Source organism: Oncorhynchus kisutch, linkage group LG5, assembly GCF_002021735.2.
Source record: "Oncorhynchus kisutch isolate 150728-3 linkage group LG5, Okis_V2, whole genome shotgun sequence".
Lineage (NCBI taxonomy): Eukaryota > Metazoa > Chordata > Actinopteri > Salmoniformes > Salmonidae > Oncorhynchus > Oncorhynchus kisutch.
Genome location: NC_034178.2, coordinates 23,771,886 through 23,828,122, shown reverse-complemented (window position 1 = coordinate 23,828,122; position 56,237 = coordinate 23,771,886). Strand labels below are relative to the sequence as shown.

Here is a 56,237-nt window from a genome sequence, read left to right as displayed (position 1 = left end):
TTTGGTAAATTATGTGAATAATACTTATGTAACAGCTACTGGCATTCACAACCATTACTAAATCAAGGAGCATTTAATCCAGAACTACTGGTTTGCCCCAATTTTGAATATTCTAATTTGTTGTTTTACAATATCTGCTGTTGGTGAGACATGCAGAGCTTTATGTGAGGCAAAGTTGTAATCATATTTCTGTGGCGCCAACACTCACGGATTTTCTACCTGTCCTGTTTAGTATGGTAATTAATACTGTCAAGGGACGAGTCACATTTCAATAGTGTCATTGAAATGTGAAAATCATAGATCATTCATTGACAGGACAGTTGTAGACCACTCTACAATACCCAGAGAACGCAAGCAGCCACAGACATCCTGTATTTTCCAAGCTACATTTTTTAAACTGAAGTCTGCCCATAATGTAATGAGCTCTGCAGAAAACCATTTTGGACCCCAGTGAACTCTGTTGCATCAACAATAGCTTAAATAAAACCCTGCTAATGTCCAAGCCACACAGAATCGTACTTGCTCACAATAGACAAGATTAGAACATAGATACACAGAGTCCTTTAATCTAACCACAATGTTTCAGTCTAGTCAGTCCTTTTATGTGACCAGTGTTGCACCTCTTGCCAAACAGAGACATTATTTTGGCAACTCCTGTCACGCCCTGACCTTAGTATTCTTTGTTTTCTTTATTATTTTGGTTAGGTCAGGGTGTGACATGGGTGATGTATGTGTTTTTGTACTGTCTAGGAGTTTTGTATGTTTATGGGGTTGTTTACCATCTAAGTGTTTATGTATTTATATGTCTAGTTGCCTGTTTCTTCCCCTTTATTATATAGCTTTACGTTCGTTTTGTTATTTTGTATAGTTTGTTTAGTGTTTCTTCATTCATTAAAGTAACATGTATTCACATCACGCTGTGCCTTGGTCTCCTCCGTACAAGGAACGTGACAGAATAACCCACCAAACCAGGACCAAGCAGCGTGAAAGGGAGGAAGAGCGCTTGGTGGAAAGATGGACCTGGGACGAAATACTGGAAGGTAAAGGATCCTGGACGTGGGAGGAGATACTGGCAGGAGAGAATCACCTACCATGGAGGCAGTTGGAGTTAGCACGGGAAGAACGGCGACGATATAAGGGTATGCGGCTAGCACGGAAGCCCGAGAGGCAGCCCCCCCAAAAAGAATTTGGGGGGGCATGAGGAGATTGGCTGAGTCAGGTCGGAGACCTAAGCCAACTCCTCGTGCTTACCGTGGGGTGCGTGTAACTGGTCAGGGACCGTGTTATGCAAAGATGCGCAAGGTGTCTCCAGTGCGCATTTCTAGCCCTGTGCGCTCTATTCCAGCTCCTCGCATTGGCCGGGTTAGAATGAGCATCCAGCCAGGAAGGAGGGTGCCGGCTCAGCGCTCCTTGTCTCCAGTGTACCTCCATGGACCAGGATATCCTGCGCCGGCTCTGCGTACTGTGAGTCTGCACAGCCCTGTGTGTCCTGTGCCAGCGCCCTGCATTTGCAGGGCAAGTATAACCACCCAGCCAGGACGGGTTGTGACAGCTCTACACTACAGACCTCCAGTACGCCTCCACAGCCCAGTATGTCCTGTGCCTCCTCCCCTCCAGGGTCCAATACTCCCTGTTCCTTCTCCCCGCACTCGCCATGAGGTGCGTGTCCCCAGCCCGGTACCACCAGTGCCGGCACCACGCACCAGGCCTACAGTGTGCCTCGCCAGTCCAGAACGTCCGGCAACAGTACCCAGTCCAGAGCGTCCGGCAACAGTACACAGTCCAGAGTGTCCGGCAACAGTACCCAGTCCAGAGCGTCCGGCAACAGTACACAGTCCAGACCGTCCGGCAATAGTACCCAGTCCGGAGCGTCCGGCGATAGTCCGCAGACCGGAACCTCCTACGATGGGCCGCAGACCGGAACCTCCTACGACGGGCCGCAGACCGGAACCTCCTACGACGGGTCGCAGACCGGAACCTCCTACGACGGGTCACAGTCCGGAACCTCCTACGACGGGTCGCAGACTGGAACCTCCTACGACGGGTCACAGTCCGGAACCTACCACGACGGGTCATAGTCCGGAACCTACCACGACGGGTCATAGTCCGAAACCGACCACGACGGGTCATAGTCCGGAACCTACCACGACGGGTCGCAGTCCGGAACCTACCACGACGGGTCGCAGTCTGGATCCGCCAGAGTCTCCCTCCAGTCCGGATCCGCCAAAGTCTCCCTCCAGTCTGGTTACGCCAGAGTCTCCCTCCAGTCCGGATCCGCCAGTCTCCCTCCAGTCCGGATCCGCCAGAGTCTCCCTCCAGTCCTGATCCGCCAGAATCTTCCTCCAATCCAGAGGCGCCACTCACTCCAGACTCGACCATCAGTCCAGTGGCATCCTCTAGTCTGTGGTCGGCGGTGAAGGTTCCCGCTCCAGAGACATTAAGTAAGTGTGAAGTGGAGCAGGGTCCACATCCCGAGCCAGGACCGCCACCTCGGATTTATGCCTACCCAGACCCTCCCATATAGGTTTAGGTGTGCGGCCGGGAGTCCTCATCTTTTTGGGGGGGGGGGGGGGGGGGGGGAACTGTCACGCCCTGACCTTAGTATTCTTTGTTTTCTTTATTATTTTGGTTAGGTCAGGGTGTGACATGGGTGATGTATGTGTTTTTGTACTGTCTAGGGGTTTTGTATGTTTATGGTGTTGTTTACCATCTAGGTGTTTATGTATGTCTATGTCTAGTTGCCTGTGTCTGCACTAGTATTATATAGCTTCACGTTCGTTTTGTTATTTTGTATAGTTTGTTTAGTGTTTCTTCATTCATTAAAGTAACATGTATTCACATCACGCTGCGCCTTGGTCTCCTCCGTACAATGAACGTGACAACTCCATTGAATCATTTGGGAAGTTGTCCAAGAGTGAACAGCACCAATAATTAGAAAGTACAGTAAGTACAGTGTACTCCTGACCACACTCTCAATCAACAGAGCAGCCCTTGAGGGTATTGAGATTATGGTGTCTACTAAAAGTAGTGCAATAAATAGAGAATATGGTGTTATTTGGGACACAGTATCTATCTCCTGGTAGTCAGGTGAAGGAACAAAGGGTGAATGTGGAAGGAGGGGAAGGGGGGTGGTACATAATCAAATCATGATAGATCAGTGGTTTAAGGACCAGTCGCACCAAACTAGCATCTCTGGTCCTTCCTGCAAGAGTGGTCAGAGCCGATCTGCCTCAAACGCATGGCTTCACAGCAGTGCCTCTGCTCGAGAGTATGTGACCTGACTGCATAGGCTCCAGTGCAGTGGTGGTGGGAAAAGTAACCGGGTGTCATACTTGAGTAAAAGTATAGATACCTTAATAGAAAGTTAAATAAGTAAAAGTGAAAATCACCCAGTAAAATACTCCTTGAGTAAAAGTCTAAATATACTTACGTATCACAAGTAAATCTAATTGCTAAAATATACTTTTTGCTAAAATTCCTTATTATGCAACCCAGATGGCACCAATTTCGTTTTGGAAATGTACGTATATCCAGGAGCACACTCCAACGAGTGTTGGACATAATTTACAAACCATGCATTTGTGTTTTGAGTCAGAGGCAGTAGGGATGACCACGTGTTCTCCTGATAAGTGCGTGAATTGGATGATTTTCCTGTCCAGCTAAGCATTAAAAATGCAACAAATACTTTTGTGTGTCAGGGAAAATGTATTGAGCAAAAAGTTTATTTTGTGGGGGGAAAGAACGCTCTAGATAACATGTAAACACCCTAACCAGGTCTGCTAGGGGCAAGTCAAATGGTTGGAGTGAGGTGTTCTCTCATTTGTGACTGGAAGTAGCAAGCAAGCTAGACAACTTTAGCCAGTTACCTTGGGATGCTTGGTTGGGACAAGCATGCCTTGGCAGTCAAGCTGCAGAAGGACGAGGAAGCTACAATTAACCATCTTTTATCAACGCAATTTTGATGGCCAACTAGCTGAAAACGTTGGAGAGCGTTTATCTAATGTTCCTTTGTTAGATTTGAGCTAATATTGCTCTGGATAGCATAAGTTGTTGATCTTGTTGTTGTTGATGATGTGTATAACTGAGGGAGAGAGTGTAACGAGTGCGCTGAGAGTCGAGAAGCAGGTTCAGGGAGTGAGTGTTTTCATAAATAAAATAAACAATGAACATGAAACACAAACAACGCACCGACATGAAAACACCTGAGGAAAGAACCAAGGAGAGTGACAGATATACAGATATAGGGAAGATAATCAATGAGGGGATGGAGTCCAGGTGAGTTTTTTATTTTACCTTTATTTAACCAGGTAGGCTAGTTGAGAACAAGTTCTCATTTACAACTGCGACCTGGTCAATATAAAGCTGTGATAAGGTGCGTGTAACGTGAAGTGTGGTGAAGGAGAGGCAGACCAAAACGCAGCGTGGTGGTTATTCATGGTTCTTTAATATAGACATTATACATGAATAAACTAACAAAACAAGAAATGTGAAAAAAAACTAAACAGCCCTATCTGGTGCAAACACAGAGACAGGAACAATCACCTACAAACACACAGTGAAACCCAGGCTACCTAAGTATGATTCTCAATCAGAGACAACTAATGACACCTGCCTCTGATTGAGAACCATACTAGGCAGAAACATAGAAATACCCAAATCATAGAAAAACAAACATAGAATGCCCACCCCAACTCACACCCTGACCATACTAAATAATGACAAAACAAAGGAAATAAAGGTCAGAACGTGGCAGTGCTTCTCGGTGAGAGGTGTAGGAGTCAGGCGCAGGAGAGCAGGGATTTCTGAGAAGCGTTTTTAATATATATATATACACACACATACATAGTCCACCAATACAAAATTGGCACAGATGAAAATCCAAAACTACGCTCTCGAAGGAACAGAAACTCGTGCCAATACAAGGAGGAACAACCACAGTTCCGACACTACATACAAGTGCCTAAATAGTGAAGACAATACACAAACTCGTGCCAAACGCAAGGGGGAACAAACTCAGTTCCGAAACTTAATTAACTACACGTACGTAATAGCGAAAACAATAAACATCATAGATCATCGAACGCAAATACACACAAGCTTAATCCTGCACGAATTAAGGCAGGCAACAGGTGCCCTATATACACACAGAAATAAACGCAATTGAAACCAGGTGTGAAAAGGAACACAGACAAAACAACCAGAAAAGGAAAAAGGGATCGGTGGCGGCTAGTAAACCGGGGACGCCGAGCGCCCGAGCGCTGGAACAGGGAGAGGAGTTACCTTCGGTAGAAGTCGTGGCAAAAGCAAAGCAGTACGACACAAACAACAACACAGAGTTACACATGGAATAAACAGGCGTATGTCAATAAAACAATAGAAAAAAAGAAAGTCTATATATACAGTATATGCAAATGGCGTGAGGAGGTAAGGCAATAAATAGGCCATAGTAGCAAGTAATTACAATTTTGCAAATTAACACTGGAGTGATAGATACTGAAGTAGAAATACTGGTGTGCAAAAGAGCAGAATAGTAAATAAACACAATATGGGGACGAGGTAGGTAGATTGGATGGGCTATTTACAGATGGGCTATGTACAGCTGCAGCGAGTGTCATGAGGCGCAGGTGCGCAAGACGATGGTGGCAGGTGTGCGGGATAATCAGCAGCCTGATGACCTAGAGGCCAGAGAGGCTACCTTTTCGTGGTTGTTTGATCAACTAAAGTCGCTGTTGTAACTGCTTGTAAACACACAGTCCAGTTCAAAGTGAATGATGGCAGGCCCGACTGTCAAATGGCTTGTTTGTATGAAGGTCTACTGTAGCTCTGATTGGCTATAGCGCACTTGTCTGTTTCGACTCCGGTCCTGGACAAGACAGATGGTTTTATTTGGTTTTATTTCTTGCCGTGTCTATTAATTGTCCAAACGCAGTCACTTTCCCACTCTATATTGCTATAGAATTTTCACAAATGCCTTAGTATACGTACTTCCAAAACAATCTAAGAATTTATGAAAATTACCATATCTACTGCAAGTAGAATTGTTTCATATTCTTTCTGGGGGTGTATATGAACAGATTTGTTGCTAAAATGCTGTCTGTTCCACTTTAAATGCAAGAAAAGCTTGCAATGTTTCATACACATACTGTAAGTTATTTTCAAAGAGACGGCTAACAACAGCAAGCGCAATGTAATAAAAAACAGTAGCCAATGGCTGACTTAGATAGATTTATCTCCCCAGAGACCAGCAAAAATAAATCATGCTTGCATCTTTTTTAAATCAGATTAAATCAGAACATCATTGAAAATAATAATATAATTATCATCAATTGTCTCTCCATCTCATTCTGTCTGTTATTCCATTGTATTATAATCATTATTTTATATATACTTAGTCTTTATCTGAAAGCCTAGAGGGCCCATTGTTCCCCACTGTTTCACTAATAATTTGTAGAGTGGCACTATTTTCCTTCAGCATACATTTTTTTCACTATTCTGAATGTCTAAAAGCCATATGTTGTTCTGAAATATGAACACAGAAAAACTGGACATTCTTATTATGGTGGTGATTTGAAAAATTACTATCATGTTCTTGAATTGGTCTCGCCCCCCCCCCCCCTGGGGGCCCCCAGGAATCAGTCCCGCTTTAGGTGGTCTCGAACACAACACTGAGAGGGAGATTGATTTACATTTACTATGTTACATCTACCCCTGATTCCAGGTTGCCTGATGTAGAGTAATTAGCACCATGCTCTCTCTCTCTCCCTCTCTCTATTTTTCTCTCTCTCTCTCCCCCACTCTCTGTTTCTCATTTGAAACATGCACTGTATCAGCCTGACCTAGAAACAAGGGACGAGTTTCTTGCTGCATCAACAAGAGCTTGGGAAAATATTTATCTTGGTGCTTCGTGCTTCCAGCATTCAAACTCAGATACATGTAATATGTACATTAATTTCATGACGGTCTGCATGTGCAAGCTTTTCTTTGACAGAGTGAATCTCTACAGGCCTGTCACACCCACTACTGATAAACAATATGTCTGTGATTTCATATACTGTATGATGTATGTCCTATGCTGAATTTAGTATATACTCTGTGTGAACAGGGCTGGATATTTCTTTGTGTATTAGAATTATAACCAACCAAACATGAGGAGAGTTTGCATTAATAGTGCAAGGGAATATAATCAGCACTATCAATTCAACATTTTCACCAGACAGTCTGACATTGCCTATGATGTGACTGAGACAAATTGTGCTGAAAATCACTGCAGCCTTTCCTTGCGGGGACACAGTCATTTACAAAATAAAATTGGTCTGTAAACAAAAAATAAAATCAAAAATGTTGTTTTGAAATGTAATTTGTTTGAACACCTGGAGTGAGTGATCTGAAAATGTTAATATATTGCAAAACAAACATTGCACTAAACCCTTGACAATATAGGGGACAGTGGGACTTGACACAGACAGAACACTTAATAGTTGATCTTGCTATGCCTCTGTTCTCCTATAATGTCATATTGCGAATCCAAGGACACAGATGTCCACTGACTGTTCAATTTACTGTAGGGATCTAGGAAAGGCTCATGGAGAAATTTTGCAGACAGCTGTTTTTCCCTCCCCAGGCTGAGTACCTGGAGAGAGAGAATCACATTTGCCAGGGAATTGCATGCTCCAGCACACTTGCCATAATGTGGTTCAGAGGCAGGGGCAGGCAATTGCCTTAGACCTTTCACAACATATTGTAAAGAGGGGGTGGTGGGGCCTGACATTTTATTTAGGTAAGCAGTGACACTATTGCAGCAACATATTTGGTATTTATTAGGATCCCCATTAGATGCTGCAAAAGCATCAGCTGCACTTCCTGGGATCCACATGAAACATGACATAATAGATAGTACAGAGCATTATTAGTCAAGGACTGAAATACATACATTTAAAACGTCACACATAGCCTACATATCAGTACATACACACAATATCTAGGTCTAATACATAGTGCAGTGCAAATTACAATACAAGATATACAATATAAAATGGCTGTCTCTTCACAGTCCCCTTTGTGCAGTAAGGTGTTCTTTTATCAGTTTTTAAAAAAACTGGTTTTATTGCTAGCTTGAGATACCTGGGGTGGCAGAATTCCATGTAGTCATGACTCTATTTTATACTATGCCTTTCCCAGGCTCTGTTCTGGACCTGGGAACTGTGAAGAGACCTCTGGTTGCATGTCTTATGTTGTACAGATGAGTGTCCGAACTGTGTGCCAACTGCTTGAACAGGAGGTTCGGTACCTTCAACACAAGGATTTGCAAAGGATTTGAAACCCAGATTTTTTAAAACATTTGAGCCACTAAAATTGGGGGGCTATACGGTTCATACAATAATTTTGACAAAACCCTTAAATTAAAGATGAAAGTCTTCACTTAAAGCACATTTTGATTGTTTCCTTTCAAATCCATTGTGATGGTTTACAGAGCCAAAATTATGCCAATTGTGTCACTGTCCAAATACTTATGGACCTGACCGTATACATATTCAGCCCCCTTGACATTTTCCACATTTTGTTACATTACAGCCTTTTTCAAAAATGTATTAAATCGTTGTTTTCCCTCATCAGTCTACACACAATACTCCATAATAACAAAGCAAAAACAGATTTGTATTAATTTTTGCTCATATATAAAGAAACTAAAATATTACATTTACATAACTATTCAGACACTCAGTACTTTGTTGAAACACCTTTGGCAGCGATTATAAACCTGTTTTCTCTTTGTCATGATGGGTTATTTTGTGTAGATTGATGAGAAAACCTTTTTTTTAATAAGGCTGTAACACAACAAAATGTTTGGAAAAAGTCAAGGGGTCTGAATAATTTCCGAATGCACTGTATATATACATATTTTTTTTATTACATTTTTTTATTTAGATATTTGTAAATAAATTCATAAAAAATCCTACAATGTGATTTTCTGGATTTTTTTTCTCATTTTGTCTGTCATAGTTGAAGTGTATCTATGAAGAAAATTACAGGCCTCTCTCATCTTTTTAAGTGGGAGAATTTGCACAATTGGTGGCTAACTAAATACTTTTTTGCCCCACTGTATTTTCAACTGTGCTGTTTCACAAGAGTTCTGAACCTGTCTACATTTTACAGACACAATATATTTTAGATTAGTGGTCTCATTTTGTGTTTTACAAAAGTTGTGATCCTTTCTATTCTCATAGTTTCTAAAGATTGTAAATTAAAGATAACATTTTATGCAAAGATAATTATTATATTATTTATTGATTGACTATGACTTTTCAAATCACCCAGTAGTGCTATTTGCGGAGCTGGGATGGTTGTATCCCCCATATATATAACATTCTATTGGTTGCAGAAATTGTGTATAATAATTTAAATTGAAAAACTGAAATTGTGAATACAGGTATCGTTTTGTGTATCAGTCCATAAACCATGTGTCATGAAATCGGTACATATAAAATCTCTCCAACTATTTTACAATCTATATGGCACAGCTGACAATTTTTGGGCTGTCAACTGGTTCAGTTTTTTATTTAACACAATTTTCTTTGAACAATTTTGGTCTTTAATGCAAGGCCGAAAGACATAGGTCAAACGTTTTCTGTAAGTCTTCGTTTGACCTCTGTCATTGCCAACAAAGGGTATACAATAAAGTATTGAGATAAACTTTTGTTATTGACCAAATACTTATTTTCCACCATAATTTGCAAATAAATTGATTAAAAATCCTACAATGTCATTTTCTGGATTTTTTTTCTCATTTTGTCTGTCATTGTTGAAGTGTACCTATGATGAAAATTACAGGCCTTTCTCGTCTTTTTAAGTGGGAGAACTTGCACAATTGGTGGCTGACTAAATACTTTTTTGCCCCACTCTAGGTCTATAGAGGCCATGTGTAGTGTTTTTTGTTTAGACTGTCCTGTCTTGACTGGCATTAGTTAGGGCTGACCCCTAACTAATGTCAAACCTATGTCTGTCAAACCGCTCTGCCAAATTACAATATTGTGAAGGACACTCAATTGATTGCCAATAGTAGAAATGTTAGGCGACTGTAAAGACTGAGTTATTACATTATGTGCTGATTACTTATTGAAAGAATGGTAAAGACTAATCACTCTTTCAATTGATTATTGAAGATGTCGATTAAATGCAAACCATAGAACAGATCAATATAAATCAAATGTTCTTACAATTTTTGGTATTTGATTTAAAACTCTTCATTTAGCATATCGGAGCAGCTCACAGATTACTGCTCCTGTACATAGCCCACCTATAAACAACTACCTCTTTCTCTACTGTATTTATTTTATTTATTTATTTTGCTCCTTTGTACCCCATTATTTGCACATTCTTCCACTGCAAATCTACCATTCCAGTGTTTTACTTGCTATATTGTATTTACTTTGCCACCATGGCCTTTTTTTGCCTTTACCTCATTTGCTCACATCGTCATTTGCTCACATCGTATATAGACTTGTTTCTACTGTATTATTGACTGTTTTACTCCATGTGTAACTCTGTGTCATTGTATGTGTCGAACTGCTTTGCTTTATCTTGGCCAGGTCGTAATTGTAAATGAGAACTTGTTCTCAACTTGCCTACCTGGTTAAATAAAGGTGAAATAAAAAATAAATAAAAATATATAATAACAGTTGACATTGTGCTCATAATGCACCCAATTCTATATCAGTGATACTCACCAACTACTTCTCTGATAGAGTTCAGTGTGTCAAATCGGAGGGTCTGCTGTCCGGACCTCTGGCAGTCTCTATGGGGGTGCCACAGGGTTCAATTCTTGGACCGACTCTCTTCTCTGTATACATCAATGAGGTCGCTCTTGCTGCTGGTGAGTCTCTGATCCACCTCTACGCAGACGACACCATTCTGTATACTTCTGGCCCTTCTTTGGACACTGTGTTAACAACCCTCCAGGCAAGCTTCAATGCCATACAACTCTCCTTCCGTGACCTCCAATTGCTCTTAAATACAAGTAAAACTAAATGCATGCTCTTCAACCGATCGCTACCTGCACCTACCCGCCTGTCTAACATCACTACTCTGGACGGCTCTGACTTAGAATACGTGGACAACTACAAATACTTAGGTGTCTGGTTAGATTGTAAACTCTCCTTCCAGACCCATATCAAACATCTCCAATCCAAAGTTAAATCTAGAATTGGCTTCCTATTTCGCAACAAAGCATCCTTCACTCATGCTGCCAAACATACCCTTGTAAAACTGACCATCCTACCAATCCTCGACTTTGGCGATGTCATTTACAAAATAGCCTCCAATACCCTACTCAACAAATTGGATGCAGTCTATCACAGTGCAATCCGTTTTGTCACCAAAGCCCCATATACTACCCACCATTGCGACCTGTACGCTCTCGTTGGCTGGCCCTCGCTTCATACTCGTCGCCAAACCCACTGGCTCCATGTCATCTACAAGACCCTGCTAGGTAAAGTCCCCCCTTATCTCAGCTCGCTGGTCACCATAGCATCTCCCACCTGTAGCACACGCTCCAGCAGGTATATCTCTCTAGTCACCCCCAAAACCAATTCTTTCTTTGGCCGCCTCTCCTTCCAGTTCTCTGCTGCCAATGACTGGAACGAACTACAAAAATCTCTGAAACTGGAAACACTTATCTCCCTCACTAGCTTTAAGCACCAACTGTCAGAGCAGCTCACAGATTACTGCACCTGTACATAGCCCACCTATAATTTAGCCCAAACAACTACCTCTTTCCCTACTGTATTTAATTAATGTATTTATTTTGCTCCTTTGCACCCCATTATTTTTATTTCTACTTTGCACATTCTTCCATTGTAAATCTACCATTCCAGTGTTTTACTTGCTATATTGTATTTACTTTGCCACCATGGCCTTTTTTTGCCTTTTTGCCTTATCTCATCTCATTTGCTCACATCGTATATAGACTTGTTTCTACTGTATTATTGACTGTATGTTTGTTTTACTCCATGTGTAACTCTGTGTCATTGTATGTGTCGAATTGCTTTGCTTTATCTTGGCCAGGTCACAATTGTAAATGAGAACTTGTTCTCAACTTGCCTACCTGGTTAAATAAAGGTGAAATAAAAAATACTGATACCTTCATTATAAGGTTGGTGTTATTTTTTGAACAATATCAAAATGTGAAAGTTATTTTCTTGAAAAATTATCCTATTAGCAGCATTTTGTAAGGCAGGCCAAAGTTAATAATGAAACAAAACATATGTAGGACTATCCATCCAATAGCATAGTCTCCACTACACCCTGCTGGCTGCTTCAAAGCATAACTTTACCACAGTCAGGTTCACCCTCTGAGGACTAGCCTTATAGGGATCATCCTAACCCTAACATTAACCACACTGCTAACCTTGTGCCTAACCCTAACCTTAAATGAAGAGGAAAAAGCCCATTTTTCTGTTCATCCATTTTTTTAAACGATATACAGCGCCATGCAAAGTATTCACCCCCCTTGTCTTTTTCCTATTTTGTTGCATTACAACCTGTAATTTAAATTGATTTTTATTTGGATTTCATGTAATGGACATACACAAAATAGGCCAAATTGGTGAAGTGAAATTGTTGTTACAAAAAATGCTACGGAAAAGTGGTACGTGCATATGTATTCACCCCCTTTGCTATGAAGCCCCTAAATAAGATCTGGTGCAACCAATTACCTTCAGAAGTCACATAAATAGTTAAATAAAGTCCACCTGTGTGCAATCTAAGTGTCACATGATGTCAGTATATATACACCTGTTCCCGAACTGGCCCAGAGTCTGCAACATCACTAAGCAAAGGGTACCACCAAGCAAGCGGCACCATGAAGACCAAGGATCTCTCCAAACAGGTCAAGGACAAAGTTGTGGAGAAGTACAGATCAGGGTTGGGTTATAAAAATAAAAAAATCTGATGTTTTGAACATTCCACAGAGCAACATTAAATCCATTATAAAAGAATGGCCAGAATATGGCACCACAACAAACCTTCCAAGAGAGGGCCCGCCCACCAAAACTCATGGACCAGCAAGGAGGGCATTAATCAGAGAGGCAACAAAGAGACCAAAGATAACCCTGAAGGAGCTGCAAAGCTCCACAGCGGAGATTGGAGTATCTGTCCACTTTAAGCCATACACTCCAGAGTTGGGCTTTAAGGAAGAGTGGTCATAAAAAATGTTATTGCTTAATTAGGGATAGGTGTCCTGTGAGCAGGACACAAGCCGACAACATCCGGTGAAATTGTAGGGCGCGCAATTCAAATAAATATTCCTAATATTAAACATTCATGAACATACAAGTGTCTTATACCATTTAAAAGCGTATCTTCTTGTTAATCTAACTGCATTGTCAGATTTAAAAAAGGCTCTATGCTGAAAGCATACCATGCGATTGTCTGAGGATGGCGCCCCACATCAACATATTTTTCAACCAGCACAGGCTTCACAAAATCACAAATCGCGATTAAATAAATCACTAACTTTTGAAGATCTTCCTCTGCTAGCAATCCCAAGGGTCCCAGCTACAACATGATTGGTTGTTTAGTTAGATAAAATCCTTATTTTTATCCCAAAAAGTCAGTTTAGTTGGCGCCATCGATTTCAGTAATCCACTCGTTCAACATGCAGACAAAGGAGTCCAAAAATCTACCGCAAAACTTCATCAAAACAAGTCAAACGACATTTCTATTTAATCCTCAGGTACTCTAAAATGTAAATAAACTATAATATTTCATATGGAAAGTAGTATGTTCAATAGGAAAGGAAAATCGTAAGTGCGCGACCGAAAGACTGATTTTCTTCAGGTGGTCTCCTAATAAAAACTTGAAATACTTGTTCATTTTTTCAAAAAGAAGCCTGAAACCTTGACTGCTGACATCTAGTGGAAGCCATAAGAATTGCAATCTGGGAGATGGATTTACATAGAAACAATAGGTTTCCATAATAAGAGCCTGGGAGCTAAAAAACAACAACATTCTGGTCGGATTTTCTTTGGATTTTCGCCTGCCATATTAATTCTGTTATAGTATCAGACATAATTTTAACAGTTTTAGAAACTTCAACGTGTTTTCAATCCAATGTTATCAATTATATGCATATCCTGGTTTCTGGGCCTAAGTAATAGGCAGTTTACTTTGGGCACGTCAGTCAGGCAGAAATTCAAGAAACTAGACCCTATCCTAGAGAGGTTTAAAAGAAAGAAATACAGGGAAATTCTTGAGGGAAACCTGTTTCACTCTTCCAGAAATGTTAGATTGGAACGGAGGTTCACCTTCCAGCAGGACTATGATCCAAAGCATACTGCTAAAGTAACACTCGAGTGGTTTAATAGGAAACATTTAAATATATTGGAATTTGCTAGTCAAAGCCCAGACCTCAATCCAATTGAGAATCTATGGTAAGACTTAAAGATTGCTGTACACCAGCAGAACCCATCCAACTTTAAGGAACTGGAGCATTTTCGCCTTGAAGAATGGGCTAAAATCACAGTGACTAGATGTGCCAAGCTTATAGAGACATTCCCCAAGAGACTTGCAGCTGTAATTTCTGCAAAAGGTGGCTCTACAAAGTATTCTTTGGGGGGGGTGAATAATTACGCACGTTTTCTGTTTTTTTTTTGTGTTGTTTCTTGTTTGTTTCACAATAAAATATATTTAGCATCTTCATTGTGATAGGCATGTTGTGTAAATCAAATGATACACCCCCCCCCCAAAAAAAAATCCTGTTTGTAAAGCAGCCAAATAGGAAAAATACCAAGGCGGGTGAATAGTTTCGCAAGCCACTGTAGACAATTTTGACTTCGCAGCTTGGCCATCTAGTAGGTCATGGATACGAGTGCATTGCAAACACTGGTGTTAAACATTTGTACCCATGACTTGAGACGTACTATTCTTGACTCCTGTGAATGATTAAGAGAGGCCTAGAATTCCTTTTGTTTTATTTCTCCGTCTCTCTCATTTTTCTTATTTAATTTTTTACATAAATGCATACATTTATCCATAATTCATTAATACCAACAGTAATTTATTTGGTGTTCTTGCTTGAATAATAAACCTGAATATGATGCAATCTGATGACACCACTTCAGGGGTGCTTAATTAAAGTTCAAGATGGGGTTCTGCTTGTTTCTGAACTTCTCTTTGGGCATTTGTAGTACTGCCTTGAGCTGCAGTGCAGGCAGACGCACTCTTCAGTTAGTGACCAAAATTCAGCAGTAATAACGCCTTGGTCAAACACAATTTCTAGTGGCGGTAGTGAAAGAGCATGCTTTATGCTAGTATGTAACCTAAAACGAAACTGGGGAGCTAGGAGTTTTCCCCCTTAAAAGGGTTTTATTACAGACAGAATACTCCTCAGTTTCATCAGCTGTCCGCGTGGTCGGTCTCAGACGATCCCGTAGGTGAAGAAGCCGGATGAGAAAGTCCTGGGCTGGCGTGGTTACACAAGGTCTGTGGTTGTAAGGCCGGTTGGACGTACTGCCAAATGATCTAAAACGACGTTGGAGGCAGCTTATGGTAGAGAAATTAATATTAAACTCTCTGGCAACAGATATTGTGGACATTCCTACAGTCAGCATGCCAATTGCACGCTCCCTCAAAACATGAGACACCTGTGGAATTGTTTTGTGTGACAAAACTGCACATTTTAGAGTGGCCTTTTATTGTCCCCAGCACAACTTACACCTGTGGAATGATCAAGCTGTTTAATCAGCTTCTTGATATGCCACAACTGTCAAGTCGATGGATTAACTTGGAAAATGAGAAATTTTCAGGGATGTAAACAAATTTGTGCACACATTTTAGAGAAATATGCTTTTTGTCCATGTGGAACATTTCAGAGATCTTTTATTTCAGCTCATGGAACATGGTACCAACACTTTAGACATTGCCTTTGTAATTTTGTTCAGTATACATGGAACTCTTTTCATCCGAGGGGGTTCTTAGAACATTCTCTATGTAAAAAAAAATGTGCAGGTGAAAGGGTTATTCTACCAAGTCCCATAACGGGTTCTTCTGCCAGAATAACTTTTTCTCAGAGTAGTATTTTTTCTAAGAGCAGTGTTGTTAGTATTATGGTAGCAATATATATTTTTAATCATATGCATGCAATCATATTCATGCAAGCAGTCATTTCACAAGACATGATCAGTGCTTGACCTGGACAGGAGCTCACAGGAGCTGATTACTGGCAAATGTTCTACTGCTTGAGCTCCTGTTCCTCTTAAATAATATTAGCTCAAAAGTATTGTGGCGCTCCTGCAACTTTACATAAACAGTACAGCCAGACTATCCTGTCTCAACATCTGTGTTCTATGATTTACACTTTACATCGGACTGTAAGCAATCGCTTGGAGACAGTAACTATGGTGACCACTTACGTCATCGCATAGTGGCTCGCATACTCTTTATGACGTCAACTACCCTGCAGAATGCTTAGGAAACCCCGGAGTGCTTTTACCATAGATACTGGCGGGGGCAGGGGTGGAGTTTAGAGGAAGCGGAAGTGTTAGTGCAGGCGGAAGTGGTACTGCCCTGAAAATCCCGAGCAGCGAACGGAGGACAGCTTGGTACTTCCATCGTTTAGAGAAAAAGCAGGATTCAAAATACAAGCTAAATGTGAGTTCACTTGCATAAAAGTTCGAATATATTATTATCTCCTGGGTAAGATTGGTAATTGTGGGTTCATAATAACCCAACAATGTCTACAATCGCTATCTGTGGCGGAAGGTGCCTATTGTGGTTTGGGGCTGGGTACAAGGATTTAGGCCGAGACGTGTGATTGAATAGCGAGCTAGAGCTCACAAGCTAGCTAGGAATTAGGTTATTGTAAACCACGTAGGGGAGATCTCAGATCTGCCCTGGGAAATATGAATCCAAATCCAAAATGGTACCGTAATGCTGATGTATATATCCACAGAAGACAGTTTTTTTTTTTTGCAAGGCTAATGTTCCCTGCCTGGTCGTCGTGAAATCAAGACTTACAGGAGCTACCTTACTAGCGCTAACAAGCTAATGCTAACTTGACGCTATCTCCAGCTAATTTTACAAGTGAATGCACAGGTTTTTGCGATGACACAGGTGCTTAATAGCTACGAATTAAATGATATTTTCGTATATCCAACTCATTGGTAGCATTCAATTACTATAACTGTTGCTAGATAACGTTAGCTGGTTTGCTAACGGCAGCTTTCATATTAAAATTCCGCAAGGGAATGCGACAGGGAGGGCGTTACTAGCTCTCCATCTTCAATGCCGAACTGGAATCTAGCAAGCTAGCGCTTTAACGATTAGGTTGGCTACCGATTTTATAGCGCAATGGTGCAGTATTTCCGCCATGGACGTTAAATTTGACATCCGTGATCATAACTAGTTAGCGAGTATTTGCTAACGATCGAAAGATGGTTATGTTGGAGGAAATTGTAGCGATAGTAAAACACAGTGACATTTAAGACACAGCCTTGGTAATGTAGGATACCATACTGTCATAGTATACCAGTTTTATTTTTTAAAATAAATAAACTGATCTCAACTGGCGCAAGTGACACAGCCATTGTGAGCAAATCTGACCTTATCACAGTCGAAATTGACTTGAGATGACATGGCCACGAGCCGTGTAACTAACTATACATGGCCATAATAATAATACATTGGTTAAACAATAAAGCTAAGATCACCTGCTGCGTTGTCACTACTGCACGTTATTTCTTAGGGATGGATGTATGTCCTTTGAAAACATGCCTTGCGTCTAGAGCTGGGTTTCACGTAAAAGTTATATGGTTAATTTCCTATAATGGTTGTTTAGAAGAAGAAAGTCTGCTGATTATGGCTTAAACTTTCTAGAGCCCCAATGGGGACAAATCGACATTTCTAAGAATGTTGTGTTTTCAAGATAGATTATCAGAACCACAATATTGGAGTTTGTTTAGTTGTGGCCAATCATAATGGATAATACCTAACATTTACCAAGCTGATCTTATATTGTCCTATGTCAGCATTATTTAGATGTTCCGGTGTGGACAAGATTTTCCTTATAACATTACATTTGTGTTACTGGCCCAGAGAAAGGGGTTCCTTTCCTCTCAAAAAATGCTGAAAGTGTTCAAAGGTACATAAAATATTTTTAATTGACCTTTATTTAGCTAGGCAAGTCAGTTAAAAACAAATTATTATTTACAATGATGGCCTGTATGTCAATATATCAAATTAATTCAATCAATGCCTGTATCACAAGAACCACTTTTTTTGAGTGTGTTTGTTGTTCTCATGTTGTCGTTTTGTGTCTTGGCTCCTTGTGTGCTGTGCACCTTCCCATTTACACACATACAGCAAGCCCTCCGCCTTGCCACTCCCAACAACAAAGATGAGATCACTTCTTTCTCTCCTTTAAGACAAGAACTTTGGAAGTTTCTTCAAGTACAATTGCAAAAACCATCAAAAGCGCTATGATGAAACAGGCTTTCATGAGGACCGCCATAGGAAAAGAAGACCCGAAGTTACCTCTGCTGCAGAGGATAAGTTCATTGGAGTTACCAGCCTCAGAGATTGTAGCTCAAATAAATGCTTCACAGAGTTCAAGTAACAGACACATCTCAACATCAACTGTTCAGAGGAGTCTGCATGAATCAGGCCTTAATGGTCAAATTGCTGCGAAGAAACCACTACTAAAGGAAACCAATAAGAAGAAGAGACTTGCTTGGGTCAAAAAACACGAGTAACGGACATTACACCGGTGGAAATCTGTCCTTTTGATCTGATCTGAGTCCAAATGTGAGATTTTTGGTTCCAACTGCTGTGGGTTTGTGAGACACAGAGTAGATGAACGGATGATCTCCGCATGTGTGGTTACCACCGTGAAGCATGGAGGTGCTGCTGCGGGGGTGCTTTGCTGGTGACACTGTTGATGATTTATTTAGAATTAATTTAGAATTAATCTGTAACAGATGCCATTCATATTCTATCTCTGAAACTCACTTAGATAATACATTTGATGATAGTGGTAGCACTACATGGTTATAACATCTACCGAAAAGACAGCGGTGTTGCTGTCTATATTCAGAACCACATTCCTGTAAAGCTTAGGGAGGATCTAATGTTAAATACTGTTGACGTAATATGGCTACAAGTTCATCTGCCTCACCTAAAGCCCATTCTTATGGGAAGCTGCTATAGACCACCATGTGCTAACAGTCAGTATCTGAATAATGTGTGAAATGCGTGATAATGTAAAAAAGAAACGTTCTCACTGTCAACTGTTTTTATTTTCAGCAAACTTAACATGTGTAAATATTTGTATGAACATAAGATTCAACAACTGCGACATAAACAGAACAAGTTCCACAGACATTTGATTAACAGAAATTAAATAACATAATAAATTATTTAATTAATTAAATAATTAAAAATCTAAAGTAACAGTCAGTATCTGGTGTGGCCACAAGCTGCATTAAATACTGCAGTGCATCTCATGGAGATGGCCAATCTCCTCATGGACTCATTGGCCAGTTCTTGCTGTGAGATGTTACCCCCCTCTTGCACCAAGGCACCTGCATGTTCCCGGACATTTCTAGGGGGAATGGCTATAGCCCTCACCCTCCGATCCAACAGGTTCCAGACGTGCTCTATGGGATTGAGATCCGGGCTCTTCGCTGGCCATGGCAGAACACTGACATTCCTGTCTTGCAGGAAATCACGCACAGAACGAACAGTATGGCTGGTGGCATTGTCATGCTGGAGGGTCATGTCAGGTTGAGCCTGCAGGAAGGGTACCACATGAGGGAGGAGGATGTCTTCCCTGTAACGCAGAGTTGAGATTGCCTGCAATGACAACAAGCTTTGTTCGATGATGCTGTGACACACCGCCCCAGACCATGGCGGACCCTCCACCTCCAAATCGATCCCGCTCCAGAGTACAGGCCTCTGTGTAATGCTCATTCCTTCGACGATAAACGCAAATCTGACCATCACCTCTGGTGAGACAACTGCGACTCGTCAGTGATGAACACTTTTTGCCAGTACTGTCTGGTCCAGCGACGGTGGGTTCGTGCCCGTAGGCGACGTTGTTGACCGTGATGTCTGGTGAGGACCTGCCTTACAATCTAGAAGAAAAAGAAACCCACACCTATTTAGCCGAGGTGCTGGCTAGCGGAGTAGAAAACTTGAAAATTAAAGAGAGACTCTAGGAGCTCAGATGCAAAAAATGTATAACCAGCCAAGCTGTCTTCATCAGGGTTTAATCACAAACACTGCGGGATGACTCGTTTCTATAGTGTCAAAAGACACAGGTGTCAGTAATCATGGCCAAGAGTGGCCTAATATCATTGGCTAATAGCACCCCGTAAACAAAGAGAAACCATATTTCAACCCTGCAAAACGCACAAAAAAATATATAATTCATGCCTTTGACGAGCTTCTTTTGTTGGCACTCCAATATGTCCCATAAACATCACAAATGGTCCTTTTGTTCGACTAATTCCGTCGATATATATCCAAAATGTCTATTTATTTGGCACGTTTGATCCAGAAAAACACCGGTTCCAACTTGCTCAACGTGACTACAAAATATCTCAAAAGTTACCTGTAAACTTTGCCAAAACATTTCAATCTACTTTTGTAATACAACTTTAGGTATTTTTTAACATAAATAATCAATCAAATTGAAGACGGGATGATCTGTGTTCAATACAGGAAGAAAACAAACTGAAGCATGCTTTCTGGTACACTTCAAGTAACCCTCGTTCAAGATGGCCGTACTTCTTCATTACACAAAGGAATTACCTAAACCAATTTCTAAAGACTGTTGACATCCAGTGGAAGCGATAGGAATTGCAAGAAGGTCCCTTTAGAAATCTGGATTCCCAATGAAAACCCATTGAAAGAGTGGCCTCAGGAAAAAACAAATCTGAATGGTTTGTCCTCTGGGTTTCGCCTGATCTACTAATAATATACATATCTTATCTTCTGGTGATGAGTAGAAGGCAGTTGAATTTGGGGATGCATTTCATCCGGACGTGAAATACTGCCCCCAAGAAGTTAAACAAATTTTTTTTTGGGGGGGGGGGGGGGGCAACTCGGCTCCATTTATTGAATCGCGAAGCCCACTGATATTGCAAACTGCTTTAATGACTTTCATTGGCAAGATAAACAAACTTAGGGATGACATGAGAGCAACAAACGCTGATACTACACATCCAAGTATATCGGACCATATTATGAAAGACAATAATTGTACTTTTGAATTCCGTAAAGTCAGTGGAAGAGGTGAGAATTATTGTTGTCTATCAACAATGACAAGCCACCAAGGTCTGACAATCTAGATGGAAAATTACTGACGATAATGCCACTCCTATTTGCCACATCTTCAATTTAAGCCTACTAGAGAGTGTGTGCCCTCAGGCCTGGAGGGAAGCTAAAGTCATTCCGCTACCCTAGGATAGTATTAAAGCCCCTTTTTACTGGCTCAAATAGCCAACCAATCAGCCAGTTACCAACCCGTAGTAAACCTCTGGATTTAGTTTTTGACCCGATACAATGCTACTTTACAGTAAACAAATTGACAACAGAATTTCAGCATGCTTATAGAGAAGGACACTCAACAAGCACAGCACTTACACAAATGACTGATTTGACTGAGAAATCTATGATAAAATGATTGTGCACGTCAGTGCAGCTTTTGACGTTATTGATCACGTTAATGTATGTGTTATGGCTTTACACCCCCTGCTATAATGTGGACAAAGAGTTACTTGTCTAACAGACCACAGAGGGTGTTCTTTAATGGAAGCCTATCAAATATAATCCAGTTAGGATCAGGAATTCCTCACGGTAGCTGTTTTTAGGCCCCTTGTTTTTTTAAACATTTTTACTAACGACATGCCACTGACTACGGCCAGAGTTTCTATGTATGCGGATGACTTGACATGATACACGTCAGCTATTACAGCGACTGATATGACTGCAACACTCAACAAAGAGCTACAGTTAGTTTGAGTGGGTGGCGAGGAATAAGTTAGCCCTAAATATTTCTAAAACTAAAAGCATTCTATTTGGGTCAAATCATTCACTAAAACCTCAACTAAATCTTGTCATAAATCATGTGGAAATTTAGCAAGTTGAGGTGAATAACCGTGTTTCTAGTCTGCATCGAAATAGCGGTCCTTGTGTACATAGCATCGAGCATGGTGGCGACACAGTTGAGAGAGTGCTACCAAATGGCTTGAACACAGCCTGTAGGCTGTTTTGTTGAGCAGTGGTTCAATGCCATGACAGAGGGTATTACGTCGCTGCAGGTGCAGTTGATGAGCTTATTTCTCGAGTCAGTTGTTCGAATGGAGCTTGCTAGTGTGTGCCATTGTGCCATTGAAATGGCAGCAGCGGTATGACAACCAGCACATTCATGAGCATGAAATACGACTTTCCTCAGTACGACATCCTTGACGACCCACTGTGATATCAGTCGTGAAGCTAATAGCAGTGACGCTATTAGCAGTGACGCTATTACATCTAAAAAATTGTGCACTTGGTAGTGTGTACCGGTGCTCGACCAGTCGGCGGAAGCCAACATCACCCACGACAGAGAGCGGTTGATTGTCAAGGGCAATGAATTCCATTATCTTGGCGTTAATGGATTTCTCCTCTGAGCTGTCTCGCTGAAATGTTCTTACTCTTTCAAATTACTGCTCGATCCACACAGCAGACGTGGGCTAGATTAGGAATGCTGTGTAGCTCAAAATTTTACTTGCACGTCAGCTTTGGCATCGGTTTTGCACATCGGCGTTAAACTAGACATTGAGCCATTGTTGTTGGCATTTTTAGCCAATGTCGTCCGATTTCCGATATTTCGTGCATCCCTAGTTACTACACGATTTTGTGTTATTTTATAGTTTTGATGATGTCTTCACTATTCTACAATGAAGAAAATAGTAAAAATAAAGAAAAACCCTTGAATGAGTAGCTGTGTCCAAACTTTTGACTGATACTGTATATCGTAAATTACCCTTAAGTTAATAAAATGTAGATTGTTTTTTGGCTATTGCCCAGCCCTACTTAATTTGTTTTTTGGCTATTGCCCAGCCCTACTTAAAATAATATAAATTAAGTAGGGCTGGGCAATAGCCAAAAAACAATCTACATTTATGTACAATACTAGTTACATAATTTATATATTTTCGGCTGCTATATTCAACAAAAATTTGATAATTTGAAATGAGCCCATGCCTTAATTTTAAAGGAAAGGTTCGCCCTAGGGCTAGGCAATATAACTAGATATATTCTGTGACGATAGAAAAACGGCTATTATGCTGCTATATTATGCTGCTTTGTTTATTTCGTTGTGTCGCAAATCACACTCTTTACGGCAATGTTTTCCATTAATTGGAAGGAAATTTGCAACACAAACAAACATGGAGGACAGTGAACGTAACACGGAGCCCGTACTTGAAAGAGGGACTACTTTGGTCGAATGGACATGGTTTGGGTATGAAAAGTCAGACATGGACCAGAAAACCATCCTCTGCAAAATATGCTGCAGGCAGGTCCCGGCAACAGGCTCAAACACCACTAACCTGTTTTACCACCTACTCAAGAATCATGTGAAATAGTACGGAGAGAGTCTACGAATGAGACCCAAAAAAGTACAGTTGAGTGCTCAAAACAAACCCTCGACTCAGACGTTGCGAGAGGCTTTTGCCTGCGGCACACCATATGGCAAAGAATTACGAAGATGGAAGGAGAGAATAGCTGCCGTTACAACTTACATCTGCAAAGACACAGTCACAATTTACACGGTCGAGAAACGGGTTTTGTGAGTTGGTGCTAACAGGCTGACTACCCCGCTTGCGTTGCAAAATAAATGTAGAAATCTATATTATTCAATTATTGCACAATTTCCCTAGTTTAAATAAATTCATGTTAGCAGGCAATATTAACAAAATACTCAAGTTTAAAAATATATACTTGTGTATTAAGAAAGTGTTTATGGACCATGTTTATGGTTAGGTCCACATTAGTTCAACGATAGTGCTTTTTTTCGCGAATGCGCTTGTTAAATCACCTGTTTGGCGAAGTAGGCTATGATTCACTGATAAATTAACAGGCACTGCATGACAAGCTAGATAACTACACATGGTTGAAGATATTACTAGTTTAACTAGTGATTATGTTAAGATGGTCTTTTATAAGTTACGTTTAATGCTAGCTAGCACTTTACCTTGGCTCCTTGCTGCACTCGCATAACAGGTAGTCAGCCTGCCACGCAGTCTCCTCGTGGAAGTGCAATGTAATCGGCCATGATCGGTGTCCAAAAATGCTGATTACCGGTTGTTTTGAAAACCTGAAATCGGCCATAATTAATCGGCCATTCTGATTAATCGGTCGAACTCGACACTCAACCCAAGGTACAAAATGCAAATTGATGTGTGACACATTAATGCCAAAATTACATGCAAAACAGACAGCCCCCCCCCCCCCAAATATTAATATATTTATATATTTTGGTCTGTTTTTTTTGTTTTTTTTCTATAGTTGAAATGTTTTCTATTTAGCTTTTTAGATTATATGCATTAATATATTATTTTGTTAATTGAAAATTTGCACAAAGTTTCTAAATAAAAGGAGAAATAATCAAATATGAGTAAGTACCTTTATCTGTTTAGTAAAATTCAAAATGTTACAAAAAATAGGCATTCGCATGGTCAGTTTATATGAACTATTCTTTGAATTTACAGAATTCAAATACACTTAAACTCAGTTTTTCACAATTCCTGACATTTAATCCTAGTAAAAATTCCCTGTCTTAGGCCAGTTAGGATCACTACTTTATTTTAATAACCTCTTACAGCTCCCCCTACTTTGTGTAATTTCCGCCTGAAGACATACCCAAATCTAACAGCCTGTAGCTCAGGCACAGAACCAAGGATATTGCATATTCTTGGTACCATTTGAAAGAAAACACTCTGAAGTTTGTGTAAACGTGAATTGAATGTAGGAGAATATAACACAATAGATTATTTTTGTATCATCTTTCAAATTAACAAGATAAAACAAACATTCAGATAGGATGATGGGGACAATTTCAGTGAAAAATATAAGATGGCAACAGTACTTGTGCAAGGTTTCAGGATGATAACCAAAATGAGTGTGCTACTACAAGACATTTATCATGAAGTCACCCAGGTGTCCCACACAAGTAGCCCAAATGTACCCAAGTGGCCAAATTGGTGAAGGTATACATTTTGAAACAAATAACTATATACAAAATACCAAAATGGTATTCTAACACACCACCCCCCCAAAAAAATGAGGGGAAAAAATGATTTTTTAAAATAAAAAATCATTTAAAAAATCATTTTTTTCCCCAAATTTTTTTTTGGGGGGGGGTGGTGTGTTAGAATACCATTTTGGTATTTTGTATATAGTTATTTGTTTCAAAATGTATACCTTATCTATATATATATATATATATATATATATATATATATATATATATATATATATATATATATATATATATATATATATATATATATATATATATATATATATATATATATTTTTTTTTTTTTATATATATATATATATTTATATATATATATATATATATATATATATTTATATATATATATTTACAAAATAACATGGGTAACTATTTACACACTTTCAATATTTGGAAGACCCTCAGTCCTCTATCAAATCAAATCAATTTATATAGCCCCAGCCTAAAACCCCAAACAGCAAGCAATACAAGTGTAGAAGCACGGTGGCTAGGAAAAACTCTAGAGGCAAAAACCTAGAGAGGGACCAGGCTATGAGGGGTGGCCAGTCCTCTTCTGGCTGTGCCGGGTGGCGATCACAGTGGTTGTAGAGGGTGCAACAGGACAGCACCTCGAGTAAAAATGAACAGTTTAGGGTTCCATAGAGTTGAGGCAGAAGAGTTGAAACTGGAACAGCGGCAAGGCCAGGTGGACTGGGGACAGCAAGGAGTCATCATGCCAGGTATTCCTGACGCATGGTCCTAGGGCTCAGGTCCCCCGAGAAAGAGAGAATTAGAGAGAGCATACTTAAATTCACACAGGACACCAGATAAGACTCCCATTCGGAGTCAGTGTCACTGTGAAAGAAAATGTTCAGTTAGAATAGTTTCACATATGAGCCCTGTATCAACAGGTATGATAAACAGATATATATAGAGAGTTGAAGGTTGAATATATTATTATATTACTATTACCTGCTAGATCTACTGTCTCTTTTATATTATGACAGACCAGCTGTATCTACTGTCTCCATTTCACTTTGGCCATTGTGGTCCTGCCCTCTCATCAACAGCCTCAAATAGACTATTTCATGTGGGTTTGGGTGGGGTGGCAGACACACGCATCTCACATTTCATGACATTACATGTTTATATAAATAAAATTTAAAAAATCACAAATAATATTTTATATTATTAATTTCTTGCTTCTACACCTGCATTGCTTGCTGTTTGGGGTTTTAGGCTGGGTTTCTGTACAGCACTTTGAGATATCAGCTGATGTACGAAGGGCTATATAAATACATTTGATTTGATTTAATTTCAAACAAGGGCGTTAAGCATGATAAGAACTTACCAGTCCAAAACGATGTCTTCTCACGTTCAAAAAATATTCCTCCACAATCGCTAAATGAATCGTTCTTCAACAATCTGTCTCACCTTCCAATTTATTCTAAAATTGTGTGTACATCTGTATATCTAGATTTAGCTTTCCCTGACTTAGTTGCCACGATGATTGATATATAAACAGCTGAATCTGCGCGTTCACCAAACAATGCATGCGTAATATGTGTAGCTCCTTCCGGTATGAAACTTCAATAGCGAATGACTCGCTTTACGCTGGAGCTTACTACATGGGTTGGTCTTGCAACAGATAAACATGGCGTATTGCCGTTTAGCTCAGCTCATTGGCTATCTACCCAGCTAGTAGATTTCAAGACGATCAGTGGTCATTGCGTTAAAAGACAGTCAATCAACGAAACAGCGGGCAAATCATTGGTGCACAATGATGTCATGACTTGTTGTCTTCAAATTCTTTCAATCCCGCGAAATGGCCCATCAGGTTTGATTGTGTTACAAACAAACCAGTTGATTGCAGTGAAACCAAACATGACTGGAAAAGTCACATTCTGTGGGTTATTTACCTGGAATGTGTTGTTGAAAATGGAATGAGACGGAATTCACGACACAAGCAGTTAACAAAATGTTTAGTGTTAGGCTATAAAACATATTTTATCAAACAAAAAATCATTCATTTGTGTAACAATGAGCATTGGAATAGCAAACAGACGAAGATTGTCAAAGGTAAACTATTTATTTTAATGCAGTTTGTGATTTTGTTACGCCTGTTCTGGTTAATTTTTTAAAATATTTTTTATGGGGCTCTATGCTCCGATAATTGCATCGTATTCTTTCGCAGTAAATCCTTTTTTAAATCTGACAACGCAGTTGGATTAGCATGATTCTAGGCTTTCGATACATGTGAGACACTTGTATTTTCATGAATGTTTAATATGACTATTTATGTATGTAGCGATCACCGTATGTTGTGGAATTTCAGCCCGCTAGCGGGTTCCGTGCGCAGATAGGTTAAGAATGTGAAATGTCAGAATAATAGTGTAGAGTGATTTATATAATCTTTTATTTATTTCTTCACATTCCCAGTGGGTCAGAAGTTTACATACACTCAATTAATATTTGGTAGCAATTGCCTTTAAATTGTTTAAATTGGGTCAAACGTTTCGGGTAGCCTTCAACAAGCTTCCCACAATAAGTTGGGTGAATTTTTGCACATTCCTCCTGACAGAACGGGTGTATCTGAGTCAGGTTTGTAGGCCTCCTTGCTCGCATATGCTTTTTCTCTTCTGCCCACAAATTTTCTATAGGATTGATGTCAGGGATTTGTGATGGCCACTCCAATAACTTGACTTTTTTGTCCTTAAGCCATTTTGCCACAACTTTGGAAGTATGCTTGGGGTCATTGTCCATTTGGAAGACCCATTTGCGACCAAGCTTTAACTTCCTGACTGATGTCTTGAGATGTTGCTTCCAATATATCCACATAATTTTCCGCCCTCATGATGCCATCTATTTTGTGAGGCGCACCAGTCCCTCCTGCAGCTAAGCACCCCCACAAGATGATGCTGCCACCCTCGTGCATCACGGTTGGGATGATGTTCTTCGGCTTGCAAGCCTTCCACTTTTTCCTTCAAACATAACGATGGTCATTATGGCCACGCATTTCTATTTTTGTTTCATCAGACCAGAGGACATTTCTCCAAAAAGTACGATCTTTGTCCCCATGTGCAATTGCAAATCGTAAGTCTGGCTTTTTTATGGCGGTTTTGGAGCTGTGGCTTCTTCCTTGCTGAGCAACCATTCAGGTTATGTTGATATAGGACTCGTTTTACTGTGGATATAGACACTTTTGTACCTGTTTCCTCCAGCATCTTCAAGGTCCTTTTGCACTTCAAGGTCCGTTCTGGGATTGATTTGCACTTTTTGCATTAAAGTACGTTCCTCTTTTGGAGACCGAACGCCTTCCTGAGTGGTATGACGGCTGCTTGGTACCATGGTGTTTATACTTGCGTACTATTATTTGTACAGATGAGCGTGGTACCTTCAGGCATTTGGAAGGTCAGACTTGTGGAGGTGTACCATTTTTCTTGGCTGATTTCTTTTGATTTTCCCATGATGTCAAGCAAAGAGGCACCGAGTTAGAAGGTAGGCCTTGAAATGCATCCACTGGTACACCTCTAATGGACTCAAATGATGTCAATTAGCCTAGCAGAAGCTTCTAAAGCCATGACTTCATTTTCTGGAATTTTTCCAGCTAAAAAATATTTTCCCAAGGTAAAAATCTGTAATTCTGCCCCTGAGCAAGGCAGTTAACCCACTGCAATTGCTACCAAATATTAATTGAGTGTATGGGCGCCGAAGACGTGGATGCAGATTAAGGCAGCCCTCCGCACAACTGATTCAGAGGGGTTGGGTAAGATGCGGAAGACACATTTCAGTTGAATGCATTCAGACATTCAACTGACTAGGTAACAGTCACACTGTAAATTAAAGGAATGGGTGGCATTGGGTGGATTTTTCCTTTAAGTTGTTTTGGCAAATGCACATGTTTTAGAAACATTAACCTGCTCTTTTCTGGTTAGGAAATCAAAAAGTTTGCCTGCATGAAGAATTATTTGAAAAGGTTGCTTTTTGGTAAACTGAAGCTCCTTTCCCTTTGTCAATTACCCACACTGCGCTGTAGTCTCTTCAATCACAAGGCAGTTAATACTATTGTCACCCATCAGAATATTGTAACTCTAATCTGGTCTTTAGGCTACATCTATTATTACTACATCTATGTGTGAAATTAGTTTTGATATAGTTTAGGTCAGGTGTCACTAGCCTTCTCAAGATCACTTTCTGAGTCAAAATGCAACCCGAGATCTACTGCTCAGATTTTCTTTTAACGTGTCTTAAAACATTTAAGTCTATGCAACACTAACCTATTAAAAACAGTACTGTAGCAATGAGATTTGTGCAGTGGGCTATAGGCCCAATACGTTATCACCGCACATTGGCTTTGCTTGAATTGCCCTCCCAATGCATTGTCCCCCACCCCCCAAAAAGTTCATTTAAAACTGTGAGTTATATGATCACAGCGGTAATAGATAAGTCATTGTATTACTTTTGAGTCACAGCTGATTGAGCATACATTTAAATAATTTGCTTATTTTTACTTTACTGGGCTGATGGTGCCTGCATCTGATGGTCAGTCTCAGCGGAGGGAGAGAGCAGCTGACTGAGGGTCTGCCTCAACGTCCTGCCGCTTTCCCTTTCCTCTGCTGACACTGACCAAAAAGGGACACCGTTTTCTAGCTGATGACGACTCACGCACCACAAATTCATGCTGTGAACAGAGAAAGTGAAATATTCCTGGATATTAAAAAAGAACCAAGACGCTAATAAAACGCAAGCCTATCGATACACTTTCCTACTCATTCGTTACAGCTGCAGCGCTGGTTGTAGCACGAGTGGAAGTGGGAAGAATATGCATTTTATGGCTTATAAAGGTGTTGAATAAAAAGAGTTGACAGTGCTGAGTAAGGACTTACATGAACTCACTCATAAAAACAGCAGCTCTCGTCATGGTTTAAAAAAAAAAATCTCGCAGTATCAGCTTTACTGTAGCTTTTAAAAAATTCCTGCTACATTACTGCAGACATGGTAAACTGAGCCACACGATTGGCCAGCGTTAGGCCTTTAGTGCACTTGATTTACTCTCCGGGCCTGCCTGGAGCGAGAGTCCGTAACTTCAGACACATGTTTCAAAATGCAAACTCTTTGCCTGCTCAGCGCTCAGGCCAGCTAAATTGGGTGCACCTACCACCTATCACCTTTTTTACAGAAATGTTTGGCGATCGACTGAAAGCGACCGGTTGGTGACCACTGGTTAGGGTGTAGTTTCAATCTATTTTAATTGTATTTTTGTTCAACTAGGCAAGTCCGTTAAGAACAAATTCTTATTTTACAATGATGGCCTAACCCGGACGACACTAGGCCAATTGTGCCCGCCCTATGGGACTCCTGATCACGTCTGGTTGTGTACAGCCCGAGATCGAACCAGAGTCTGTAGTGATGCCTCTAGCACTGAGATGCAGTGTTTTAGACCGCTGTGCCACTCGGGAGCCATGGGCCATTGTCAGATGGCAGCCAAGTGCAAGGGGGGGAAATTACATGTCCTCAGTGTTTTGAATAGACTTATTTAAGAGAAGTCAAGGATGGGGGGGCATGACTTTGAAAATGGCAGAATAATTAAAATGTTAAATTCATATGACCTCAATGATGCTCTCTGAGTTTAGTTGTCTATGATTAGTCTCTCCTCGGTCATCTTTCAAATACCCACGTGATGGTTGTATGCTCCTGAAAACCAATGAGTAGATGGGAGAGGTGGGACTTCCAGCGTGTCAAGTGTCTCAAAAATAGACAAGTTATATTTTATCGTTTGACTACGCATACTCTCGTTCAGGCCTGTGAGCGGCGTGGGTGAAATGGTTGCATAACATGTACACTACCAGTCAAAAGTTTGGACACACATACTCATTCAAGGGTTTGTTATTTTTTTTATTGTTATTATTTTCTACATTGTAGAATAATAGTGAAGACATCAACTATGAACTAACACATTAAATCCTGTAGGAACCAAGAAAGTGTTAAACAAATCCAAATATATTTTAGATCATTCAAAGTAGCTACCCTTTGCCTTGATGACAGTTTTGCACAGTCTTGGCATTCTCTCAACCAGCTTCCCCTGGAATACTTTTCCAACATTCTTGAAGGAGTTACCACATATGCTGAGCACTTGTTGGCTGCTTTTCCTTCACTCTGCGGTCCAACTCATCCCAAACCATCTCGGTTGGGTTGAGGTTGGGTGATTGTGGAGGCCAGGTCATCTGATGCAGCACTCCGTCACTCTCTTTCTCGGTCAAATAGCCCTTATACAGCCTGGAGGTGTGTTCGGTCATTTTCCTGTTGAAAAACAAATGATAGTCCCACTAAGCGCAAACCAGATGGGATGGCATATCACTGCAGAATGCTGTGGTTGCCATGCTGGTTAAGTGTACCTTGAATTCCAAATAAATTATATATATTATCACCAGCAAAGCACCATAACACCACCACCTCCATGCTTCATGGTGGGAACCACGCAGAGTAGGTGAACGGATGATCGGCACATGCATCTCAGAACGACACGGTGGTTAGAACCAAAAATGTCTAATTTGGACTCTTCAGACCAAAGGAGATTTTCACCTGTCTATTGTCCATTGCTCTCTTATTATTGGTGTCTGTTAGTAGTAGCAATTCAACCATGAAGGCCTGATTCATGCAGTCTCCTCTGAACAGTTGATTTTGAAATGTCTGTTATTTGAACTCCGTGAAGCATTTATTTGGGCTACAATTTCTGAAGCTGGTAACTCTAATGAACTTATCCTCTGCAGCAGAGGTAACTCTGGTCTTGATGGATGATGGGTTTTTGCGACTGTACTTGAAGAAATGTTCCGTATTAACTGACCTTTGTCTTAAAGTAATGATGGACTGTCATTTATCTTTGCTTATATGAGCTGTTCTTACCATAACATGGACTTGGTCTTTAACCAAATAGCTATCTTCTGTATATCACCCCTACCTTGTCACAACATAAATGCTTGGCTCAAACGTATTAAGGAGGAAAGAAATTCCACAAATGGACTTTTAACAAGGCACACCTGCTAATTGAAATGCATTCCAGGTGAATACCTCATGAAGCTGGTTGAGAGAATGCCAAGAGTGTGCAAAGCTGTCATCAAGACAAAGCGTGGCTACTTTGAAGAATCTTAAATAAAAATATATATTTGGATTTGTTAAACACGTGTTATTTCATAGTTTTGATGTCTTCACTATTATTCTACAATTGTAGAAAATAGTACAAATGTGGCCTCCCGAGTGGCGCAGTGTTCGAAGGCACTGCATCACAGTTGCTAGCTGTGCCACTAGAGATCCTGGTTCGAGTCCAGGCTCTGTTACAGCCGGCCGCGAACGGGAGACTTATGGGGTGGCGCACAATTGGCCCAGCGTCATCCGGGTTAGGCGAGGGTTTGGCTGGCAGGGATGTCCTTGTTCCATCGTGCTCTAGCGACTCCTGTGGCTGGCCGGGTGCATGCACGCTGACACGGTCGCCAGGTGTAGTGTTTCCTCCGACACATTGGTGTGGCTGGCTTCCGGGTTAAGCGGGCATTGTATCAAGAAGCAGTGTGACTTGGTTGGGTCTCGACCTTCGCCTCTCCCAAGTCTCATCGCTGCAACTCCCGTACGGACAAGACTGTAACTACCAATTGGACACCACGAAAAAGGGATAAAAGTAAAAACACAAAAAATCAAGATAAACCCGCAAATGAGTAGGTGTCCAAACCTTTGACTGGTACATTTATTTTGCAACGCTCGTGCATGGAATGTAGCCACTGTGGTTTGGATGTAAGGGAGTAGTTCCTCACTGGTATCTGAAAGGTTTTATGATGTTTATTAATCAATTTGATCGTGTAGCCTATTGAATACTCAATAATTTTCCATTTGAAGAACACTTGCAGGTTTTGGGTCAGTTCCATTTAAATGGAAGTGAACTTGCTTTTCAGTTTCCAGAATTAACTGAACTGAATTGAAATGAAATTGACCCGGACATGTCTGGACATGCTATTGGGTTGTCTTTATATCCGTATATTGTTGGGCATTTTATTACGCCTAATAACTGAGTATTCAGTAGGCTACATGATAAAATGGATTAATAAAATCAGAACATTATAAAACTTTTCAGGACCCACAGAGGTGCACATTAATGTTCTAGCCCAGCACAAGCACACCAGATGCATCTAATCAGGTCTGTTAGTATACGACTAGATACAAAATGTTCATCCCCTTGGGTCCACAGTACTAGGATTGTAGAATGGGTAACCTCATACTTTCTAGCACTACTAATAACTGTTGTTTGGTGTGACTATGACCACAATAACTCTGTGCCATTTCACAGCCTCAACATGGACAAGAACGACCTGGTACAGAAGGCTAAGCTGGCCGAGCAGGCCGAACGCTATGACGACATGGCGGCGGCGATGAAAGCGGTGACGGAGCAGGGCGGCGAGCTCTCCAACGAGGAGCGCAACCTGCTGTCGGTGGCCTACAAGAATGTGGTGGGGGCGCGTCGCTCCTCCTGGCGCGTTATCTCCAGCATCGAGCAGAAGACCGAGGGCAACGAGAAGAAGCAGCTGATGGCCCGTGAATACCGCGAGAAGATTGAGGCCGAGCTGCAGGACATCTGCAAGGATGTGCTGGTGAGAGAGCTTGCTAGTCTATGCAAGCGAGAGCTTGCTAGTCTATGTGCCCCCATCGCTTTTAAAGGAGTCCCTTGATGCTATGGACGGGGTGATATAACGTGACACTGGGGCTAGAGTTACATTCATTTAGAGTCCAGGCAATTTGGGAATGTGGTTGGAAGTGGAAATTGTACAGGGAAAATGACCTATTTACACAACAAGCATTTTTCATTTAGCGTGATTGTGAGCTGGAATGAATTTGACTCCAAAGCAAGGTTGCAGAGCATCTATTTTTGGTTAATCTTTTGTTTGGTCCTGTGTGTTGAAAGAGTGGAGTTGACTGACACCCAATCAACCCCTTTTCTTGGTTTTAGGCACTCCTCGACAATTACCTCATTGCCAATGCGACTCAGGCAGAAAGCAAGGTGTTCTACCTTAAAATGAAAGGTGACTACTACAGATATCTGTCCGAGGTGGCATCTGGAGACTCAAAAAAGAGTAAGTAGATCTCTGTTCTGTGAGGAAGCTTCCGAGTCACACTGTTGCCAAGAACCCATAATCGTTAATTGGCCACTTTTCCTCAGCCTCTGATTATCATGGAAATAAGCAAAACCTACATTTTTATAATCTGCTGCTTGCAGTGCTTTTTAAGGCTTAAGTGGTATCATCGCTGGCCTGATTTGATGTCCACAGTACATAATATCTAGACAATGTTCAATCAGTATCCATTATACAGGAGATGCTCTGTGAAATGAAACATTAATTCTCTTCAACAAAAGCATGATGAGTGAATGGTGTTAATTCATTGGGCCCCTTCTCTCCTCCATCACAGCCACAGTGGAGAACTCCCAGCAGGCCTACCAGGAGGCATTTGACATCAGCAAGAAGGACATGCAGCCGACACACCCCATCAGGCTGGGCCTCGCTCTCAACTTTTCCGTCTTCTATTACGAGATCCTCAACTCCCCCGAGCAGGCCTGCAGTTTGGCGAAGGCGGTGGGGCACCGTTATACACTCACACACGTTACACCATCACACTGCAGTGACTGCGTGATACAGAAGGAGCCCTTTTTGGCCTCCGAATCAATACGGAGTGCAAACACGCCCCTCCTGCTCAGCTTTTTTACACAAACCTGCTCGTTAACACCGGTGCTTGTGCTGTTGGCATTTGCCAAATATTTAAATGAAAAATAGACTGTTGACTGTTGTGATGGTGCTTTGTCATCTGGAGTACCAAGCTTTGTCAATTAGTAAAGTGTTTTGGAGGCATTTTATGCTGTGGTATTCTGGGCCTTATAAAACATGTTTTGTTTACCCCCTTCCATATACCTATTTTCCCTATAGGCTTTCGACGAAGCGATCGCCGAACTTGACACCTTGAACGAGGACTCTTACAAAGACAGCACCTTGATCATGCAGCTACTAAGGGACAATCTCACTGTAAGTGCTTACCGCCAATATGCGCCTTGCCAATGTCATGCCATTCAAATGCATTATCGTTCGATAGACTTGGAACTGAATGCCTCGAGTGTATGAATCCAATGTTTTTTTTTTTCCCCCTCTACAGCTGTGGACATCAGAAAACCAGGGTGATGAGGGGGATGCCGGCGAAGGGGAGAACTAAAGGCGTTGCACATCACTGTTAATCCACCCACACTCTTTTTTTCTCTTATTTTACACATATACAGCCCATACATCCCTGCTCCATCCAGCCCCCTCCCTTTCTGTATGACAAGCAGCATGAATTGTACCTGACCTACCAGTTGTGCCCTTTCTCAGATATGCTCAGTTGTTAACAAGCAGAGTATTGTTTTGTGAGGATAAAAGAAAAATACATTTACCCGGTTGAGTGGCAAGGCCATTCACCCCCCCCCCCCCCCTTTGATTCTCTCCTAACATTTCATAAAGATATGTTCTTTCACCTAGCAAGATATGCATTTTAGTATCCTTTTTTGCTTTGCTAGTGTACTGGCGATTGCTGGTTTTTATTCAAAAAGGTCATTAAACTGTCTGTTTATTTTCAACAAACACTGTGATGCTTAGTTTTTCTCCACATAATCACAAGTTCTGGTCGCTAAAATTCAGTACTGTATGTAGCAGTGCAATTCTGCTGTGGCCTCATAGAGAATGGTAGAAGAGGTTGTATTGTGACACTGACTAACATGCATATTGCTGTGTATTGTAAATTTTATTTTGGATCTGGAACTAAAATGAATACAAGGGACCCTAGGTTTTGCCATTCAATGTATGTCCAGCTGAAAAGAAAAAAAACATTCCATTAGAACCTAACATTAAAGGTAGACTCAGCAAAATAACGTTGCAGCACTGCAGGTATTGAGATGAGCAAGACTTTGGTCTTACACGGTCACACAGTATCTGTGCATGCGCACAGGTTTTCTTCACATTGTTAGTGTGGTAGGTACGAGACCAAAACAGAGTGAAAGTTGAGCTCCCACTTCAGCGCTCTTAGTTGCGGAAATAGACCCACTATGCTGTTTACTTTCTGCATCGACGTCATGTCGCTGAGTCTATCTTCAAGATGTTATACAGTTTTTGATCAAACGGGAGCATTCTCCTAATGGTATGTACTAGAACAGTTGACAAGAAGGTGCTGTTTGACATTAGTATAATGATACTATTTTGTTCTTGAATGTTACTTTTTTGCTTTGCGTAATAGTGACTTGCACATTGGTTCAAAACTGTAAATTGTAAACACTTTTAAAATACATTTGAAATCTGTCTTAAATTTTGTTAACCTGCTTGCAAAGAAACACCTTAAAGCTGTTTTACGTTGAACTTTTACATATTGGTTATTAAAGCCTTTCTTGAAGGCCTTATGCTGACAGTCCAAACTGACCAGTCAAAAGTTTAGATTTCATAAAGGAAGCAGTAAGAGAATGCATGCTCTTGCCCACGAAGAGTGTGTAAGCAAGTCCCCTTATGTAAATTGTGTCAGTCAGAGATGGCATTGATGCTTTTGTTTTGTGTATCTCCAGACTTAAGGGTCTATCAGAGGAGAACATATTGTAGTGGAATGCGGTCAGTGGATGGGTTAGATTCTGGAGTAGTGCAAGGAACTTGAAGAAGTAGCTGAATTCACTCAGTGTCACAATACTTTGTCATCACCATAACATTCCACTTAGGTGTTGAATTCATCTGGTTCAGTCTTGCTGAAGACAATGTTTCATGCACTGAAAAAAATCTCCCCGTTAGCTGAATAAATGGCAGTTATTCTACGCTTAATTTAAAAAATGCAGTAGTGAATGTGGAACCGAGCCTGTCTGTATATCTGGTATCTCCAATTGCTTTGTTTTTACTGACCAGTATTCTGCCTAAAGTTTGCTTCTGTGATGGTTTATATTGCTTAGCGCGCACGTGGTTGTGAAAATTTAGAATAGCATTAAAACAAAAATACACAAAAAAAACAACCCCTGGTTATTGATGTAATACTAGATTTGTATGTCTTTTAAAACAGTTCTAGTTTCACCCTACATGTTATCAGGAAAATGTAAAAGACAATTTAAAGTGAAATAAAAGTTTTATCAGTTCCAAATTGTCCTGTTTTGTTTTTGTAACGGTTTGTCTGACAGAGTTAAAACACTCTCGCATACATTTTTCTTATTTTTTACTGATAAGCGTTATTTAAAGTTCAATTAAAACAGGCACATTTTTTAGAAGACCTCAAAGGCTGCATATTACAGCCCAATTCTGATCTTTTTTTCACTAATTGGTTTTTCAACCAATCAGATCAGCGTTTGGTCATAAGAACAATTAGTGGGAAAAAATACATGTGTACATGCAGCCAAAGAAGATTCAATCAGATCAAGTATTAACCGGATAGCCAACACCCGCATAGCTGATGTTTTGGCAGTGTAGATGCATTGGAGCTGTCAAATTGGTGAGAAGCTGCTCTTGATCATTGTCATTAAAGCCACACCTTCCTGCTTGCATTAGATGTTCAGAATGAGAAAGTGTATGCTATATAGAAATGATGCTTACATTTGAAATAATGAATGAGGATTTCTATCAACCTAATTGAGTAGATTAGGCCTACAAGTCACATTCCACTGTTCGAACTTGTGAACAAGTTGGGGAAAACAGGGTTGTGGGTCATTAGATTTGCAGTTGAAGATAAAATAAACAAAAATACAAAACACAGCTGAAAATAATTTAGTCAGTGAACCTAAAATGAAGAAACTCTGCATAGTTATTATTATAGATTTTCAACTTCCTAGAACAACCTACCAGCATACCTTTATTTAACTAGGCAAGTCAGTTAAGAACAAATTCTTATTTTCAATGACGGCCTAGGAACAGTGGGTTAACTGCCTGTTCAGGGGCAGAACAACAGATTTTGTACCTTGTCAGCTCAGGGGTTTGAACTTGCAACCTTCCGGTTACTAGTCCAACGCTCTAACCACTAGGCTACGCTGCCGCCCCATAGAGTGGCTTGGCTGACCACTCTTGACAGTTACACTATCAAGCAACTTCAAATGGATAGCTTCAAATAAAAATGGGATTTTCTCTCAATTTAATTCCTACTACTACATAGCCTATATGATACATCTCATACATTATACACATTAGCATGCATGTAGAAATGTTATGACGTATACCCTTAGTGACCTGGAATTGGGTGAAATAGCCATCCTATGATTAAACCTTAAAGTGCAACTCCACAACTTTTCAACCTTATATTAGTTATCTCCAGCATCTACATACACCCTATATACAACAGTATGTGGACACCCCTTCAAATTAGTGAATTCAGCTATTTCAGCCACCTTTGTTGCTGACATGTGTATAAAATCGAGCACACAGCCATGCAATCTTCATTGTTTTAATTCACTGTAGAGCCCTCAGTCCCGCTCAAAATGCCTTTGTCCCACCCCACACTCATGCGGAAACCTCACCTAGGATAACTGACGCCTCCAGAGACAACCTCTCTCATTGTCACCCAACGTATAGGTTTACCTCCACTGTACTCACATCCTACCATACCCTTGTCCGTACAGTACATTATGCCTTGAATCTATTCTACCATGCCCAGAAATCTGCTCCTTTAAATCTCTGTTCCGAAAGCACTAGACAACCAGTTCTTATAGCCTTTAGCCGTACTCCTCTGTTCCTCTGGTGATGTAGAGGTTAACCCAGACCCTGTAGCCCCCAGTACTACACCTACTCCCCAGGCGCTATCATTTGTTGACTTTGGTAACCGTAAAAGCCTTGGTTTCATGCATGTTAACATCAGAAGCCTCATCCCTAAGTTTGTTTTATTCACTGCTTTAGCAAACTCCGCCAACCCTGATGTCCTAGCTGTGTCTGAATCCTGGCTTAGGAAGGCCATTAAAAATTCTTAAATTTCCATCCCCAACTACAACATTTCCCGCCGAGATAGAACTGCCAAAGGGGATGGAGTTGCAATCTACTGCAGAGCCTGCAGAGGTCTGTGCCCAAAAAGTACGAGCTTCTACTTTTAAAAATCCACCTTTCCAGAAATAAGTCTCTCACTGTTGCAGCTTGTTATAGACCCCCCTAAACCCCCAGCTGCACCCTGCACACCATATGTGAATTAAATGCCCCTCATTTATCTTCAGAGTTTGTACTGTTAGGTGACCTAAACTGGGATATGCTTAACACCCCGGCCATCCTACAATCTAAACTAGATGCCCTCAATCTCACACAAATTATCATGGAATCTACCAGGTACAACCCTAAATCCGTAAACATGGGCACACTCATCGATATCATCCTGACCAACCTGCCCTCTAAATACACCTGCTATCTTCAACCAGGATCTCAGCGATCACTCCATGCGTCCATAATGGGTCCGCGGTCAAACGACCACCCGTCATCACTGTCAAACGCTCCCTAGAACACTTCAGCGAGCAGGCCTTTCTAATCGACCTGGCCCGGGTATCCTGGAAGGATATTGACTTCATTCCATCAGTAGAGAATGCCTGGTTATTCTTTAGAAGTGCTTTCCTCACCATCTTAAATAAGCATGCCCCATTAAAAAAAAGGTATAGCCCTTGGTTCACTCCAGACCTGACTGCCCTTGACCAGCACAAAAACATCCTGTGGCGTACTGCATTAGCATCAAATAGCCTCCGCGATATGCAACTTTTCAGGGAAGTTATGAACCAATATACACAGGCAGTTAGGAAAGCAAAGGCTAGCTTTTTCAAACAGAACTTTGCATCCTGTAGCATAAACTACAATAAATTCTGGGACACTGTAAAGTCCATTGAGAATAAGAGCACCTCCTCCCAGCTGCCCATTGCACTGAGGCTAGGAAACACTGTCACCACAGAATAATCTACAATAATCGAGAATTTCAATAAGAATTTTTCTACAGGCTGGCCATTCTTTTCACCTGGCTACTCCTACCCCGGTCAACAGCTCTGCACCCCCCACAGCAACTTGCCCAAGCCTCCCCCATTTCTCCTTCACCCAAATCCAGATAGCTGATGTTCTGAAAGAGCTGCAAAATCTGGACCCCTACAAATCAGCTGGGCTAGACAATCTGGACCCTCTCTTTCTAAAATTATCCGCCGCAATTGTTAAAAACCCAATTTACTAACCTCTTCAACCTCTCTTTCGTATCGTCTGAGATCCCTAAATATTGGAAAGCTGCCGCGGTAATCCCCCTCTTCAAAGGGGGAGACACCCTAAACCCAAACTGTTACAGACTATCTATCCTACCCTGCCTTTCTAAGGTCTTCGAAAGCCAAGTTAACAAACAGATCACCGACAATTCCGAATCCCACCATACCTTCTCCGCTATGCAATCTCGTTTCCGAGCTGGTCGGAAATGGGTGCACCTCAGCCAAGCTCAAGGTCCAAATCAATATCATTAAACACCATCGATAAAAGACAATACTGTGCAGCCGTCTTCATCGACCTGGCCAAGGCTGTCGACTCTGTCAATCACCGCATTCTTATCGGCAGACTCAGTTTCTTAAATGACTGCCTCGCCTGGTTCAGACTGAGTTCAGTGTGTCAAATCGGAGGGCGTGTTGTGCGGACCTCTGGAAGTCTCTATGGGGTGCCACAGGGTTCAATTCTCGGGCCCAAATGTTTCTCTGTATACATCAATGATGTCGCTCTTGCTGCTGGTGATTCTCTGATCCACCTCTACGCAGACGACGCCATTCTGTATACTACTGTATTCTTCTTTGGACACTGTGTTAACAAACCTCCAGACATGCTTCAATGCCATACACCTCTACTTCCGTGGCCTCCAACTGCTCTTAAATGCAAGTAAAACTAAGTTCAACCCACTGCTTCCCGCATCCTCCCACCCGACTAGCATCACTACTCTGGACGTTTCTGACTTGAATATGTGGACAACTACAAATACCTAGGTGTCTGGTTAGACTGCAAACTCTCCTTCCAGACTCACATCAAGCCTTTCCAATCCAAAATCAAATCTAGAATCGGCTTCCAATTTTGCAACAAATAATCCTTCACTCATGTTGCCAAACATACCCTCGTAAAACTGACTATCCTACCGATCCTTGACTTTGGCGATGTCGTTTACAAAATAGCCTCCAACACTCTACTCAGCAAATTGGATGCAGTCTATCAAAGTGCCATCCATTTTGTCACCAAAGCCCCATATACTACCCACCACTGCGACCTGTATGCTCCCGTTGGCTGGCCCTCGCTTCATATTCGTCACCAAACCCACTGGCACTGGTCATTTATAAGTCTTTGTTAGGTAAAGCCCTGTCTTATCTCAGCTTACTGGTCACCATAGCAACACACACCCGTAGCACGCGCTTCAGCAGGTATATCTCATTGATCACCCCCAAAGCCTTTCCTTCCAATTCTCTGCTGCCAATGACTGGAACGAATTGCAAAAATCACTGAAGCTGGAGACTCATATTGCTAGGTAAAGCCCCGTCTTATCTCAGCTCACTGGTCACCATAGCAACACACACCCGTAGCACGCGCTCCAGCAGGTATATTTCACTGGACACCCCCAAAGCCTTTCCTTCCAATTCTCTGCTGCCAATGACTTGAAAAAAATTGCAAAAATCACTGAAGCTGGACTCATATCTCCCTCACTAACTTTAAGCATCAGCTGTCAGAGCAGCTTACAGATCATTGCACCTGTACATAGCCCATCTGTAAATAGCCCACCCAACTACCTCATCCCCATTTTTTTGTTGTTGTTGTTGCTCCTTTGCACCCCAGTATCTATACTTGCACATTCATCTTCTGCTCATCTATCACTCCAGTGTTTAATTGCTAAATTGTAATTATTTCACCACTATGGCCTATTTATTGCCTTACCTTGTTTGTGTCGAACAAGGTAAATGAGAACTTGTTCTCAACTGGCCAACCTGGTTAAATAAAGGTGAAAATAAAAATACACTGCTCAAAAAAATAAAGGGAACACTAAAATAACACATCCTAGACCTGAATGAATGAAATATTCTTATTAAATACTTTTTTCTTTACATAGTTGAATGTGCTGACAACAAAATCACACAAAAATTATCAATGGAAATCAAATTTATCAACCCATAGAGGTCTGGATTTGGAGTCACACTCAAAATTAAAGTGGAAAACCACACTACAGGCTGATCCAACTTTGATGTAATGTCCTTAAAACAAGTCAAAATGAGGCTCAGTAGTGTGTGTGGCCTCCACGTGCCTGTATGACCTCCCTACAACGCCTGGGCATGCTCCTGATGAGGTGGCGGATGGTCTCCTGAGGGATCTCCTCCCAGACCTGGACTAAAGCATCTGCCAACTCCTGGACAGTCTGTGTGAGACATGATGTCCCAGATGTGCTCAATTGGATTCAGGTCTGGGGAACGGGTGGGCCAGTCCATAGCATCAATGCCTTCCTTTTGCAGGAACTGCTGACACACTCCAGCCACATGAGGTCTAGCATTGTCTTGCATTAGGAGGAACCCAGGGCCAAACGCACCAGCATATGGTCTCACTTTGTGGCCCCCCAAAGAAATGCCACCCCACACCATGACTGACCCACCGCCAAACTGGTCATGCTGGAGGATGTTGCAGGCAGCAGAACGTTCTCCACGGCGTCTCCAGACTCTGTCACGTCTGTCACATGTGCTCAGTGTGAACCTGCTTTCATCTGTGAAGAGCACAGGGCGCCAGTGGCGAATTTGCCAATCTTGGTGTTCTCTGGCAAATGCCAAACGTCCTGCACGGTGTTGGACTGTAAGCACAACCCCCACCTGTGGACGTCGGGCCCTCATACCACCCTCATGGAGTCTGTTTCTGACCATTTGAGCAGACACATGCACATTTGTGGCCTGCTGGAGGTCATTTTGCAGGGCTCTGGCAGTGCTCCTCCTGCTCCTCCTTGCACAAAGGCGGAGGTAGCGGTCCTGCTGCTGGGTTGTTGCCCTCCTACGGCCTCCTCCACGTCTCCTGATGTACTGGCCTGTCTCCTGGTAGCGCCTCCATGCTCTGGACACTACGCTGACAGACACAGCAAACATTCTTGCCACAGCTCGCATTGATGTGCCATCCTGGATGAGCTGCACTACCTGAGCCACTTGTGTGGGTTGTAGACTCCATCTCATGCTACCACTAGAGTGAAAGCACCGCCAGCATTCAAAAGTGACCAAAACATCAGCCAGGAAGCATAGGAACTGAGAAGTGGCCTGTGGTCACCACCTGCAGAACCACTCTTTTATTGGGGGGTGTCTTGCTAATTGCCTATAATTTCCACCTGTGTTCTATTCCATTTGCACAACAGCATGTGAAATTTATTGTCAATCAGTGTTGCTTCCTAAGTGGACAGTTTGATTTCACAGAAGTGTGATTGACTTGGAGTTACATTGTGTTGTTTAAGTGTTCCCTTTATTTTTTGAGCAGTGTTTAAAAATACACATTGGTAATAGAATGGCCTGTATTGAAGAACTCTGTGACCAACGTGGCACCGCCATAGGATGCCTAGAGTGGTGTAAAGCTCGCCACCATTGGACTCTGGAGAAGTGGAAACGCTTTCTATGGAATGATTAATCTCGCTTTACCATCTGGTAGTCGGATGAAAGAATCTGGGTTTGGTGGATGCCAGGTGAACACTACCTGCCCGAATGCATAGTGCCAACTGTAAAGTTTGGTGGAGGAGGAATAATGGTCTGGGGCTGGTTTTCAGGGTTCGGGCTAGCCCCCTTAATTCCAGTGAAGGGAAATCTTAACGCTACATGATACAATGACATTCAAGACAAATCTGTGCTTCCAACTTTGTGACAACAGTTTGGGGAAGGCTCTTTCCTGTTTCAATATGACAATGTCCCTGAGTACAATGCGATGTCCACACAGAAATGGTTTGTCAAGATCAGTGTGGAAGAACTTGACTGGCCTACACAGAGCACTGATGTCAACCCCATCGATCACCTTTGGAATGGATTGCAACACCAACAGTGAGCCAGGCCTAATTGCCCAACATCATTGCCCGACCTCACTAATGCTTTTGTGGATGAATGGAAGCAAGTCCCTGCAGCAATGTTCCAACATCTAGTGGAAAGCCTTCCCAGAAGATTAATGGCTGTTATAGAAGCAAAGGGGGACTAAATTCATATTAATGCCTATGATTTTGGAAAGAGATGTTAGACGAGCAGGTGTCCACATACCATTGACCATGTAGGATACGTGCATTTGGGAAATATTGCCAAGCCTTAATTGACATATTGAAATGCCATGATTACACTGTGTATAAAGTCATATCTTTATTATTTTGCACCATGAGGTAAGCGTTCCAACATTTCACAGAATTGAAAAAAAGTGCTGCAATCACAAATATACCCAGATGACATTGCTGAAATGTAAAACACCCACACTAACTTGTGTCACCACTGCAAAAGCATTGATATTCCAAAGATAAATTTTACAAAAAAGATGTTCAAACATTCCGCAATTGAAGCAACAACTGGACAATGGAAAACAACTAGTTTCACAACTGGTATCATCCAATTCAGCTCCCATCAGGGAGGATGAAAGTTTGATTTGTCCCATTTGTTTCCTGAATCCTAATTAGTGAAAAAAATGACATTAAAGATTATGCATTACTGATAGAATTGTCAACATGTTAGGTGATACGGGTGGTAATGATGTTTCAATATGCTCTTAAATTCACAATAATACGGTAACCATCTGTTTCTCTGGTATAGTGTTACTTTCCTTGACTCAATGAAAATACCCATAAAATGTAATTTTTTATTTATTTATTTAACCTTTATTTAAACTGGGCAAGTCAGTTAAGAACAAATTTTAATTACAATGACGGCCAACACCGGCCAAACCCGGACGACGCTGGGCCAATTGTGCGCCGCCCTATGGGACTCCCAATCATGGCCGTGTCTGTAGTGACACCTCTAGCACTAAGATGCAGTACCTTAGACCTCTGTGCCACTCGGAAGCCCAAGATAACTACGATCTTAAAGGGATAGTTTACCTATAGATGTATTAAAGATAATATAAATAGGTGCTTATATTACAATTTCATGCTTCATGTCCAAATCATCCTAAAGTATCTAAATATTGATTGTGTAACTCATAAGTTACTTTAAATGATTTGGACATTAAGTGCGGGAATGCTAATATAGGTACGATTGACTTGCATTGGATTTGTGCCATAAATGCTAAAAAGTTAGCATTTGAAACAGTGACCAGGTAAACAAAAACAATGCATGGATTGCTGTCCTACCTCGTCCATAGAATGGTTTACTTACAGACTTACTCTGTAAGCAATGTAATTTTGTAATTTGGGTGAACTATATCTTCAACTACAACAGTAGTTGATCGTGAAAATCTCTTATGCTAGTGGAAATACATACAAATGTATAGTCCTTGTAAAACAATGGTTGAATGCTATATTTTCAGTTTCATGCAGTGATTTCATGATGTATATGAAGGCTAAATATGCACTGCATTGACTGTGCTTCCTCTGTAGTAGTCAAAGCAATACTCCATCTTGAGTGGATTTAAGTTAAACAGGCCAGGAAATAGATTGGAAAACCTGCTTCTGTGAGTGAATACAGGCACTTCAGGCATGTACACCAGGTCAGCGTAGGGTCGTTCACATCCACAGGCAACCATCCGAATCACAAGCTCATTTCTTATTTTGCACTTCCAGCAGTAAATTCTGTCCGGCTGTGTTCTTTGGCTCAACTTTCAGCAAGCTGTTTAGATCTTCAATGCAAGCTTTGTAGTCCTGAACGGCAAAATGAACACATCAAACAAAATGTAAAAACTCCATACAATGTACTAACAATTTTTTGTTCATCAGAAAGGCTCTCACTTTCAGCTCCTTGTGTGCCTGTGCTCGTCTGTACAGTGCCTTGATATTAGCGGAGTCAAGTCGCAGGGCCTCTCCACAATCTTGCACTGCCTCCTTGTACATCTTCACAGAGAGGTAGCAAAGTGCCCTATTTAGTACAAAAGGCACAAATTAGTCCCATATAGGAATTATGCACATCCCTTGTAAAACAGGAGCTGGGCAATAACATTTCACAGAACTATATAACAATGCAGAGTTGGGAATACCACTCCCAAGGGTTTGTTGGCATTTGTCTACACACCAGATAGACATTATTAGTCTCACCTATTTGTGTAGGTTGTGATTTCTGAGGAATTGTGTTTGAGGCTCTGAGTATATTTCTCTATGGCTTTCTTGTACTCTCCTTTTTTCACCTGTGCATTGCCTTCCTCTTTCAGGGTTAGGGCTTTTTTAATGGAATCCTCTCCTGGGACTGAAATAAAAATTGATACATCTTATTATTTACAGTACATATGTTACAGGTTGTACAAAGATGAGAATAGTAATAGCCAAATTATTAACAGCATTTTGTTTCTACTCATATTTGAGAGACTGAATCCTATGAAAGACCAACCAGATTTCTCATTTTCTCTGGTGCCATTGTGTTGCGTTGTTTGTTGGCTTGTTGCCAGAGACCATTTTTCTTTGACGGCCATCGGAACAGTGGGAATAAGTGGGAGCTTCTCTCGCCACGAGAGTCCATCCACCTCTGTCAGACACTTCGTCATTCTAGAAAGAAAGAGGGTAAACAAGTTGTACATTCCACTATCTTGATTATGTCCCCTATATATGACAGAAGTTCTTAGAAGTTAAAGGACTTGAAAGGCTTTTTGTAAGTGAAATGGATTTGTGCAACATGTAATACCTGCTGGTACCATCATGGGCGGCAGGTATGTTACAGTCGATCTGTAAGGCTGTCTTGTAGTCCACATAGGCTAATCTGTATCTCTCCAATGCTTCATACGCTGCAGCCCGGCGAAGGAGAGGCTTGATGCCAAACGGAACTAGGTCAAGAGATCTATAAAATAAAACATTTTTAGGTAGCAGTGTTGTTGCAGTAGTATGGACAAAGAAAGCCAGAGAACCTATACAACAGACAAAGTAATGTTCTACTTGAGTATATTGGAAAAAGATTATCGTGATATGTTTTAGGTATAAGTGTTTCTGCAGTAGCAGAACCTAAGCAACACTGGATAAAGTAATGAGTTTCAAAGTAATGAGTTACAGTAAATTGGGAAAATGTTATGTTGATAAGTTTTAGGGTAGGAGTGTTACTGCAGTAGTATGGACAAAGAAAGACAATCTAAGCAACACCGGACAAAGTAATGAGCAAGTAATGAGCTACAGTATATTGGGAAAAGATCATGTTGATATTGTAACGACCCTGGGTTTATAAGCGCGGCCAGTTTCATTCCAATATGTTTGAGGTAGGAGTGTTACTGCAGCAGTATGAACCGACTGTAGAGCCGAAGAAAAAGGCCTTCATGGCCTAACACAAAACATAATGTCCACAATGTAGGCTACTTACACTGTACAGTCCTTCACACACTCCCAACAATTTCCATCCTTCAGATAACTGGCTGCACGGTTAGAATACAGGATACTAAAATCCTCTGGATTCTTCTTTCCTGTAAATTAATTTACAGTGGTAACAATGTATCAGAACATGGAAAGCTTGTTCTGGTTTTAGAAGACTTCAATGACGCACAATATAAAACACATGTATATGGTGTTAGGTGACGCGGCAAACAATGGACGCTATGCGAGAATTGTACCAAAAGAAAAGCAATAAACACATCTGTTCAATAATGTGGTCGTCAAAATACAAAATAAATAACTTGAAAATGTCCATGTGGCAGTTGTTACCCATGTCTAAAAATCCCAATACTATGCGTTATCATATTTACGCGATATAGAACCGTGCTAAGAACCTTTTTGTGAAACCCACGAATTCTGTGAATTTATATTTGCGATGAGTATTCCTCAACACATCAGAGCAAGATCAATAGTGGAAAGTAGGGGGTCATCTGTCATCAGACGTCTTTTGTCTGAAATAGATGGTGAAATGTTTTTCCTTCGCTTCTGTCATTGATGTTTTCAGAGACACTAAAAAAAACAGCATGTTACAATGTAGAGTTTCGTAGCTACAGTGGGGCAAAAAAGTATTTTCCACCATAATTTGCAAATAAATTCATAAAAAATCCCACAGTGTGATTTTCTGGATTTTTTTTTTCATTTTGTCTGTCATAGTTGAAGTGTACCTATGATGACCATTACAGGCCCTCTCTCATCTTTTTAAGTGGGAGAACTTGCACAATTGGTGGCTGACTAAATACGTTTTTGCCCCACTGTATGTTCATGTATAGGTCGTCGGGGGTTGGTCCGAATTCACGTGTGGCCATTTCAATGATGAGCGCTAGCTTGTTAGCTGTGGGATATGTGTTTTGAGGGAGCGCGAGTGTCTGATGCAGTTCGTGGTAGTGGGAGTGCCTGTTTGCTGAGGCAACGAGCTGGGCGAGCGGCAGCACTGCGAGGCATTGACTTTATTTTGCCCGCTGCAAATTTTGTGATTGATGGTTTTATTATTTCAAGTAAAAACTACCAGAAATCAGTGGCTACAGCCCTAAAATCGATTAAAAAACCATTGCTAAATAGCAGTTAATTGAACATAAGACAGTATATAAAGTTGTATTCTAATTTCATAAATTGTTAAACTCTCAGCTTTGCATAAAGTCTTGATAATAATATGACTAGGCTACCTTCAATTATTGGGCTTAAATTATGTATTCCGTAATGCTTAATTTCAAATCAAATGTTATTTGTCACATGCTTAGTAAACAACAGGAGTAGACTAATAGTAAAATGCTTCCCAACAATGTAGAGAGAAATAATAGAAAAGTCTAATGTAATAATAAAAGTAATAAATAATTAATAAATAAAGAACTTGTATATATACATACATACATACATACTAGGGTACCGAGTCAATGTGCAGGGGTATTAGGTAACTGAGGTAGATATGCAAATATAACTAGGAATAAAGTGACGGATAATGAACAATAGCAGCAGCGTATGTGATGAGACAAAAAAGTCAGTGCAAAAAGGATCAATGCAGTTAGTTCGGGTAGCTATTTGGTTAACTATTTAACTAACTATTTAGCAGTCTTATGGCTTGGGGGTAGAAGCTGTTCAGAGTCCTGTTGGTTCCAGACTTGGTGCATCGCTTGCCTTGTAGTAGCAAAGAGAACAGTCTGTGACTTGGGTGGCTGGAGTCTGACCATTTTTAGGGCCTTCCTCTGACACCGCCTGGTATAGAGGTCCTGGGTGGCAGGGAGCTCGGCCCACAGTGATGTACTGGGATATAACCACTACCCTCTGTAGTACCTTACAGTGACCAAGTGGTGATTTAGCCAGTCATGCTCTTATTAAATATGTAAATTAAACCGTTACCATTACAAATGTAGACAGGACAAAGAATAGACGCCAAACCAATTATAATTGCCAAGATAATCCATCCACCTGATAGGTGTGGCATATCAAGAAGCTGATTAAACAGAATCATCATTACACAGGTGCACATTGTGCTGGGAAAAATAAAAGACAATGGACATCATGATCTCGTCACGGTGTCTCAGCATTCTAATTGCCATCGAAAAAATGCTACGGTGTTCGTTGTCCGTAGCTTATGAATCCCAATACCATAACCCCACCGCCACCATGGAGTACTCTGTACGCAGCGTTGACATCAGCGAACCGCTCACCCACACGACGCCATCCATGCTGTCTGCCATGCTGTCTGCTGTTTGTTACGTTAGTTAATCCATTTTAGAATAAGACTAAAACATTTTCCTCAATCTACACACAATATCCCATAATGACAAAGTGAAAAACAGGTTTTTAGAAATGTTAGCAAAAAATAAATAGCTTATTTACATAAGTATTAAGAGCCTTTGCTAAGACTCGAAATTGAGCTCAGGTGCCACTCTGGTACACTCAATTGATTGGACATGATTTGGAAAGACACACACGTCTGTATAAGGTCCCACAGCGCATGTCAGAGCAAAAAACCAAGCCATGAGGTCAAAGGAATTGTCAGTAGAGCTCTGAGTCAGGATTGTGAGGAGGCACAGATCTGGAGAAGGGTAACCACCAAGACTCTTCCTAGAGCTGGCCGCCCTACCACACTGAGCAATCAGGGGAGAAGGGCCTTGGTCAGGGAGGTGACCAAGAACCCAATGGTCACTCTGACAGAGCTCCAGAGTTCCTCTGTAGAGATGGGAGGATCTTCCAGAAGGACAACCATCTCTGCAGCACTCTACCAATCATGCCTTTATGGTAGAGTTGCCAGACAGAAGCCACTCTTCAGTAGAAGGCACGACAGCCCACTTGGTTCACCAAAAAGCACCTAAAGGACTCTCCGACCATGAGAAACAAGATTCTCGGGTCTGATGAAACCAATATTGAACTCTTTGGCCTCAATGCCAAGCGTCACGTCTGGAGGAAACCTGGCACCATTTCTACTTTGATTCATGGTGGTGGTAGCATCATGCTGTGGGGATGTTTTTCAACGGCAGGGACTAGGAGACTAGTCAGGATCGAGGGAAAGATGAACAGATTAAAGTACAGAGAGATCCTTGATGAAAACCTGCTCCAGAGAGCTCAGGACCTCAGACTGGGGTGAAGGTTCACCTTACAACAGGACAAGGACCCTAAACACACAGCCAAGACAATGCAGGAGTGGCTTCGGGACAAGTCTCTGAATGTCCTTGAGTGGTACAGCCAGAGCCTGGACTTGAACCTGATCGAACATCTCTAGCGAGACGTAAAAATAGTTGTGCAGCGACGCTCTCCATCCAAACTCACAGAGCTTGAGAGGATCTGCAGAGAAGAATGGGAGAAAATCCCCAAATACAGGTGTAGCATCATACCAAAGAAGACTCAAGGCTGTAATCACTGACAAACGTGCTTCAACAAAGTACTGAGTATAGGGTCTGAATACTTAAGTAAATGTGAAATCAGTTTATTTTTAATACATTTGCAAACATTTCTAAAAACCTGTTTTTGCTTTGTCATTATGGGGTCTTGTGTGTAGATAGATGAGCGGGGAAAACTATTTAATCAATTTTAACTTAACGAAATGTCTGGGAGTCTTTCCGAATGCACTGTATATAGATTCATCAAAAATGGCTATTGATGCCGAAAAGGCTATTAGACCATCTTGAATGTCCTTTTCTATTCAAAACTTTGAAAGCTTTCAACTTTCCAGCTGAAATAATAAATGTGCTGATGCAAAAATATACACAAATAATACATTATCTGATTAAAATGCTTAAGAGAGGGGCAAAAGAAAGGCATGTCTTCTCTCTCTCCCTCCTGTTTGCACTGGCAAGTGAATCTCTTGCAGAAAGAATTAGACAGGACCCAAGCGTAACAAGTATCAGGCTTGGCAAACATTAATATAAACTAAATGCATTTGCAGATTATGTCCTGCTATACCTAACCAATATTGAAAACAATGCCCCCCTTGCTAAAATTATTTTCAAAATACTAATACAATTCACCTGGGGGAAAAACAAAATAATATCATTAGGAAGATTAATGATCTACAGCAATCTATTAAGTTGACCACAAACAATATCAAATACTTAGAATGCTTATTAGCGACCACAAACAACAAATATACACCGAGTGTAAAAAACATTAAACAAGTGCTCTTTCCATGACAGACTGACCCGGAGAGGACAGTTTAAACTTTTTTTTTTAAAATTTTTACCTTGAGACATGGATTGTGTGTGTGCCATTCAGAAGATGAACGGGCAAGACAAAAGATTTAAGTACTTTTGACAGGGTATATTAGTTGGTTCCAGGCACACCGGTTTGAGCGTATCAAGAACTGCAACGCTGTTGGATTTTTTACGCTCAACCGTTTCCCATGTGTATCAAGAATGACCCACCATGCAAAGGACATCCAGCTAACTTGACACAACTGGGACGCATTGAGAGTGAACATGGGCCAGCATCCCTATGTAACGCTTTTGACACCTTGCAGAGCACATGCCCTGACGAATTGAGGCTGTTCCGAGGGCAACTCAATATTAGTAAGGTGTTTCCAAGGTTTTGTACACAGTGTATAAAGATAACGTTATCCCATTACTCAACAATATGATAGCAGATCTAATTAAATGGAACAAAATTCCCATAAAATAAGATTTTAGCAATGGTAAATCCTATCCTCATGAAATAGTGCTGTGTGTTCCTGAGAAGCTTCTCTATAACATGCAATACAAAGTATAACACCAGAACCAACGTTTAATGTAACCCCCTACCATGTAGCCTGGTCACAGAAAACACTACTAGAACATTAAGCCATTGTTGTGACTGGCTTGTTAGCTAGCTGCCTACCTGACTTCTCCACTTCTTTGATAGCCTGGCTGTAAATAGAAGCAGCCTCCCCATACTGTCCAGTTTTAAAGAATTCGTTGCCTGCTTGTTTCAACTCTGTCCAAGACTGGGAACGACGCTTCTGTGACATCTTTGTTTTTCTGTAACACATGACAGAAACAGTTGCAAGATAACGTTAGTTGGCTAACGTTAGCTTTACGTTTGGCTAGCAAGCAAGCTAACTTTTACAGTCAACAAAAGTTATTGTTAATAGCTACTAAATTTAGCCAGCCAACTAACGTTAGCTTCTACATACTTCCCTTTAATAATCTGGCCAGCATAATTTGAGCTAATTTCTTAAAAATACAGTAGCTAACTAGCATAGTATTAGTGTATCCCGCTAGGTCTCAATTTACCAGTGACGGAATTAATATTGATATCTGGGCAAGCCGGTTGTGTAACTAGCTATGATCTACTGTACTCGTCCGCAAATCGTCTAACTAATAATGTTAGCTAGTAAACTCAAGATCTTAAACAAGTTAGCTATAGAGGTGTAATACGTGTCTCGCTTACTAGCTAATCACGAGCATCGATCAGTGGGTTTTCAGAATCACGTTAACCGCTGTGATTGAAAAAGGCAAGAACAAATAAGTACTTCCGGGTCACGGATTTGTGGACTCATTCAGAGTAAAAGTTCCGCCCTGTGTACTTTGTAAATGAATAATGAAAATGTCGACATATATATACAAATTTATACTAATTATCCTACAAATAATAAATACGAGTATTTCCATATTATGTTATGTAATTTCATTTTTTATGTATATTTTTTCCAAGCCTATATGGTCAACAATGTTTGTGTGTGTGTACTTCTATCACTTATTGCATCATACAAAATTATCTGTATGTTGTGTTGCAGTAAAAGGGCGGTCCATACTACTCAGAGCACTTCTAGTGTCCAAATCCACAGAGTTTACACCCAGAGGAGCATCTCTGCTCATTTGGCAGCCCTTATAGAGTCGGCCATCAACTTAAATCCAATGGTTTTTTCGTATTGCACTACAAAATTATCTGTACGTTGTGTCACAGTAAAAGGGGGTCCATTCTACTCATGAGCACTTGAGGTTTTCAAATCCATAGAGTTTACACCCAGAGGAGTGTCTCTGCTCATTTTAGCGGCCCTTATAGAGTGGCCCATCAACTTTTATTTAAAAAAATCTTCATATTGGACATACCTATTGCACTGTACAAAATGATCTATACTTTGTGCCACTGTAAAAGGGGGGGGGGGTCCATTCTACTCAAGAGCACTTTTAATTTCCAAATCCACAGAGTTTACACCCCCAGTCGTTTCGCTGCTCATTTTGAGGCCATATTTCATGTCGGACATACATTTTGCACCATTTCTGTACATTGTGTTGCAGCAAAAGGGGGTCCATTTTACTCAGGAGCACCTGTAGCTTCCAAGTAAACAGAGTTTACAAGATTTAGAAGAAAATGAACATGATTAATAAAAGAGAAAAATATTTATTAAATATATATATTAAATATATTTTTACATTTCACTTTGAACAACTACCCCATCTAGTGTCCTTTTAAAATTCTGACTAATGACGGAAAATATCATTTTTTTGTAGCGTTCAGTTCTCTGACCAGCCTCCTCTGGAACATACATATTGCACTGTATGCAATTTATACTATTATAGTGGCCCTTAATCTGTGGAAAAGTTCCTGAAAACTGATATTCAAGGCATAGAGCTGGTTATGCTCCTTAAGTGAGTAAGTGAGTCGCTGATGAATACGAATGCAAAATAATGACAAATGGAAACAAAAATAATGTCAATGCTAGTTTTTATTTCTTGCTATTTTGAAATACCTATTTTCAAGAGGGAAGTGAAAAAACAGATACCTACTTAAAGCCAATGTTGGAGAAACTGAAAAATAACTTCCCTGATCGCTTTTAAGACAATCGAGCAAGCTCATGAAAATACACAAATCATTAACAATAACTCAATTATTTATAGGGAAACATACTTTCATATACTTATTACAACAAAAACAATTATTTAATAGCCGAACCTACAATAATCAGACTTTCGAACTAGTACTTAATAATCAGGGCTGGTGTCTGCTCTTAAGGACCCACAGGTTGTGCAAGACTTTGTTCAAGCCCAGTTCTACCATACATGTTTCTACTAATAAGCTGATTAGTAGAATTAGGTGTGGTAGAACAGAGATGGAACATGAAGCCACCATCCCCGATACAAAATACTAACAAATCACAAACTGCTGGGAAACACCCATAAAGGGATGAGTCATTAGACAAGTACAAAAGCACACAAAAAAAATTACAAAATGAAACAGAAAATTAGTTGGCCTAAAATCTATGCTTTCGAATTTTTGGCTAATATAAATGTCATAAATAATGCTTTTGAATTTAAACAATATATTTACAAGAAGATCAACACAACTTCCACTTTGTTCTCTTTGTGATTTCAGCAAATGACCTTGGTGAGGAACATTGTCTCAAAGGTCCCAGGCCTTCAGTTCCTGAAAGACAAAATACAATTTCTGATAATCATGCAACATGAAGCATTCAACAGATGATTGTGCTTTCAAATCCATCTTGGAAAAGTACAAAAAAAATAATTATATGACCAATATGAAAAAACAATTGGATTTAAGTTGACGGGCCACTCTATAAGGGCCGCCAAATGAGCAGTTATTGAGCAGTTATTGGGTGTAAACTCTCTTAATTTGGAAACTATAATAATATAGTAATACTATTAACATTGTTATTTCTATTATTATAGTAATAATGGCTTTTTAAATAATGTTTTGTAATTTATATTACTGTTGTTACCATGATAACTATCTAGTAATTATTACTTTTAATGCTGTTAACAATAATGTCAATGCTATATAATATTATTTGTGCTATAAAGGCTATTACATTTTTTTTTCTTCATATTGTTAAACAAAGTCTGCTAACATTTCCTCATAAAATGTGACGAATTACGACCATTTGTATTATTTTTTCATCTTCATTGTGGGACTTTTATTTTGAAGGAAAATCGCCGAGGTCACGGCTTTAGTCTTGCAAGTTCTTGCTTATTCTTGCTGGCGGAATGGAGATCTTGGCAAGGACGGACACGCTATTTTCGGTTCTTCCTTTCTTTGGACAGGGAAAGTATGGGTAGCTCCAGCCCAATATGGCGACCGGAGAATGGGCGAGTGGGTGTGTCGAAAGTAATGCATGTTTTTATTTTGTATTTTTTTAAAGTAGTGTGTGTATGGAAAGCGAATCAGCTAATTTGGCAGATTTGTTGCCACACAATACCGTTTTGCGTTGCTGACTGGTCTGCAGTATCATAGTAAATCTGCGACCAGTGCTTGCCCACTTGAAGTGTGTCCTGCTTGGTATCATGGTAGTGTCGTTGGCAGTAGCTACGTGGCCATTTTTTTTCACATCAGTTTATTTAAAGTATGATAGCAACCTACACAATAAATATCTAATATTGATATCCACCTAGATTTCACCTTAGTATTTTTTTACAGAATTTCAGTTTCATCTTCTCCCTTTGGAGGCTACTGGGCTTCCTCTCACAACCATATTTGGTAGTGAGTGGAAACGTCAAGCGGATGCTTTATATTT

General features: G+C 40.8%; 2 protein-coding genes across 4 annotated transcripts; one reads left to right on the top strand and one right to left on the bottom strand.

Annotated features, from left to right (window-relative positions):
- The first annotated feature begins 16,463 nt into the window (after window positions 1–16,463).
- LOC109890786 (14-3-3 protein beta/alpha-1-like) lies at window positions 16,464–37,439 on the top strand. 2 transcript variants are annotated; one of them, XM_020482816.2, is made up of 6 exons: window positions 16,464–16,644; window positions 33,609–33,909; window positions 34,266–34,389; window positions 34,724–34,887; window positions 35,236–35,331; window positions 35,459–37,439. In XM_020482816.2, exons 2-6 carry the CDS (start codon window positions 33,616–33,618, stop codon window positions 35,513–35,515), a joined length of 735 nt encoding a protein of 244 aa, XP_020338405.1. In that variant the 5' UTR covers window positions 16,464–16,644; window positions 33,609–33,615; the 3' UTR covers window positions 35,516–37,439. The 2 variants fall into 2 exon arrangements, 1 of the variants encoding a protein (XP_020338405.1); XR_004209983.1 differs by having other exon boundaries at window positions 16,513–16,644; window positions 34,724–35,331.
- A 7,156-nt stretch (window positions 37,440–44,595) lies between these two features.
- On the bottom strand, window positions 44,596–53,238 carry tomm34 (translocase of outer mitochondrial membrane 34). 2 transcript variants are annotated; one of them, XM_020482814.2, is made up of 8 exons: window positions 53,156–53,238; window positions 52,604–52,743; window positions 47,730–47,829; window positions 47,067–47,219; window positions 46,776–46,930; window positions 46,487–46,634; window positions 46,184–46,310; window positions 44,596–46,096 (listed from the first exon to the last, which is right to left on the bottom strand). In XM_020482814.2, exons 2-8 carry the CDS (start codon window positions 52,731–52,733, stop codon window positions 45,995–45,997), a joined length of 915 nt encoding a protein of 304 aa, XP_020338403.1. In that variant the 5' UTR covers window positions 52,734–52,743; window positions 53,156–53,238; the 3' UTR covers window positions 44,596–45,994. The 2 variants fall into 2 exon arrangements, with proteins under 2 accessions (XP_020338403.1, XP_020338404.1); XM_020482815.2 differs by having other exon boundaries at window positions 52,999–53,207.
- Between the last annotated feature and the right edge of the window lie 2,999 nt (window positions 53,239–56,237).

Coding starts and splice junctions, on each gene's coding strand:
- LOC109890786 (XM_020482816.2), top strand. CDS start 33,616: ATGGACAAGAACGACCTGGTACAGAAGGCTAAGCTGGCCGAGCAGGCC. Junction 34,390..34,723: donor ATCTGGAGACTCAAAAAAGA/GTAAGTAGATCT, acceptor CCTCCATCACAG/CCACAGTGGAGAACTCCCAG. Junction 35,332..35,458: donor TACTAAGGGACAATCTCACT/GTAAGTGCTTAC, acceptor CCCCCTCTACAG/CTGTGGACATCAGAAAACCA.
- tomm34 (XM_020482814.2), bottom strand. CDS start 52,733: ATGTCACAGAAGCGTCGTTCCCAGTCTTGGACAGAGTTGAAACAAGCA. Junction 47,830..52,603: donor CAAAGAAGTGGAGAAGTCAG/GTAGGCAGCTAG, acceptor ATTAATTTACAG/GAAAGAAGAATCCAGAGGAT. Junction 46,097..46,183: donor AGGCACACAAGGAGCTGAAA/GTGAGAGCCTTT, acceptor TTTGCCGTTCAG/GACTACAAAGCTTGCATTGA.